At 43.9% G+C, this 72,089-nt stretch overlaps 1 protein-coding gene across 1 annotated transcript; it reads right to left on the bottom strand.

Annotated features, from left to right (window-relative positions):
- Positions 1-46,064: 46,064 nt before the first annotated feature.
- MAPK13 (mitogen-activated protein kinase 13) lies at positions 46,065-65,689 on the bottom strand. Its single transcript, XM_036767989.1, has 12 exons — positions 65,571-65,689; positions 63,194-63,323; positions 62,609-62,667; positions 55,515-55,623; positions 55,203-55,232; positions 51,969-52,016; positions 51,701-51,815; positions 48,305-48,376; positions 48,059-48,138; positions 46,853-46,931; positions 46,519-46,695; positions 46,065-46,147 (listed from the first exon to the last, which is right to left on the bottom strand). The coding sequence occupies exons 1-12, from the start codon at positions 65,687-65,689 to the stop codon at positions 46,065-46,067; spliced, it is 1,101 nt and encodes a 366-aa protein (XP_036623884.1).
- Positions 65,690-72,089: the final 6,400 nt, after the last annotated feature.

The raw sequence follows: 72,089 nt of genomic DNA, 5'->3' as shown, positions 1-72,089 counted from the left end.
AGGCTCAGATTCTTTAAGAGTCTACTATTCCTGAGGCAGCTAGGTGGTGCAGTGAGTAGAGCACTGGCTCTGCAATCAGGAGGACCTGAGTTCAAATTTAGTCTGACTTGACACACTTACTAGCTGTGTGACCTTGGGCAAGTCACTTAACTCCAATTGCCCTGCCTTCCCCCCTCCAAAAAAAAACTTATTAAAAAAAAGAGTCCACTATTCCTTAACAGTCTGCCTTTAAGAAAAAAGAAGGCTTGGGTCAAATTCATTTGGGCAGGACCCATGTGTCCCTATCTTGGGGTCCCACCACCCCCAAACCTCAATAATGCTATTAACCAAAAAAACAGCCATTACTGGGAAGGCCTGGTTTAGACGAGAAGATGATTCAAATTTTAGAGATGTTGAGTTTGAAGTACTAGCAAGACAGCCAAGTGGAGGTATAGTCACCAGATGGTTGAATATTTGGGCCTGAAGCTATGGGGAGGAGGGGGAGATTGGGAGGAGAGACATGACAACTACAGCAGCAGTAGCAGCAGCGCACATAGAGTGCTTGAAGCTTTGGAAAGTGCTTCACATATGTTCCACCATTTGGTTCTCACAGGAATTCTGAGGTAGGCTCTATTATTATCCCCTTTAACGGACGAGGAGCCAGGAAAGAAAGCTAGGGAGCACTCATGTTTCAGAGTCGAGAGGAGGATGGGGGCCCACAAAGGCCAGGGAGGAAGGAGCAGCAGAATGAGACTGCAAGGTGACGAAAGCCATTGGAGTAAAGAAAGTGGAGTAATAACCCTAGATATTCAATGAAAAAAAAAGAAACAATTAGTAACTTCAGCAAAATAGCAGAAAATAAAATAAAGCCATACAATCATCAACCCTTCTGTATATTACTAAAAAAAAAATAAATGCCATTCAAAAATAACTACAAAATGTATTAAATATTTGGGAGTCACCCTACCAAGGCACACTTCCCAGGTGGAGCCCTCAGATGTCCATATCTGCTCAAAACCATAGCCCAGAGATGTCTTTTTCTTCCTAGTCAGAGAACACATTTAAGCAATCAAAGGCATTTAATGAAATAGGCTTGATGGGGTGCTTGTGATGAGGGTTTGGGGTGAGAAGTGCTCGACACCCCAAAGTACCGACACACCGGGTCCTGCCGAAAGAATTCGACTCAAGCTTTCTCAGCCAAGGGAAAAGATAAAGTTTATTAAGAGTTAGCCAAATAGGCCTGCCCCCAAGACATCCCACCCCTTGTGACGCCTGTAAGGAAAGCGGGCCAGATCAATCTGAGCTAGATTGGATCTGACCACCTTCATGGAGGCAAGATGGAGATTATATACACAAAGGTTGTGGGAGGGATTGAGGGGTGGTCTGGGGTGACCAGAAGAGGGGTCTAGGGAGGGACTTAAGGATGAGGTCAGACTCCAGGGTGGGGGAAAATAGCTGAAGGCTATATGGAAATGACAGACCATAAAGGGCTGGGGTAACAGAGCTAGGGTATAGATATTTTGATCAGGATTAAGGATGGGAAACAGCTGGACAATAGAGGACTGGGCAAGGTGGGCATTTGGGCTTAATGGTTATAGCCTCAGGCCGAGGCTAGATCAAGATTCAAGGAGAGTTTAAGGGTTCAAGGGGTTCCTAGAGACTGTGCCCTCATCATTCCCCCCTCAAACAAATAGGACCCAAATTCTTTTGGGGTCAGGGACGAAGGTCTCAGCTTCTGAAATTGCTTCCTGCTGGCAAGGGGTGTAGAGCTGGCTTGATGGGTCCAGTCCAAGGGGTGCACAGTCATCTGGAAGTTGATGGCTTGGAGCCTGGAGGAGACAGGCCTGGCAAGGAGGTCAAGCAAACAACAAAACAGACAGTACAGGAGTACAGAGAAAGGACAATATCCCTGATGGGAATTAAAGATGACTATTTCATACCTAGCTCCCCTAATCACTTGTTCTGTGTACCACACTGCTTCGGGGTTCAGGAGTGTGTAGCACATCCAAATTAGGTCGGGGATATCTAAGAGCAATGTCTGATGTTTAGTGAGCCTGTAGTTAGCCAGGCACTGGTGGCCCTCTGCTTCCAGGGTGCTCCGGCAAGGCAGAGCTTCTAAGGGCTGGTCTGCTAGAGGCTTAGAAGCTTCCTCAATTGGAATGGCTGTAGCAGCCAGAGAATATAATTGTTTTGGAAAACAGGGGTCAGATCCTAAGGACTGGATTAGGATTCACAAAGCCTGTCCTTTCCTTCCATCAGCAGAGTGAGTGAAAGGTTTTTCTAGATTAGGTAAAGCTAATGCTGGAGTGGTGGTCAGTTTAGTTTTCAAAGTCCCAAAAGCTTGTGCTGGGTAGGGGCCCCACTCTAGAGGGAGTGAGTCAGGGCCTTGACTGGCAATTAATGGTTGCAGTCCCTCCCAAGCCTTGGGCTTATTTGGATATTGAAGGCAATGGAGGGGAACTATGGCTGGGGTGGCAGAAGTAGCTTGCCCAGGAATTCCCTGATCCCAAACAATTGGCTCAACCCTCTCCCACGCCTCTGGGGGAACATGGGGAGGTCTGGGAAACAGAGGGAAAAGGGAGTTATGAGGTTTAACTATAGAAAATTGGCTTCCTAATTTCACCATCAGGTCCCTTCCCAACAAGGGGACAGGGCCAGAGAAGGAGTGTTCAGACAACAGATCCTTGATGCCCATGACCTGATGGGTCGAGGGGCATGTGGGGCCAGAGCAATTAGTTAAAACAAGAGAACATAGCCGTGATAAAGTGGGTAACCTTACCATCTGCCTCGATTTTGCCCAGGGCTCCGCGAGAGAGGTGGAGAAAGTGGGAGCACAGCCAAGCCCCAGGCTTTCCCCTCCTTCGGAGTCTTGAGAAGACTGGAGGACAGGGTACTGGGAGGAGGCTCTACCACTTTTCCAGCCTCGGGGACACCTCCAATGTCCCTCCTGGTTACATGCTGGGCACGGTCCTAGAGGCCTGGATCCTGGAGGCTTCTTCCAGGGGGGCGCCCTAGAGGGGCACTCCTTAGACCAGTGACCCTCCTTGTGGCATCGAAAGCAGGTTTCCCCACTGCCCAAGCCAATGGGCTTCCAAGGGGGCTCCCTGGAGGGGTGCTCCTTGGGTCTTTTCCTGGCCATGGCAACAGCCAAGAATTGGGCATGTTCTATGTCTCTGGCTTTTTCCTCTGCCTGGACTAAGTCTCTATTATTGAACACTCCAAATGCCGTCTCCAGTAATTGGACCTGAGGTGTTTGGGGTCCCATTGCCAATTTCTGCAGTTTCCTCCTAATATCTGGGGCAGACTGATTAATGAAATACCTGCCACCCCTTCAATAGAATCAGGATCCAAATTTGTATACTTCTTAATAGCTTCTACTAGCCAGGCTTGGAAAAGGGCAAGGTTTTCTTTTTCTCCCTGAGTAATCTCCCTAATTTTTTGAAAATTTATTTGCTTTTGAAATGCAGTTCTTAGGCCTTCTAACAGGCAAATTACCATATGGTCTCTCTTTTCTCTATCCTCACTCCTTTGATAATTCCATCCTGGGTCACTAGTGGGAACAGCAGTTGTTCCTGGGGGGTATTTTATGGGGTTATTGCTAGCCAAACTGTCCCCAAATCTTTGAGCGTGTTCCCATATTCTCCTCTTCTCCTCAGTGGTACAACAGGTAGAGAAAAGGATATGCAAATCACACCAAGAAAGTTCAAATTGCAGGGACAGATCCCTAAAACCCTCAGTAAACTTAGTGGGATCTTCTGAGTATCTCCCCAGTTTTTCTTTAATTTGAAGGAGATCTGAAATGGAGAATGGAACATGCACTCTCCTTGTCCCAGCAGGGGAAGCAGGCATTTCCCTCAGGGGAAAAAGCCTTGAAGGCGCTGTGGGACCTGGAGCTTGGGGCTGAGGTAGATTAGACTGCAAGGCCAGGGCATCTGCTGGCAAGGGAGATCAGCTAGTACCTGAGGAGGGGTAGAGGTCAGAGGGGAAGATTCCCCAGAGACCCAAGTGGGTGCTACCTCAGAGAGAGGGGCTAGGGGAGGAGATATTGCCGTAGGGGCAGGGCCCGAGGCTGGAACCTGAGTAGGGATTGCCTTGGGGGTAGGGCCCATGGTGATAGATTTTGCAGGGCCTGCAGTAGAGGCAGGGCATGGGGTCCCTTCGGCTGGAAATTCCTTCCTCCTTAGTAAAGGAGAAGTTAGGAGTAATTGTCGGGAGACAAACAAAATAAAACAAGAAAACAAAATATACAGAAGGTACCTGAAACTTTCCCAAATTCCCAGCGCCGAAACAATTGAAAGGATCTGGCACATGCTTCCGGATGGGGCATCCGTCCATGTCCTTCGACATGACCACTGGACTGAGAACCACCTGATAGCGTCAGGTTGAACAGGACAGCGTGGCTGTCTGACCCACTGAGACCACTGGACCAAGAACCACCTGATAGCGTCAGGCTGAACAGGACAGCGTGGCTGTCCGACCCACTGAGACCACTGGACCGGGAACCACCTGATAGAACAGGACAGCGTGGCTGTCCGACCCACTGAGACCACTGGACCGAGAACCACCTGATAGTGCCAGGATGAAGGGGACAGGCTATCCGACCCACTGAGATCACTGGACCGAGCTGTCCGACCCACTGGGACCTGCTGAGGTCAGGCCCGAGAAGCACACTCAAAATGCTTGGAGAGCGAGGAGGGGGATTGGGAGAGGGGGAGGCTCACATACCTTCAGTCTCGGCTGGAGAAGAACTTGAGATTAGCAGTGCTTCCCGGTTCAGGGAACCATAAATGATGAGGGTTTGGGGTGAGAGGTGCTCGACACCCCAAAGTACCGACACACCGGGTCCTGCCGAAAGAATTCGACTCAAGCTTTCTCAGCCAAGGGAAAAGATAAAGTTTATTAAGAGTTAGCCAAATAGGCCTGCCCCCAAGACATCCCACCCCTTGTGACGCCTGTAAGGAAAGCGGGCCAGATCAATCTGAGCTAGATTGGATCTGACCACCTTCATGGAGGCAAGATGGAGATTATATACACAAAGGTTGTGGGAGGGATTGAGGGGTGGTCTGGGGTGACCAGAAGAGGGGTCTAGGGAGGGACTTAAGGATGAGGTCAGACTCCAGGGTGGGGGAAATAGCTGAAGGCTATATGGAAATGACAGACCATAAAGGGCTGGGGTAGCAGAGCTAGGGTATAGATATTTTGATCAGGATTAAGGATGGGAAACAGGATTAAGGGTGGGAAACAGCTGGACAATAGAGGACTGGGCAAGGTAGGCATTTGGGCTTAATGGTTATAGCCTCAGGCCAAGGCTAGATCAAGTGGGAAGATTCAAGGAGAATTCAAGGGTTCAAGGGGTTCCCAGAGACTGTGCCCTCATCACTTGGGTGCCTGTGCTTGGACCCCAGTTCCAAAATCACATCCAGTTTCAAAATCACATCTCTCCCAAGCCTCAAAACACTGTCCCTAGCAGTTTCTCTCTCGCAAAACAGGACAGCATGCCCTAGCAAAACACTTATCTCTCCTCATGACACAGTAGCCAGCTGCACCTATAGAATTTATTAGTTTGGACTCATTGTGTATGTGCTGAATTGGCTGTGTACTGGGTCATAGAGATATTCACTACTCATTGGCCTATCATGTGCACGCTAGTCCTAGACACATGTATACTCCCTTATATTTATCTTGTCTAACAAGACATTGATGGGAGCAGCCTGGATATTTCCCAGTTACATAACAAACCAGAACCAAGGCTCTCAGTAGCCAAGGACATTGACCATTGGTTTCTACCCAGTTAGTAATATACGATTGGCTAGAGTAAAATACAGAAGAAACAGGATGAAGTGATTATAACACCCGTGATTATTACACTATTGGTGGAAGATATCAGAAGATAATCAGGTGAAGGGTAAAGTGAATAAACTTTTGATTTAAAATCAAGTGATTTACAAGCAACTGAAACTTAGCTTCACTAAATGTAGTTAAAAAGCAAAATGGAGTCACTTATGCTTTTTTAAATATTACATGGGCCAGGCTTCCACAAAGAGCTTCTGGGGTAATCTTCCAAGGGCCACCCAACCTAATTCAGCTCATGTCTGATATGCTTTAGGTTTAGCCTAAAACTTTTTCAAGACCTGGGCAGGGCAGGCAAACAACTTTTTAACCACAGTCATCAGGCCCAGCTAACAAAAGCCAGGCAGAATACTGCAGGCTAAAATTAAGTCTTTTCCGTACTTTCTCAGAGAGGAGACTAAAGCCCTTTCTGCCACCTAACAATCTGACTTGGGGTTAGATATGTAAGAAATGGGAGAAGGAGTTTTGTTTCCACAGAACTAAAGGTGTGCTTCCCTGCCCTCCCCCATCCCAGCTTTAGCAGAGACCAGGCCTCAAGGTCGGTCAGGTGAGAGGTCAGAGACTTGTATGCATGTGCATACTTTTTGAGAAGGCAGTCTGGGGAATTAGAGAGGCCAAACCCACTTGAACCTGTTCAAGCTTATCTAGTGTCTGGTCTTGGTCAAGAATCCAGGCCTACTGATTTGCATCATTTGCATATGTTAAAGAGGGAAAGTAGGGGAAGTAAAAGAATATAGTTTAATCCTAAACTAAGACAAGGAAAATCTAATTAACTTCACTTTTGCTTCTGTATCCTTATTATCCTATTTATATAAACTATATAACCTAGGAAAACTATGTAAAAAAACAAAGATTGTAAACTAACCATGACTCTAGCAGGAGTGGAGGGAATGGTTACCCCTGCTCCTGCAGCTGTAGCAGTGTGAGTGTTCCCGCGAGCACTGCACCCGCTCTCCTGGGGAGCGTAATAAAATGCCTTCCTCTGCCCACTCTGGTCCTGAATTCTTTGGGTGTGAATGGGCAAATCGCATGGATTTTCCTAAGGTCAAGTGAAGGGAAGCAACAGGCAGCGGAAGCTCGCCAGGCTTACTCCTGGATCTTGTCTTGGGGTGTCCTGTGATCCCCACTGCGGTGTTAAGAGGGCTACCATTCTGGATTCCCTTGGGGAACCCTGTGGTCTGCACGGCCTTCTTAAAGGGACATCACATGGGACTTCCGGCCCTGTCTCCGGAGCCTTGTGATCTTACTGCCATCCTAAGGGGCCATCACTTGGGTCTTCCTTAGGGTCTGACCCCTAGGAGGCCCTGTGATCCCCACAGATTAAGGGATGGCTACCACTTGGTCTTCCTCTGGGAGTCCTGTGGTCTGTACAGCCTTCCCTAGGGATTATCACAGGGTTCTTCTTCAGGACTTTGGCCCTGCCTAGGAAGTCCAGTGATCGCCAAAACCACGTTTCTCACAGATAGTCCCCACATCTCCTCCAATTAAGCATACATGAGGTAAAGCACAACAAAGGATAGACCAAAGAAACCAGATTCTCTGACTCAAGGTTTCTACCTTTATCATTTATATCTGTCTGCTGCAAAAACAAGTTATTTTGGTGCTATATTTTAGAAAAATATAAAACTTAATTGTAGAGAAATTAATTGTGCTTAAAGATGTTATTGGAGGATGTGTTTAGGAGTGCTGGGACCCTGAAATAGCAACATGAGGTTTCTGCCTCAAATGAATTCAACCCAAGCCTTCTTTCAGCCAAAGACAAGGTGTATTAGAACACCATTAGGGTGGATGTGATTCTCAAAGTCCACAACATTGGCCAGAAGCTTAAGGAATCTGAGCACTTTAATGGAGGCAAAATTTCTATGCAATGGTCAAGGAGTGGGAAGATCTGGATGGGAGTGGACAAGTAGTCTGGGGTGACTGTGAGAAGGGATCTAGAAGGAATTAAGGGTGGGAAGTTGGGGTGGGGGTGAAGATTGTAAGGTAACTGACAATGAAGGGCTGGGCTAGTTTAGAGATAACAGAGAATTAATAGAAGGTTTGGACTTGAGACCACAGTGTAAAGACAGTTGACTGGGATGTGTCGGATGCTTCAGGCAAATGCCAGAGACTTGGCCATGTGGGAAAGTTCAAGGGGGTGGGGGGAATTTCCAAGGCCTGTACCCCATCATAAGGACAAACAGTTCTAAAAAGAATGCCAGACTATGAACAACAATATGAAAGAATACACCAAATAACTAATTATAACAGAATTACAAATCAGAACAATCCTAAAATTTTGATGAGTTCAGGGGCACCCCAAGAATGTTAGGGTGCCACCTGAAGTGATGAGGATTAGATGTGCAGGTCCTACTGATAAGGTTAAAGAAAAAAGATGGGGTTGGGTAACCATAGGTTTTGGGGGGTGCTCAAGACCCCAAAATACCTATGCACTGAGTCCTGCTGAATGAATTCGACTCAAGCCTTCTCAGCCAAGGAAAAACAAAGTTTATAAGGATTCACCATAATGCATAGTCTTAAGAAATCTCACTATTTGTGAAGCTTGTTTTCACAAGTGGGCCAGAACAATCTGAGCAGAGCTAGATTGAATCTGGGGGCCTTCATGGAGGCAAGATGAGACTTATATACAGAAAGATTGTGGGGGGGATTGAGGGGTGGCTAGAGGAGGGGTTTAGGGAGGGTCTTGAGGAGGAGTCTAAGGAGGATCTTGTTGGGACTGGGATGACTAGAGGTCAAGATTCCTGGAAACAAGAGAATGGGATTTTGATGGGATCAAGGGTGGGAAGCAGCTAGACAACAGAGGGCTAGGCTAGGTAGAGATTTGGGCCTAGTAATAAGGAAAGGCTTATGGCCTCAGGCAAAGGCCAGATCTAGTGGTAAGTGGTAAGATTCGAGAAGAGTTCAAGGGGGTTCCCAGAGACTGTACCCCATCAGGTTCAAAGGGGTTCCCAGAGACTGTACCCCCATCGCTAGTAACCTGAAAGAATTCACTTGGACAGCCTCTAAGTTAAAGAAAGGCATTTATTGGGGTGACACACCCAAGCAAGACCTGTTCCCGGAGCCCCCCCCCCATGAGAGAAACAGAGCATAAACCCTGCTTCCTGTAGGAGACAGGTGGTTATTGTGATAAGGTACCTGGTTTAAAAACAACTTTATGGAATAGGGGGAAAGGGGACAAGAGAATGAGACAGGCAAGTGGGACTCCAAAATGCCTGGGATATAAGGTAGTCCAGAGGTGCCTTTATCATACAAATAAGCAAAGAGAACAGGAAAGGGGAGGGAAGAGTTGTTCTGGAATCGGGGGTGCTTTGTGAAAGCACACAGGTAAGTCCACAGTGGGGAGGGCTTCAATGCATAGTCTTCTTAGATCATTTTTCTGGTCCATCACACCCTGCATCTTATCTCCTATCTCACATCCTGCATCCTGCTTGCTCCATCTGCCTGGAGCACTCCTTTCTACCTGTGTGAGGTAGTGAGAAAATAAAATGTGAAGACTTTGCAGGGAATATATGTATAAATATATATCTATATCTATTCAAGAAATAGGGAAATAGGGAAGTGGAAAATTCTGAGGCTGTGAGAGTCTGGTTACTCAGCTCTGGGAAAGTTTCTTTTTTACCCCAAAACTTTTTGTTCTTTCTTCTGGTTCCGGTTTAAAGATTTCCTCAGTAAGAATAGGGTCACTGTGACCTGCTTTCCTTTACTGTAAAAGTACTGTGGAAGAATGGAGAGGGTCTCCCCCTCCCCTTATCCTATTCTCCTTCTTCAGATTTATAGATGTCACCTCAGTTGTAATCATTAACTAAGGGTATGGGAATTGGAGTTTTTGTGCCTTGATTTCCTGGTTCTTTGTCTAGCGTTTGTGCTCAGATTGTAAGCCTGCCTCCCAGCCAATAGTGAGAAGGGTCAGAGGTGGGTGGGAATTCTCTTGCATTAGGTATAATATTGGTGCTTTGTTGTTTGTGCTTTTGCCTCCTTTGCTAGATCTGTTCTGGCAGAGGACGCCCCATTCTTGCAAGAATCGAATAAAATTTTATTTCTGTTCCCATCCTGAGATGGCTCCTTATTAAAAATTATTTTTTTAATTGGTGAGGGTCTTTCATCCCACACACACCTGATCAGTTTCATGCATCACCTGGAAAATTGACAAAGATCCCAAAATAAGGGAATAGTCACTTTTGGGAGGGGTGGGGTGAATTGTGAAAAGATAGGCACAGAAAGGCTTGGTTAGTGGGTTTGTGAATTACTTTAGAATAACCATTATGGGAAGCAATTTGGAATTGTGCAAATCAAGTGGCTAAAATGTTCACATTCTTTGACTCCAGATTATAGTGCTAGACATACCCCCAAGGAATCTGTTAATAGAAAGAAAGGGGGGCAGCTAGGTGGCGCAGTGAGCAGAACACTGGCTCTGGAGTCAGGGGGACCTGAGTTCAAATGTGACCTCAGATGCTTGACGCATTACTAGCTGTGTGACCTTGGGCAAATTACTCAACCCCAATTGCCCTGCCTTCCCCCTGCAAAAAAGAAGAAAAAAAAGAATAGCTCCTAACAAAAAAAAAAAATAGAAATAAAGGTGCCACATCTACCAAAATATTCATCACTTTTGTGGGGGCCGAGGGAGTAGCAAAGAAATGCAAAGTAGACACCTATTGGTTGGGAAAGAGCTTAAACAAATTGTGGTACATGAATATAACAGAATATTTCTGTACTATGCGAAATGATGCAAACAGAAAAGCATAGAAAGACCTAAATAAATGGATGCAAAGTGAATAAGCAGGCTCAAGACACAATGACTACCATAATGTAAAGAGAAAGAACCACAACCACAAAACACCCAAATACAAATGCTGGAAAATCACAAGCATAGCTCCCTCCTAAAATACGGGAAAACACTTCCCCCAACCCCTACACTTTGAGGATGTAAGTCCACAGGGGTGGAACATTACATATAATAATTTTTGATGTATTTACCAGTTTTCCTTATTTTTTTAAAGCATCCTCTTTTCCTTTTTTCAAAAATTCTTTGTGACAAGGGATGCCTTTCTGGGAGGGGTAGAGAAAGGGAGACAGGGAAATCTATGTAACGTAGAAACGAGATATCTACAAAAATCGATGTTTTAAATAAAATATTGCCAAATATTACAAACAAGCTTGTCCCTAAAGAAGATATAGAAGATATCACCCACTACTCCTTTGCAGAGGTGGGGGGGGGGGGGAGGATTCACAGGTGTGGAACGCATAATGTGGGGTTGGGATTTTGTTTTCCTCTTTCTTTTACAAAAAAATTATTTGTTTTAAGGAATGGCTGGGGCGGGGGGAGATACAACATGAAAAAGCTATCAATAAATGTTTATAATTCATAAATTATATAAAATCATAGATATAAAATTACAATAATTATAATATATAATTATATGTAACATAATTATATAATGTGATATATGATATAATTATAAACATAAAATTATATAAAATATAATTTATAAAAAATGTTTATAATTTTAAAATGTTTATAATGACCTAAGATAAGATATAATTGGATATAAGAAGTATAGCATATGTTATATAAGAAGTATAAGCACAAATTACAGTGGCAAATGCCAGAAGTCAAGGAGGAAGAGGACAAAGAAAAGGTGATTGGAAAATGAAGTCATTAGTGATCCTAGGAGAAAGTGTTTCCTTTTCCCTAAAACTAAAGGGGAGAAAGCCAGTCTAACAAGGGATAGAGGAGTCGGTGGAATGTGAAATGGACTTCTCTACCTCTTCATCTCTGCCTCCTTGCTACTGTAGCTTCCTTGAGGTCGCAGCTAAAATCCCACCTTTTCTCAAAAGCCTTTCCAATTCCCTTGATTATCCCCAATTTACCTTGTATATAGATTGTTGTTTGCATTTTGTCTCCCCCATTAGACTGAGCTCCTTGAGAGGCAGGACTGTTATTTGCCTTTCTTTGTATTCCCAAGGTTTAGCAAGATGCCTGGCATGTTTTGTTGTTGCTTAGTTAAGTCAGTCTCTTCCTCACCCCATGGACCATAGCACAACAGGTCCTTCTATCCTCTACTATCTGTCAAAGTCTGTCCAAATTCATCTTCATTGTTTTCATGATACTGCATCCATCTCATCCTCTGCTGTCTCCTTTTCCTTTTGCCTTCAACTTTTCCTAAAACAAGGTCTTTTCCAGTAAGTCCCATCTTCTCATATGGCCAAAGAATTTAAGCTTCAGATTCAGTATTTGGCCTTACAGTGAATAGCTTGAATTAATTTCTTTCAGTATTGACTAATTTGATCTCCTCACTGTCCAAAGGATACTCAAAAGTCCTCCAGCACTACAATTCAAAAGCATAGATTCTGCAGCCTCAGCTTTCCTTATAGTCCAACTCTCATGGCAATACATTGCTATTGGGAAAAAAAAATCATAGTTTTGACAATACAGGTCTTTGTCAGCAAAGTGATGTCTCTGCTTTTTAGCATGCTGTCCAGATTTGCCATAGTTTTCCTTCCAAAGAGCAAGCATCTTTTAATTCCACGGCTGCAGTCACCATCTGCAGCGATCCTTGAGCCCAAGAATATAAAATCTGACACTGCTTCCATTTCTTCTCCCTCCTATTTGCCAGGAAGTGATGGAACCAGTTGCCAAGATCTTCAGTGTTGTGTTTTTTTTTTTTATGTTAAGCTCCAAGCCAACTTTTATATTCTCCTCTTTCACTCTTATCCAAAGGCTTCTCAGTTCCTCTTCATTTTCTGCCATCAGAGTGCTATCATCTGCATATCTAAGATTATTGATATTTCTCCCAACAACCTCAATTCTGCTTTTGATTCATGCAGCCTAGCTTTGCCCATGATATGCTCTGCATATAAATTAAACAAAATAAGGTGACACTATAGAGCCTTGTCATAGTCCTTTTCTAATCTAAAACCAATCAGTTGTGCCATGTTTCTTGGACCATATACAGGTTCCTTGGGAGACAAGTAAGATGATCTGGTACTACCATCTCTTTGAGGACTTGCCTCATTCTGTTGTGATCCACACAGTCAAAGGCTTTAGTGTAGTTAATGAAGCAGAAGATGTTTTTCTGAAACTCCCTTGCTTTCTCTGTAATTGAACAAATATTGGCAATTTGGTCTCTAGTTCCTCTGCCTCTTCAAAAAAACCAGCCTGTTCTTCTGGTAACTCTCCCTTTACATATTGCTGAAGCCTAGCTTGCAGAATCCTAAGTATAACTTTGCTGGCATGTGAAATGGATGCAATTGTTTGGTTATTTGAACATTCCTTGCCATTGCCTTTCTTTAGGATTGGGATATAAACTGATCTTTTCCAATCCAGTGGCCACTGTAGTATTTTCCAAATTTGCTGGCATATTGAGTACAGCACTCAAACAGCATCATCTTTTAGGGTTTTAAATAGCTCGGCTGGAATTCCATTACCTCCACTAATCTTATTGTTAGCAATTCTTCCTCACTTGACTTCATTATCCAGGCACTACATTAGTAACCACGCAATTGTGGTTATTAGTGATGTTAAGATCTTTCTTGTATAGTTCTCTTGTGCATTCTTACTACTTATTCTTAATCTTTTCTGCTTCTATTTGCTACCATTTTTGTCTTTTGTCATGCCCATTTTTGCGTGAACCTTTCCCTTGATCTCTAATTTTCTTGAAAAGATCTCCTGTCTTTCCCATTCTATTATTTTCTTCCATTTCTTTGCAGCCTGGCACATAGTTGATGCTTTAAAAATGCTTGTTTACTGAAAAGACTTATATGAACTCATGAAAAGTGAAGTGAGCAGAACTAGGAGAACACTGTATACATTAACAGCAATATTGTAAGTGTTTGGGATCGGAAATTCAAATAATAGGAGAGAGATCTTTAGGAGAAGCAAAGTGAATTTATTTTACAAACCTCGTGAGATTTGGGTGGTCACCTCCACTAGGAAACTAGTAGAGAGAGGCAAAGTACAAAGGAAATGCAGCAATAGATATACTCTTAATGCAAAGATACCCACCCACCTCTATCCCTTCTCACCATTGGCTGGGAGGTGTGCTTACAATCTAGGCATGGAAATACAGAGCCAATCCATACATACTTTCCTTATTTGACTACTAACGTGGTGATGATACGCCTAAAGAGAAGGAATGAGGAAGGAGAGGGGGACTTTCCTGGAGCAGAGAACAAACAGCTCACAGGGAGTCCATTATCTCCCTATTTGGTGAAATTCTTGTGCTAGTGCTGAGAGAGGGGAAAGGGAGGAGCATCTACAGCTTCAGGCCCTGACTTTCCAGAAGTTAGCTAAGTCACTACAGGGTTAAATTCCAAGCCTTTCCTACTTCCTCAGACATTCCCCATTCCAGAAATATGAGAAGAGAGTAGCCTCTATATTCTTACCCTGTGAAGTCTTCACAAATTATCCTTCTCACTCACAAGGGTGAGCAACTGTGAAAGACTTAGGGACTCTGATCAATAGCAATAATTCAAGACAACTTCAAAAGACCCATTGTTGAGGTTTAGTGGTGCTGGGAATCCTAAAATTCAAGGGCAAATGACATGGGTCTTGCCTCGAATGAATTTGACCTAAACCTTCTTTTAGTCAGAGACAAGGTTTGTTAAAACACTGGTTGGAATGGGCAAGATTTTAAGAATCTGCACATTTGTGTCACTAATGCAAGGGGTCTAGATTCTTACGGAATCTGAGCATTTTAATGAGGCAAGATGGACCTTTTATACAGTAAGACTGTGGGAAGATGTGGATGTGATCTAGGTGCGGCCAAGTAGTCTGGGGTGACTGGGAGGTAATAGAAGGGGGTCTAGATGGAATTCAGGAGTGGCCCTCTAGGGTAGGGCCAGGTGCAGACTATGAGGACCACAGTGAAAGGGCAGGTAAGAGGATTATTGGATGATGCTTCAGGTGAACTCCAGGGATCTGAGTTCAGGGGCTGGGTTCCTGGAATTCATGGGAAAGTTCAAAGGGGGAGGGGTCCAAAGCCCATACCCTATCATCATGATGAAAAAATGCTATCCACTTCCAGAGAAAGAACTAATGAACTTTAAGTACAAATTGAAACATACCTTTTTTCACTTTATTTTTCTTTCCTCCTGTTTATTTTTGCAATGTAGCTAATATGGAAATATGTTTTGCATGATTTCACATGTATAATCAATATAAAATTGCTTGCCTTCTCAAGGAAGATTGAGGAGCAGAAGGAAGGGAGAGAATTTGAAACTCAAAATCTTAAAAAATGATTATTAAAAAAAGTTTTTTACATGTAATTGGGAAATATTTAATGAAATAAATTTTAAAAAATTTACAATGCTTGTTTGTTGACTGTGATTAATTAGAGGAGAGAGTGGACAAAGACAAAGAGATTGCTGTGCCATAGTGCAGGGAGGTCCTGGAACAGGTGGCAGAAACAAGGATCAAGATGAAAAGTGTCCAGAAGCCAGTTACCCACTTAATGGTATAAGATCTTTTGGGGAAGGCAGCTGGAGAATTAGGTCTTCGGCAGAAATCAACTAATCATTGCTGGAAGGAGTCCAAATTAGTATATCTCAAATTGCCCTAGGACTTAAAAGGCTGTGTAATAACCCTCAGGCCAGGTTTCTATAGCTCATTGTTTAGGGTTTTCTGGCTTAGAATGAGTATAAATAGCAATTGTTTTTTGTTCCAGCAAGAAAATTCAAGGATCTTCCCCTCCCATGTTGACATTTTTGTGATGATAAATTAGACTTTAGTCATTGAATGGGTGTTGCCTCAGACAAACTGAGGCTTGGGAAACAACCTGGATTTAGAAAGGCAAAGGTCATCCACTGCATCCCTGGCCTTGGCTTTGACTTTTGTCTTGCTACTGGATTTAGATGACTCTGGAAGAGAGAGTGAGACTTCCTCAATCAAAAAGGGATGGGGAAGGAGGATGAGAGCTCATCACTTTGACTCCCAATCCTATGAATGCTTCCTACAAGAATGAATAAGAACTAAACATCTTCCTCCAGCAATATGAAGAGCAAGGGGAATTTTGAAGTTACTGCCAAGAATAAATACGCAAATGTTTCTGTTCTTTGCCAGTGACTGTAGCTAGCAAATCTTAAAGCACAATGCAAATGCTAGTTAGCTTTTATTATAGCGCTGAAGGACTGTACACAAAAACAGTTAAGTGTTCTCCCTCCTTGAGAAAAGAAAAGATCAGACTAAAGGGAGAGGGAATTTCCTTTAAAAAAGGAGAAGCCCTTCAAAGAGAGACAACAAGGAAGAAAAATCACCTGAAGAGGAGAGAAAACCTACCTCCAAGTCGCCCAGACCCTATATATGGAAAAACTACATACAGCAACAATTTTTGTAGTAGCAGAGAACTAGACTAGGCTGACTGAACACCTTAATGTAATGGAATATTATTGAGCTGTTCAGTCATTTTTCACTTGCGTCTAACTCTTTGTGAGCCCATTTGGGGTTTTCTTAGCAAAGATACAGGAGTAGTTTGCCATTTCCTTCTCCAGCTCATTTGACAGATGAGGACTGAGGCAAACAAGGATAAGTAACTTGCCCAGGGTCACACAGCTAGTAAGTGTCTGAGGTGGGATTTGAACTCAGAAAGATGAGTTTTCAGACTTGGAACTCTATCCACTGTGCTACCTAGTTATCATTACTGTGCTGTAAGTAACAGCAAATAGAAGGATTTCAGGGAAATTTCTATAAACAGATTTAAAGTTAAGAAGGCACAATGAATCAATCCATAAGTATTTGTTGAGCATTGTCCTTGATCCTGGGGATGCACTTGAGCACATAGGGATTCTAAGAGTTGGAGATGAGGTGGGAGTACAATCCAGGCATTGGGGAACAGCCCATGCAAGGCATAGTGATGGTGATGGGGTTTGAGGGGTTCAGGGACCCCCCAAAGACCTGAATACTTGAAAGGGTCATATGGAATGAATTCATGGATTCAAGCATTCTTTAAGACAAGGTGGCAAATATTTATTGTTTCGCTTTTCATTGGGCAAGAGTTCTTAGGGAACCCGCGACCTTAGAGAGATACAGCTAAAGTTTATATAGGATAAACTATAGCAAAACATGTGCCAAATATGCTAACTAGGTGATTCAGGGTGGGATTAGGGAGTGGTTAAGGAGTAGTCAGTTCTTAAAGGAGCATGCACTTTTTATATCTACTGTACAGGTGTTTTACCCAGAGTTCACTGGGAAAAGCCCAAGGCAGGACTACATGGAGGTGTGGTTTTAGGCCTACAATGTCACTAAGTCAACTAGCTGTCAGGGCTGACTGAGAAATGCCCAGTCTGCCACCCCTCAATGTCTTGTTTGACAAGATAGATGTAGAGCATATACATATGTCTAAAGTCTAAGATACACATAATGAGGAATCCAGGATGCATATAATGAGGTAGGGAGTTGGTACAGATAATCCAGTGGGTACTGAATATCTTTATGAGCCAGTACAAAGCCAGTTCAAACTAATAAATCCTACAGGTGCAGTTTGTTACTGTACCAGGGAGAGAGATAAGTGGTTGTCTGGGGCCCACTCATGAGTAATTGCTAAGCATAGTGTCCTTGGGCTGGGGAGAAACTGCCAGAGATAGTGTTTTAAGGCTAGGGAGAGAAATGTGATCTTGGAGTTGAGGTCCAAGCACCCCATCAATGGGAGATGAAGTACTGTTTATAAGGAATAGTAAGAAGGCCAGTTTGGTCTGACTTGAATAGCAGCCATGTATTCTAAGGCACGTTGGGGCCAGGTTGTAAAAGGTTTAAATGCCAAGCAGAAGAGTTTGTTTTTGCTACCAGAGGCAACAGAGAACCAGTGCAGTTTCTTGAGTAAAGGAGCTACATGGGCAGAACACACTTTTTAAAAAATCACTTTGGCAGCTGGGTGAAGGATGAAATAGGAAGAGGAGAAATTGTGAGGCCTAGAGACCAATGAGGAAGCTCACCAATAGTCTGGTGGGAGGTGTGTGAGAATCAGAACTGGAGTGGAGGCTTTATGCAGAGGCAGAGAGAAAGGGAGGAATGCTGGTTTTAGAGTCAGAAAACTTAGTTTTCTGCAAATTAGTACCTATATAACCTTGGGCAAAATGCTTAACATCTCTGAGCATTAGTTTTCTCCTCTGTGAAACGGGAGGATTAGGCTAGATGACCTCTGGAGTCCTTTCCAGCTCTAAACCTATAATCCTATGAAACTAAGGGGACAGATGTGAGCAAGGGTGTGGAGGGAGAAATAAGATTTGGCAACTGATTGGATACATGGGGTGAGTGACAGTGAGAAGCTGAAGATGACACTGAGTTTGCAAATCTGAGTGACTGGAAGCATGTAAGTGCCCTCAGTGTGAATAGTGAAGCTTAGAAGAACAGTGATTTTTTTATTAGCTAATTTATTTATTTTTAGTTTTCAACATTCACTTCCATAATTTTTAAATTGTCTCCCCCTTGACCTGGGTTCAAATCTGGCCTCAGATACTTGACACACTTACTAGCTGTGTGATCCTGGACAAGTCACTTAACCCAAATTGTCCTGCCTTCCCCCCTGTAAAATAAATAAATAAGTAAATGAACGAATGAATGAATGAATAAATGGATGAATGAATGAATGAATACATAAATATTTTCTCTCCCTCCCTGCTCCTTCCCCAAGATGGCATGCAATCCGATATAGGCTCTACATATACATTCCTATTAAACATATTTTCACATTAGTCATGCAGTATAGGAGAATTATAATGAATGGGAGGAACCATGAGAAAGAAAAACAAAACAAAACAAAACAAAAGAGGAAAACAGTCTGCCTCGCCCTGCATTCAGTCTCCATAGTTGTTTCTCTGGATGTGGATGGCATTTTCCATCACTAATCTTTTGGAATTATTTTAGGTCCTTGCATTGCTGAGAAGAGCTAAGTCTACCAAAGTCAGTCATCATACACTGTGGCTGCTACTGTGTACAATGTTCTCCTGGTTCTGCTCACTGTACTCAGCATCAGTTCATGTAAGTCATTCCAGGTTTCTCTGAAGTCCACCTACTCATCATCTCTTATGGAAATGTATTCCATTACATTCCTATACCATGACTTGTTCAACCATTCCCTACTTGATGGGCATCCCCTCAATTTCCAATTCTTGGCCACCACAAAAAGAGCTGCTATAAATATTTTTGTACATGTGGGTCTTTTTCCCAATTTTAGGAGCTCTTTGGGATACAGGCCTAGAAGTGGTATTTCTAGGTCAAAGGGTATGCACATTTTTATAGCCCTTTGGGCACAGTTCCAAATTGCTCTCCAGAATGGCTGGATCAGTTTACAACTACAACAACAATGCATTAGTGTTCCAATTTTCCCATATCTTCTCCAACATTTACCATTTTCCTGTTTCGTTATGTTAGCCAATCTGATAGGTGTGATGTGGTCCATCAGAGTTGTTTTAATGTGCATTTCTATAATCAATAGTGATTTAGAGCATTTTTTCTTATGACTATAGCCATCTTTAATTTCTTCATCTGAAAACTGCCTGTTCATATCCTTTGACCATTTATCAATTGGGCAATAACTTGTGTTCTTATAAATTTGATTCAGCTCTCTATATATTTTAGAAACATGGCCTTTACCAGAGACACTGGCTGTAAAAGTTGTTTCCCAGCTTTCTCCTTCCCTTCTAATCTTGGTCCCATTGACTTTGTTTGTGCAAAAGCTTTTCATTTTTTCTAATCAAAATTATCCATTTTGCATTTCATAATGTTCTCTTGATTGGTCATAAATTCTTCTGTTCTCCATAAATCTGACAGGTAAACTATTCCTTTCTCTCCCAGATTGCTTATAGTATCAGCCTTTATAGCTAAATCCTGTACCCTTTTTGACTTTATTTTGGTATACAGTGTAAGATACTGGTCTATGCCCAGTTTCTGCCACACTGTTTTCCAGTTTTCCCAGCAGTTTTTATGAAATAGTGATATCTTATCCCAGAAGCTGGAGTCTTTGGGTTTCTCAAACAGTAGATTACTATAGTCGTCGACTACTGTGTTTTGTGTACCTGACCTATTCCACTGATGCACCACTCTATTTCTTAGCCAGTCTCAAGTAGTTTTGATGATTGCTGCTTTATAATACAATTTAAGATCTGGTATGGCTAGGCCACCTTCTCTTGCATTTCTTTTCATTAATTCTCTTGATATCCTGGATCTTTTGTTCTGCCAGATGAATTTTGTTATTATCTTTTCTAGCTCTATAAAATAATTTTTGGTAGTTTGATTCATATGACACTGAATAAATACATTAATTTAGGTAGAATTGTCATTTTTGTTATATTGGCTTGGCCTACCCATGACCAACTGATATTTTTCCAATTATTTATTTCTGACTTTATTTGTGTGAAAAGTGTCTTGTAATTGTGCTCATATAATTCTTGGGTTTGCCTTGGCAGAAATCCTCCCAAATATTAAAAATCCCCAATTAAATAACAAATTAGAAATTCTGAAAACAAAAAGAGAGATTGAGAAAATTGAAATTAAGAAAACTATCAAACTAATAAATAAAACTAAGAGCTGGTTTTATGAAAAAACTAATAAAATAGATAAACCTTTGGTTAATTTGATTAAAAAAAAGAAAACCAAATTACTAGTATTGAAAATGAAAAGGGTGAATTGACCACCAATGAAGAGGAAATTAAAACAATAATTAGGGGCTATTTTGCCCAAATGAATGCCAATAAATTTGGCAATCTTGGTGAAATGGATGAATATTTACAAAAATATAAATTGCCCAGATTAACAGAAGAGGAAATAAAATACTTAAATCAGTCCATTTGAACAAGCCATCAATGAATTCTCTAAGGAAAAATTCTCCAGGGCCACTTTTACAAGTGAATTCTATCAAACATTTAAAAAACAATTAATTCCAATACTATATAAACTATTTGGGAAAATAGCTGAAGAGAGAATCCTACCAAGTTCTTTTTATGATGCAAATATGGTGCTGATACCTAAACCAGGGAGAGCCAAAAAAGAGAAAGAAAATTATAGACCAATTTCCCTAATGAATATAGATGCAAAAATTTTAAATAAAATATTAGCAAAGAGATTACAGCAATTTATGTCAAGAATAATACATTATGACCAGGTAGGATTTATACCAGGAATGCAGGGCTGGTTCAATATTAGAAAACCTATCAGTGTAATTCACCATATCAACAGCAAAACTAACAGAAATCATATGATTATCTCAATAGATGCAGAAAAAGCTTTGGACAAAATACGACACCCATTCCTATTAAAAACACTAGAGAGCATAGGAATCAATGGAGTCTTCCTTAAAATGATAAGTAGCATCTATCTAAAACCATCAGCAAGCATTATTTGTAATGGGGATAAGCTAGAAGCATTTCCAATAAGACAGGAGGTGAAATAAGGATGTCTGTTATCACAACTGCTATTCAATACTGTGCTAGAAATTTAGATTTAGCAATAAGAGAAGAAAAAGAAATTGAAGGAATTAGAATGGTCAAAGAAGAAGCAAAGCTATCACTCTTTGCAAATGATATAATGGTATACTTAGAGAATCCTAGAGAATCAAGTAAAAAACTACTTGAAATAATAAACAACTTTAGCAAAGTTGCAGGATATAAAATAAACCCACACAAATCATTGGTATTTCTATATATTACTAACAAAAGTCAACAGAAAGAAATAGAAAGAGAAATTCCATTTAAAGTTACTGTAGACATTATAAAATATTTGGGAGTCTCCCTCTAGTTCTGAAGGTAATCCTTGTGAGTGGTTATGGTCCTAACACTGTGGTTCCTGAATCCCAACCAGTGTGCTTCCCATGAGCGTTTAGCAGGTAAATTCAACGAACTTTTAGCAAAGGCGTTTACTTAAGCAGCACAGTAAAGACAATAGTTGGCAAAACATTCATCTTAATTTATGACCAAACAAGAATGTAAAATGGATAATTTTGATTACATTAACAAAGAGGACTTGCACAAACAACACCAATGCAGCTAAGATTAAAAAAAAAGCAGAAAGGGGAGGAGGGGAAGGGGCAGATTTTATAGCAAGTTTCTCTGATACAGGCCTCATTTCTCAAATATATGGAGAACTGAGTCAAATTTATAAGAATACAAAGAATTCCCCAATTGATAAATGGTCAAAAGATATGAACAGTTTTCAGAAGCCAACATCCAAGCTATCTAAATCACTATTGATTAGAGAAATGTAAATTATAACAACTCTGAGCTACTACCTCACACCTATCAGATTGGTTAATATGACAAAAAGGAGAAAAGGAGTGGATATGGGAAAATTGGGACACTAATGCACCGTTGGCAAAGTTGTGAACTGATCCAATCATTCTGGAAAGAAATTTGGAACTTTGCCCAAAGGGCTATAAAACTATTCATGGCCTTGGACCCAGCAATACCATTATTAGGTTTGTATGCCAAAGAGATATTTTTTTAAAAAAGAAGGAAAAGGACCTATATGTACAAAAATATTTCTAGCAGCTATTTTTTTGGTGGCAAAGAATTGGAAATTGAGTGGATGCCCATCCATTGGGGAATGGCAGAACAAGTTGTGGTATATGATTGTGATGTAATAATAGTGTGCTTTAAGAAATGATGAGCATAATGCTTCCAGAAAGACCTGGAAAGACTTACATAAACTGATGCAAAGTGAAAGAAGCAGAACCAGGAAGACATTATACACAATAAAAGCAGTATTGTATGATAATCAACGGTGAGTGACTTAACTAGTCTTAGCAATACATTGATCTAAGATAGTTCTGAAGGATTTATGATGAAAAATGCTATCCATCTCCAGAGAAAGAACTGATGAAGTCTAAATGTAGATCAAAGCACGCTTTTTTGTTGTTGTTGGGGTTGGGTTGTTTTGTCTGTATTTTCTTTTACAACATGACTATTATGGAAGTATGTTCTACATGACCACACGTGTATAAGTGATATAACTGATAAAATCGCTTGCCTTCTCCATGTGGGGGGTGGGAGTGGGGAAGGAGGTAGTGACAGAATTTGGAACCCCAAAATTTTAAAAACAAATGTTACCAATTGTTTTACCTGTAATCAGAAAAGAAAATATTAAAATGGTTGGACAAAAAAATTCTTCCCATAAACCTAAGGCACACTGTCCCACCAATATACACAGAGAATCTATGGGAGACAGAAACTTCAAACACAACGACAGTAAAGCACAAATGTAGAGACCACGTGTAGCCAAGATAATTCGAAATTCACAACTCTGGTCCCAATGTCTCTTCCTTCTCCAGAACCGTGGGTCTTAAGGTCTTTTTTCCTCTCAGCCCTCCCAAAGTTCATTGCTGAGAGTAGTATCTGGACTGGTTGATTGGCTCTACTGGTAGGCAGGGTCAGTCTGCTGGGGGTTGGGCCAGCTCCCCACAAGCAATGATCTCTCAGCTAAATGGGTCACTGATGGAGTCCAGCGTCTTGGCTGAGCTGCTGCTAGGCTGGGTTCCCTTCCTCAAAGGCATCTGTAGTCTCTGCTGCTTCCTGCTTCAGACTCAGCTAATGCTCTGTGCTAGGGGAGTATTGTGTGCTTTCAGTAAGAGCAGAGTTCCCTAGCCTAAAATTGGCAGAAACTTCTGTAGTTCTGCTCTCTTAGCTGGGAATTGAGGTTTTTGGTTTTTTTCCCCCTCCATTTCCCAGGAAGAAGGTGACAGTAGAGAGAGGTAGAGTCTCCCCTTTTTATCCTTTTATTTTCTTTAATGACCCTTCCTTATTTAGGGCTAGGTCTCCTCTGTGAGAGACCTCACTCTAACTTGTGGTGATCACATGGCCATTTGCCTTATTATCACCAAATAGTTCTGGGGTTCAGGGTTCCACAATTGTTTGTTTGGTTTGACTTTAATCTTCTCCTCTTGGTCTCATGCAAATTAATGGCTAGGAAACAAGATACCAAAGCTGTCTAAATCCTAGAAGATGTCCGTTGTGTTTGCTGTATTCCTGGTTTTTTTCAATCGGGCAATGAGCATTTATTAAGCTATTTACTATGTTCCAGGCACTGCAGTAAGTGCTGGAGATACGAAGAAAAGGAAAAACACCATTTCTGCTCCTCAGAAGCTCACATTCTAATGGAAATAGTGGACAACATAGAAATAACTAGATACATATATACAGTATAAATGAAAGTCAATCCCAGAGGGAAGGCACTAATAGTAAAGGAGACTGGAAAAGAAATTCCCTACAAGGTAGAATTTGACCTCAGTCTTAAAGGAAGCCAGGGAAAGTCAGTGGGCAGAGTGAGGAGGGAGAGCATTCCAGGCATTTGAGGGAGCCAGCTGGTGCAAAGACACAGAGTTGAAATGGAGTATTGTGTGAGAACAGCAAGTAGCTGGTGTGCTAGGTGGCCCAGTGGATAGAGAGAGCACTGGGCTTCGAAGAAGGAAAACTGTTTCTGAGTTCAAATCCAGGCTCAGATATTTATTAGCTGTGTGACCCTGGGCAAGTCATTTAACCCTGTTTGCCTCAGTTTCCTCATCTGTAAAATGAATCAAGGAAATGGCAAGCCATTCTACACATCTTTGTCAAGAAAACCAAAGATGAGGACATGCCTAAAAGTGACTGAACAGCGGCAGAACATGATGATGTCTGGAAGTGCTTCATTCCTACTTTTTCTTCATTATTTTCCAAGAGATTAGTAGAGTTTCTGTTCCTCTAGGTGAATTTTGTTGTTTGCCTAGCTTTATAAAGTGTTCCATCGATAGCTTGCTACCCGAGGCGGCTAGGCTTTATCGATCTTGGCTTAGTGCAGAAAGAAGGAGAGTCCCTGAGTTTTGCTAGATCCGAAACCTACCTATATCTAAGAATGGTAGAATTCTATGTGTCATCAGGGAACTATAATAATGCTGACAGCAGCATTTTTGCAACTATATTTATATTGCTTTCATACAATTTTTGTGAGTAAAATCTATTTCTCGAAGTCTATACTATCATTCTAATAAGCCAAATTATCAAGAAAAAAGCAAACCTTTTCATTCCTATAGCCTCATAGGCTTATCTAACCGAAATGTAATTCAATTTACATAAGTTAGACTTTGCAAAGCTTTTCAGAACATTCTTGTATTCACTTGGAACAACACAGAACAGGCCCCTGTCAGCCCTGGACTCACATGTACAGACCTGAGTTCAGTTGTGGAAGAGCCTGGCCCCTAAAGAGAGGCGTCAGGTCATTTTTTCTGAAATTCTCTTGCTCTTCACACATGCCTGCCCCGGAGCTCCAGGGAAAATCACTTAAAAGTTTAAATTTGACTCATTTCTAGGGTCTTCCTAAAAGGAAGGTAGAAAGGTAGTCAATGTATACCGTAAATCAGGAACTGGACAGCGGGGTGATGCTATGGATAAAAGTGGTAGACTCAGGGTTAGGAAGATCTGAGTTCAAGTCCTGCCCTACTAGCCCTGTGACCCTGGACAAGTCACTTAAGCTCTCTCAGCCTCAGTTTCCTCATTAGGCTCAGCTATAGCAGCTACCAAGGATTTGGTTATCAACTCCAATTGTTAGACCTAAGTGTTTTTTTCAACCTTTCGAAGTTCTGGTCTATCTCTGATACTGTTCTATTATTACATATCTCTTAACTACTGCTGTTGTGGTCGAGTCCGTTTCAGTCATGTCCAACTCTTGGTGACCTCAAAATAAAACCCATTCTCAGGTCTCGGTATTTTCTCTAGTTGTCCCCCGTGTTTGGAACACTCTTCCTCTTCCACTCTGATTACTGACCTCCCTGGCTTCTTTCAAGTCCCAATTAAAATCCCACCTTCCACAGGAAACCTTTTCCAACCCCTCTTAATTCTATGTCTCACCTCTGTTAAGTATTTGACTCTTCATGATCCCATTTGGTGTTTCCCTTGGCAAAAATACTGGAGTGGCTTGCCATTTCACTCTTTGACAGATGTGGAAACTGAGGCAAACAGTGTTTGCCCGGGGTCACACAGCCAGTAAGTGTCTGGATTTGAACTCAGGAAGATGAGTCTTCCTGACTCCAGACCTGCATTGGTAACTAAGGTGGAACTTTCTTACTGTTTTAGAACAATAAATTAATTAAGTGTCTTTGATTGGGTCTTACAAGTGCTAAGCCCCAGGCCCAAACCCCTATCTACTAGGTGCTAAGCCTATGTGGGTGTGAAGCCCTCAGGGTCCTAAGGGGAGTTGCTAAGACCAGAGCCAATAGTAGGAGCCTAAGTTCTGGTCACCCATGATGGCTAAAGAGTGTATAAAAAGAGAGAACAGAGCTATTTGCAGGGGGGCTCTCACTCTTGGAGGAGCATTGATGTTGAGACTCTGGGCAGCTGTAGTTAAGAGCCCTCCAGCTTGTGAACCCAGATGTTGATGCCTTCTTGGTAACTATGAATTGTTTTTGATCTGTTTATAATGTACATTTGTAATTTGTTTGAATTTGCTCTGAAGTTCAGGGTGCTGCCTTTTTCCTCTGAACTAAGTGAATGATATTTGTATGTTGGATTGAAATAAGACTGTTAACCCCTTAGCTTTACTTCCCTTAGTAAAGCAGATCAAAAGAACCTGTGCTAGCAGCATTCTCATTGCTGGGCTTGTGTTGGTCTTTCACCTCCGCAGCAGCTGCTAGCTGAATCGTTGCAACAAGATCCAGTCCTCCATCTACTGCTCTTAGCTTACTACTACCACTACTACTACTACTACCACCACTACTACCACTACTACTACTACTACTACTACTTCAAAACCCAACTAAAATTCCATCTTCTACAGGAAGCTCTTCCCAACCCCTCTTAATTCTAATCCCTTCCCTTTTTTTTCCTTCCTTCTTTTAATTATTTTGTATTTATCTTTTATATAGCTCATTTGTCTGCTATGTTGCAACATGTTTGTTGGCAAAAAAATTTTTTTGCTTGTTGTCTCCCCCTTAGATGGCGAGTTCCTTGAGGGAACTTGCCTCTTTTTATACCGCTAGCATTTAGTAGTGTGCCTGACAAATGATAATCTCTTTTTAAACAATTTTTATTTATTTTATTCTGAACTTAAGAAATAAAACAAACATTTCCATAGCAGTAGAATTTTTTTAAAAAATGATTGTACATGAAATTGTAAATCTATTGTGTAAAATTGGCTATTCCTTTTAAATATATAATAAAGATGCCCATCAACTGGTGAATGGCTTGAACAAGTTGTGGTGTACGATTGTGATGGAATAACCTCTCAATAAATGCTTGTTCTCTTTCCCTTTCCCCCCCAATCTCCCAACTCCACTGGCAGACACCTCAGTGCATAACTAACTACTTTTCCCCCTTAGGGTTCTAGGAGTAATCCTGAGGAATTGGGAGACTTATTATTACTCCTAACCCCCCATTCGGTATGGTCTCTCATTCTCTATTGCCACCTAATATCTTCCCAATATCTGTCCTACCTCTGATTCTCAATTCACCTAAGATTGGGAAAGAATAAAATGCTACAGATAGAGATATAGATGTATCCAATAATGGATAGAGTGCCAGGCCTGGAGTCAAAAAGACTTATCTTTCTGGGTTCAAATTTAGCCTCAGACATGACCCTGGACAAGTCACTTAACCCTGTTGGCCTCAGTTCCCCCATCCCCCACTATATCATCCATAGGAGGTGAAGGATTACTCCTGGAATATTAGCTATTTTATTGAGACCCAGCTTCCTCTAGTAATCTTTGGCTAGAAAAACATAAGTTATCTCAATCAGGTTTTCACTGGCTTTGCTGTTGTCATTCAGTCACGTGTGGCTCTTTGGGACCCCATTTAGGGTTTTATTGGCTAAGATTCTGGACTGGTTTCCCATTTCTTTCTCCAGCTCATTTTACAGATACTGAGGCAAACAAGGGTCAGTGATTTGCCTGGGTCATACAGCTAGTAAGGACCTGAGGTTGGATTTGACTTCAGGAGGAGCAGTCTTCCTGACTCCGGACCGTGCTCTATGCACTGTATGATCTCGCCGCCCCTGTTTTCAAAGGCTTGGTTACTCCTGCTGTAGACCAGGCCAGGCCAGATCTTCATGAGGGGAGTAGCAAGGACAAAAAAGGCCAGCACCTTGCTTGGGCAGGATGTTGTTTATAGGATAAACAGAAGTAAGGGTCCCCACTCAGAGATGGATGTCCGGAGGCCAGGAGCAGATTACTAAGATGGGAGAGGTCTCTTCTGAGCTGTGCCTTTGGGATATGCCCAGAAGACCTAACGAATCTCCTCAATTGGAGGCATTCCCTAGCCCCTCCCACAGGGGTAGGTGTGGCCTCCTCTGATTGGCTGAATAATCAGACCAGGCTGCAGCTTTAAAACTGGGGAGACACAAAAAAAAAAAACTGGGGAGACTCAGCCGGTTTGTCTTATGGCCTCAAGTTTTTGTACTGTCCTCTTGTCTCATTGCTTCCAGTGGGTTGTGTTTGTCCTTCCTTCTCGAAGAGGACCATACCCTCAACGAATGATGACATGACTTGCAGTTGACTTTGATCTGAGTGAGGGAGGGCTGTGCAAGGTCACCAGCCTCACTTTCTCCTCCAGAGCCATCTGAGTCCAGCTGCCGGATACTCATCAGGAAGACTGGAGATGGCCCAGGATGCATTGGGAGACCCTGGCCCTTTTAAGCTAAGGTCTTTTCAGGTTCTCCCTTTGAGTGAGCTGCTCCCATCAGACAGAAAGAACTTCTTCCCCCTTACTCTCTCTTTTACCCAGTCTCCAAAATATGGGCCCACTGGTGTTTGTTTCTGTTCTGTGTTTTTTGTCCTCAGTTTTAGGTGCATTAGCACCAGGAAGTCAAGCCATGCGGTTTTCAGAGGAAGAAATTAAAGATATCTATAGTCATGTGAAAAAAATGCTCTAAATCACTGTTGATTAGAGAAATGCAAATCAAAACAACTCTTAGGTAGCACATCTCTCCGGTCAGATTGGCTAACATGACAAAACAGGAAAATGATAAATGCTGGAGAGAATGTGGGAAAATCGGAACACTGTTACATTGTTGGTGGAGTTGGAAACTGATCTGGCCATTCTGGAGAGCAATTTGGAACTATACCCAAAGGGCTATAAAAATGTGCATACCCTTTGACCTAGCAATACCACTTCTAGGGCTATATCCCAAAGAGATCACACAAGTGGGAAAAAGATCGGTATGTACAAAAATATTTATAGCAGCTCTTTTTGTGGTGGCAAAGAATTGGAAATCAAAGGGATGCCCATCAATGGGGAATGGCTAAACAAATTGTGGTATCTGAATGTAATGGAATACTATTGTGGTATAAGAAATGAGGAGCAGACGGACTTCATCATAACCTGGAATGACTTATATGAGCTGATGCTGAGTGAGGGGAGCCTGAGAACCAGACACACAGTCTCTGTAAGGACTAACTTTGATAGACTTGACTCCTCTCATCAATACAAGGTTCAGAGACAGCTGCAAAAGACTCATGATGGAAAAGCTCTGCACATCCGGAGAAAGAATTAAGGAGTCTGAATGCAGAGTGAGGCAAACTATTTGCTCTCTTTTTTCCCCCTTCTTTTGGTCTCATTTCTCCTCTCTTGTGATTCATTCCATTGGTCATAATTCTTCTTTACAACTGGACCATTATGTAAATAAGTTCAGTGTGAAGGTATATGTAGAATCTTTATCGGATTACATGCTGTCTTGGGGGGAGGGGGGAGGAGAGGGAGGGAGAAAAAATTTGGGATACAAAAACCTGTGGAACTGAATGTTGTACACTAAAAATAAAAGAGAAATTTAAAAAAGAAAAAAAGAGGTTAAAAAAAAGAAATGAGGAGCAGACTGAATTCACAATAACTTGGAAAGACTTATGTGATCTGATGCTGAGTGAGGGGAGCAGAAGCAGGAGAACATTATACATGGTTACAGGCACACAGTGTCTGTGATGACTATCTTTGATAGACTTGGCTCTTCTAGCAAGGTTCAACAACAGCTCCAAAGGATTCATGATGGAAAAGGCTATCCACATCCAGAGAAAGAATTATGGAGTCTGAATGCACATTGAGGCAAACGATTTGCTCTCTTTTTTTCCTTCTTTTTTGGTTTCGTTTCTCCTTTCTCATGATTCATTCCATTGGTTATAATTCTTCTTTACAACTTGACTATTGTGTGAATAAGTTTAACGTGAAGGTGTATGTAGAACCTACATCAGATTACATGCCATGGGTGGGGGTGGGGGGGAGAGGGGGGAAGGGGGAGGTGGGAGAAGAGGGAAGGGGAGAAAATTTGGAACTCAAAAACTTGTGGAACTGAGTGTTGTAAACTAAAGATAAAAAGGAAATTAAAAAAAAAAAAGGAATTCAAGCCATGGTGACCTTGGAGCCAGGAGGAGAGCCCTGAGAAGCCAAGATGCCTGGAACTTAAGCCCAAGAAGGATTTTAGCCTTGGAATTTGGACTGTGTGTTCTATAGGAACTGAACTAAGCTATGAACCTAATTTTCTTTCCTTCCCTAGAGCCTGAGGCCGTATAAAGGAGAAGGGATTATTCCTCCTGTGCTTTTTGAGAGTGGGGCAGCAATATTGTATGTTTGTGATTATATCTCTTGAAGTCAATATTTTTTTGTAAAAGCTAAATGGAACTAGGGTATAGGGGACCTACACTTCCTACACTTAGGGGGATATCATGGGGCTGGAGTCATTTGCTGAGAGCCTGGATACCCCCAAACCTTAAGAGTATGGAAAAATCTTCAGGAAGAGATGAAATATAACATACTTGGCCTTCCAGGCAGTGGGAACCAGGATAGTCGGTGTTACTTTTTAAAAGGTAACAAAACTACTGCTGATCTGATTGGTCCCTGCCTCCCTTAACCCAGCTTCCTGGTCACCTAAGGACATAAAAAGTCCCATTCATGTGGAGTAGGGGCCCTTCCAAAGTGGTTAATGTCTGAAGACTATGTGAGTCATCAAACACTGCTCTACTGATCAGATGTATTTCCATATGGAGATGAAGGGGACCATGTCTATAAAAGCTAAATGCTGCTGTATCCTTGACATGTTAGGTTTAAGTAAATCTCCTTTAACTGTTAACTGTTCCATGATTTATGAGGGTCTCATTTCATCCCAATATCAAAGCTACACTAATAGGCTACTGGTTATCAGGCCCACTCTTCTTGCTGTCAGTGACCCGCCTCTCTGATACAGAATCTCCTCCTGATGCCAGGTATCATTGAACTAGGGACCCAGGAGCTCCTGGCCTCTTGAACTCACAAGGTTGCTTCCAAGACTGAAAACATGCAGAACGGAAGCCAGTCTTTAGGCTCAGTCTTGCCTCAGCGAGGGCATGTGCCCAATAACGTGCTTTTGGCTACCTTCTCTGGAAAATCACAGAGAGACAATCTTACATGTTACATATTCTAGAGAAAGGAAGGAAGGAAGTCAGGAGGCTGGAGTCATTCATGGTAAAAGTCTGTTGAGTGGGGTAAAAACCATTGGGAAAAGGAATTCTTGGCAATTTTCTGTTTCAATGGTGCCTGAAGGGAACCCACTGCTGGATTCCCCACAGGAGCTATTGGTCATTAGTCATCTTTCCCCCTTCACCTCCACTAATTGATATTCTTTGCAGCAGCTGCCCACCTCATTTACCCCACAGCAACTCCCCTAGCCACCTCACAGGAGCCTCCTCACCTCTGGCCATTGTGACCTCATCCCCCCCTTAGGTGTGACCGAACTACCCTGAGGACTTGGAGGTTGCCGTGATGACTAGCAGATCTGCCTGGAGCTCCACCTTTCCCATATCCACTGGCCCTTGTCTTACTGATGAGGATACAAATGGTGCCCTAAGGGTTGAGTTGCTTTTCCAGTGCTTTGTGAAGCCCCTAGTTCATTCTCTAACCTGAAGATGTCCTATAGCCTCAACCCCTTATCTGTGTTTTGTTTTTGTTTTTTTGCAGAGGGGAAGGCAGGGCAATTGGGGTTAAGTGACTTGCTCAAGGTCACACAGCTAGTAAGTGTGTCAAGTGTCTGAGGCCAGATTTGAACTCAGATCCTCCTCACTCCAGGGACAGTGCTCTACTCACTGCACCACCTAGCTGCCCCAGCCTCAACCTCTGCCTTATCCTGGTGATGAGGTTAAGGAACCATATATTGAGGTTAGGGGCTTAGGGGACCCCAAAATACCTTGGTACTGCATCCTGCTGAATGAATTTGACTCAAGCCTTCTCAGCCAAAGCAAAACAAAGTTTATTAAAGATTCGCCATAATGTGTGGGCTCTTAGGGAACCTGAGCATTTGCGTTGCCAATGCCAGCAGGCCACATTGAACCTTGAGCCTTTGTAAGCAAGCTAGATAAAATCTGTGTCCCTTTGTGGAGGCAAGATAAGACATATACAGAAAGATTGTGGGAGGGATCTAAGGGTGGTCAAGTAGTCTGGGGTGACTAGAGGAGGGGCTTAGGAAGGGTCTTGAGGAGGAGTCTAAGGAGGATCAGATAGCAGGAACAAAGAGAATGGGATTTTGACAGGAGAGGCAATCTGGAGGTAACAGACAAAGCAGGGCTATACTAGTTTAAGGGTAACAGAGATTTAGGCCTAGCAATAATGGAAGGCTTATGGCCTCAGGGGAAGACCAGATCAAGTGGGAAGATTCAAGGAGAGTTTAAGGGGGCTCCCAGAGTCTAAACCCCATCACTGGACCATAAAGGTCATAAAATTTCTCCTCTCTCCCTTATCTTTTGTCTTCTGTGAGAGATTAGTAGGGAAAGTTAGATTTCCACAGAAGAGTTAATTAAGTACCACAGAATAATTGGCAGCCTGAATAAAGAAGGAGTAAAAATTAACCAGGATGAGGGTCCTCATCCAATCCGAATAAAGTTCGTGGTTTTGCAAAAACCGCAGACTCAGAATGTTAGGAAAACTGGTCTAAAGCGGCCAGATCATGGTCAGGGTTGAAGAGAAAATGGGTCAATCGGCACGCTTAATTGACTAATTGAATATTATCACCTTACACACCCACAAGGAGGAGTTTTCCGCCATTTTTGAATATGGGACGTATGACAAGGGGAGAGGGACATGCTTTTACATGTCCAGGAAAAAACATGCCAGGGGCATGTCAGGAAGAGTGTGACTCAGAAAGGGGCAGCCCAACCAGTCCCTGAGGGCAATTTTGCCAAATATTTTTGATTCCATGAGGGGAGGGAATATTCCAAGTCACTCATGAAACATCAAAACTACAGAGGCAGCTGAACTTTCCTTCAGGACATCAAGAAACTGGACAAACAGGGCTAGAAAAGTGGGCTGAATAAAATGGAGTGCGCTCAAAAAAGTTCTAGTCAATGATCACTGGAATTGTACAGTTCGACAATGGACAAAAACGACCCTCATTTGTGTGATTTCCTTTTACCCAGATGAACAGGTAAAATCCTCCAAAAATTGGATCATCAAGTGGCCAACCTGCACAAGGAGTCATGGTGATGAGGGCACAGTCTCTGGGAACCCCTTGAACCCTTGAACTCTCCTTGAATCCTCCCACTTGATCTGGCCTTGGCCTGAGGCTATAACCATTAAGCCCAAATGCCTACCTTGCCCAGTCCTCTATTGTCAGCTGTTTCCCACCCTTAATCCTGTTTCCCATCCTTAATCCTGATCAAAATATCTATACCCCCTAGCTCTGTTACCCTAGCCCTTCATGGTCTGTCATTTCCATATAGCCTTCAGCTATTTTCCCCACCCGGGAGTCTGACCTCATCCTTAAGTCCCTCCCTAGACCCCTCTTCTGGTCACCCCAGACCACCCCTCAATCCCTCCCACAACCTTTGTGTATATAATCTCCATCTTGCCTCCATGAAGGCGGTCAGAACCAATCTAGCTCAGATGGGTCTGGCCCTTTTTCCTTACAGGCGTCGCAAGGGGTGGGATCTCTCGGGGCAGGCTTATTTGGCTAACTCTTAATAAACTTTGTCCTTTCCCTTGGCTGAGAAAGCTTGAGTCGAATTCTTTCGGCAGGACCCGGCGTGTCGGTACTTTGGGGTGTCGAGCACCTCTCACCCCAAACCCTCATCAATGGGGTAGGGGAATAAGGAGCACCTCCTCCCCTGTCTGCTGCATCTTCTCAAATCTCCCTGCCCTTCAGGATTGAGCCTATGATATCCCTGGGACTCTCCAGGGAAGTTCAGCACGTATTCCATGCAATGGTCCCTACAGGCCGATCCCCATGTGATGTGGATCCCTAAAGACCTTGTGAGGCCCCTCCTGAGCCTGAGGTCATCCTAAAGTCTCCTCCCCTTATCTTGAGTTACCATCAAACTCACTGTAATCCTGGACCAAGGAATTCTTTCTCTCCCTCCCATCTGGAGTCATAAAAATCCCAAGATTCCTGTCTCCCTTATCTTGTGTCTGGTCTCCCTTATCTTGTGTCATCTTCCTGTGTCCTTATCCTGTAAGGCTTGTCCTACCCCTAAATCTCCAACCCCCCTAAGAAACCCTAAAATCACCCTCCAGGCCCTTTCTTTCTATATAAGTCTGATCCCTTCCTTACATCAGGACCTTTGTTTAGCTCCTTGCTAAATCTCAGGCCCGCTGCTTTTGCATCAATAAAGCTCCCAATGGCTACAGAGAAGGTCTAAGTGAATTCTTTCACATTTGATGAACCAGCTCTCCCTACTCTGACCTCATCACATGTACACTTCATGGGGTGTGAGAATAGCTAAAATAGGAAATTACAAATGGTGGTCTTCCTGCCCTGCCCTGGTCCTCCCTCCACCCCCATCCCTTTCTAGCTAAGGACTCCTTTATCTTGCCCCAGATAGAAAAATTCCTAGTACAGCTCTGCCCGCAGACCAGAGTAAGGTTAATCAGAGAAAGTTTTCTGGAGGTGAGTTTTGAGCTTATTTGTGGCAGAGATGAGAGCCACAGATTGACTAAAAGAGGGGCCAGGGAGATATGGTCAGGGAAATGCAAATAATATGCAAATAGCTGGGAGCCTGGAAAGAATGCCTTGTGTGTAGATTAGATTAGCAGACAAACAAACCCAAAGGTCTAGGGATGACAGCCTGATCTAGCCTGATTTCCCAAGCTTCCCACTTTTAAAAACTGTCCTCCAAACAGAATATATTAGTAGGTGAGACATCTGTGACTGTGGTTATACTGGCAAGAATAAAAGCAAAACATTTTTAAAAAAATACTTTTATTTGAATTACTTTCATTTTCTGATATGATAGCAGCATGACTGTCAGTCTGAATTCCTGGAAGCCAGAGTTGTTAACTGGGCCCTTGTAAGGGCAAGCAAAGTGGGACTTTTTGCTGTTTTTTCTTTTCCAGCACTTCTTAGCACTAAGGCAATCAAGTGCCTTTAACTGAGTCTTGCCTTTGTTTGTAGGAAGGCCCACACCCTTTTGCTAATTAGGTCATGAGAGGTGTGAAGCCCTGAAGAGGTATAAAGCCCTAGGGCCCTGAAAAAAGGTAGATATAGATATAGATATATATGCAGAAGACAGCCATTGAACTCAGAATCAAGAATTGAGAATGGAGAAATTGAGAACTCTTAGAACTACAGGAGGAGAAGTTTTGCCTGGGGGCTCAGTCATTGGAAGAGTGCTAGTGTGGAGACTCTGGGTAGTCATTAAGGGGCCCCCTGGCTTTGGAAAACCCAGATGTTGGTGCTTCTCTCTCTGGTAACTGTGTATGTAATGTTTTGGTCAGACAGCTAGAAGCCTGTCTGTTGATTTGTGTTATTGTGCTCTGTTTATATCATTTCTGCTTGTAATTTCTGTTTGCCCTAAAGAGCCATTACCCACTGCCCCACATGCACCCTTTACCACCCAAAATGAAGCTACCACTCTCAGAATGAAATTAAGTTTTCCCATATTCTGCCAAAGAGCCCACTTTCTAAAAGAAAAAGCAAACTAGAAAGTTACTTGGGAAAAAAAGAAAAAAATAATAACTTTGAAGAATTTTTGAAAGTTCCTTTTGTGGTTTTCTGTGTAATAAGAGTTTATTTGATAGAATACGTGCCTGGTTCTCCAAGCAGCTTCTGGATAAATTTGTCTTGGTGTTAAAGGCCTGGATAATTTGCTACAATGCAGCAAACCTTTGGGTGGTCCCTTGGTTCTCTCCTGCCCATGACATTCCTCCACCATTAGTCACTTTTTCCTCCAAGGAACATCATGGCGGATAAAGAGAGGGAAACTCCCATAGGTTGGCCAGTAATGACTGATGGGCCCAGCGATGCCAACTTCTCAAACTGATGAGGTTGCCTTGGGCACATCCATATTAGCATTATGCTCAGAGAAAGAAGTAAGAAATGGAGAAAGCAGTCAGGTGTCCCAAGGCTCAGGTTTAGGCTCATCTGCATGACACCTTCTCTAGCTGCCATGTGTAAAAACCATTTCTGCTAAGGTGTATGTTGGTGGCGGGGCAAGGACAGCCCTTCTCCCCGACCCCCCACAGGAAGCCTAAGGCGAGCTTCTCAATGCATGGGAAAGGGAAGGGAAGAGAAGACAGAAAGCTAAAAGTGGCTTCTCCTTTTAAATTGACATACCCCCCTCTCTCCACCCATCTCACAAGGTCGTTGCCTACAACTTCCTCCAGGGGAGTGACCGATAGAGTGCCATGCCTGGAGTCAAAAAGACCTGAGTTTAAATCTGGACTCAGACATTTAGTAGGTGTATGACCCTGGGCAAGCCATTTAACCTCTGCTTGCCTCAGTTTCCTTATCTGTAAAATGGGGTTGATAAAAGCACCTAGCTCCCAGGATTGTTGTGAGAACCCAAGGAGTGATAGTAATTGCAAAGCACTCAGTACGGTGCCTGGCACACAGTAGGTGCTATATAAAAGTTAGTTATTCTTAAGAACAGAATTAGATCATATATTTATCGGGCCACTTCTCAGCCTCTGGTGGAAGAGAGCCCAAGGCTTCTCCCCTTAAAACATTGTGTCTCACCAGAAGCCATCATTGAAAAAAATTCAAACCAAGAGATTAGTCCGACCAAGAGAGTAGCAGAGGCTGCCTTATGACCTTTTCAATGCCCTAGTAGTCAATCAAAAAGTCTTATATTCACATCGTAGTTCGCCAACTGTCACCAGGGATGTTACAGTGATGGAGTGTTTGCTAATGCTCTAATCCAAATCACCCCAAGTCTCCCTGAAGCAGGCTCCCAAGAGGCTTCCACGTGGAGAGTTACATCAGCAGCACTCTGGGTGTGCTCCCAAACACTGAGCTCGTCATCAGTCCCTGTCGCACTCTCATCCTTGTTTGAAAGGTTTTCCATCCTTGACAAATCCAATGAACTGCATGTTTGGAACGTATTGTCTATGTCCTCAGTCCGGAACACTGGAGCCTCAGGGTGGCATGATCACTGCTTCCCCAGCACCACACAGGAAGGAGTGTCAAAGTGGTCAATGTGTCAAGTTCATACATTCCCACATGTACAAATGAAAATGTAGAAACAAAGACATAACAAGATACAATTCCTACACTCAAGGGGCTTATAGTCTAGTTAGAAACTGAGAAAGCTGATTCATTGAGGACCCTTACTTTATTCCAATCAGTATTCATCAATTTGATGTGATTCCGTAGGGGTAGTGATTATAAGTTAGTTCTGAATATCAGGTCTCAGAGCTGTGAGGTACAGACTGAAACGTCACTTGTTTAATCGTCAGAACCCAACCAGAGGCCTGTCACCCTTGTTTTTCCTCGTCATGGTGACCAAGCCCAGTGTGGTGGAGGTGACTCAACTACATGGAAAATCCCCCAGTTTTCTTTTTGTGCCTCTGGACCATTCTCTCTCCTCCACCATGAGCAGGTGACCATCTTATGACAATTTTATGACCACCTGTCAGTGGAGATGTTCCTTGATTCCAGCCTGTGACCCTGCTGATGTATTGTTTGTTTATTTTGGCCTATGCATTAGATATCAACCAATGGAATTATTCCATATTTGATACAGCTGCTTTTGAATGTCTAGATAGCTAATGCTATAAAAATAGGGCCCTGGAAGGAGGGGGTGTCTCAGATCATGAGGTCCACTTCGTTAGCATGGACCGTGGATCCTTTAATAAAGTGCCATTGGCTCAGAGCTCTGCCTCAATCCCCCACAAAACCTAAATAAAAAGTTAGCTAATAGGGGCAGCTAGGTGGCTTAGTGGCTAGAGCACTGGCTCTGGAGTCAGGAGAACCTGAATTCAAATTCAGCCTCAGATACTTAATAGCTTTATGACCCTGGGCAAGTCACTTCACCCCATTGCCTTTTAAAAAAATAGCAAATGCTAAGTGCCAAATGAACACCACCCACAGTTGGTATTTCTGATATGATGGGGCACTTACGGAAGAAATGATACTTGAGCTCAGGTAGGCCTGGAAGGAAAACCTGGACTCCAACAAGCAGAGAGGAGGGAGAAGGTAATTTCAGGCAGAGAGAACAGCATGAGCAACATGTGGAGAACAATGTGTGAGGAAGACAGGCAGCATGGTATTGAAAGGGTATTTGGGCAAAGGGGATGGTTTCAGAAAAACCTGGGAAGAGTTATATGAACTGATAAGAGGATGAAGTGAGCAGAACCAGAAAAACATTGTAAACAGTAACAGCAGTATTGTAGGGATGATCAACTGTGAAAGACTTAGCTACTCTGATTAATACAATGATCCAAGATAACTCTGAAGCGCCCGTGATGAAAAATGCTATCGACCTCCAGAGGGAGAAATTGGAGTGTTTTGTTCTTGTGCGGTTGTGTCTGACTCTTTGTGACGCCATGGACCATGATACCCCAGGCCCTTCTATCGTCCACTATCTATCCAAATTCATGTTCATTGTTTCCACGACACTATCTCTCCATCCCTTCCCCTTTTCCTTTTGCCTTCAATCTTTCCCAGCATCAGAGTCTTTTCCAATGAGTCCCATCTTCTCATTATGTTGCCAAAGAATTTCAGCTTCAGCTTCAGTGTTCAGCTTCCCAGTGAATAACCTGAATTAATTTCTTTAAGTCACGACTAATTTGATCTCCTCTCTGTCCAAGGGACTCAAAAGTCTTCTCCAGCACCGCAATTTGACAGCGTCGATTCTGTGGGGTTCAGCTTTCCTTATAATCCACCTCTCACAGCCATACATTGCTCCTGGAAAAGCCATAGCTCTGACTGTGCGGACCTTTGTTGTGAAGGTGATGTCTCCACTTTTTAGTGCGCTGTCCAGATTTGCCACAGATTTCCTTCCAAGGAGCAGGCATATTTTAATTTCACGGCTGCAGTCGCCATCTGCAACGATCTTTAAGCCCAAAAATATCAACTCTAACAGCGCTTCCATTTCTTCTCCCTCTACTTGCCAAGATCTTGAGGTTTTTTGGAATGTGAAGCTCCAAGCCAGCTTTTACACTCTCCTCTTTCACCCTCATCAGATTGAAGTTTATTTTTTTAACTTGATTTTTTCTTGATTTTTTTTTGGTAACATGGCTAATATGGAAATACGTTTCGCATGACTTCACATATATGATGGGTATTATATCGCTTGCCTTCTCAGTGGGCAGCAGAGGAGCTGGAGAGAGGGAGCAAATTTGGAACTCAAAATTTAAAAATGAATGTTACAAACACATAAATAAGTGAATGAATGATTGATTTTTTATTAATTTATTTTTTATTTTTGGTTTACAACGCTCAGTTCCACAAGTTTTTGAGTTCTAAATTTTCTCTTCCTCCCTCACCTCCCCGCTTCCTCCGCAACACAGCATGTAATCCGTTAAAGATTCCACATACGCCTTCGAATCGAACTTAGTTACATAAGTCCAGTTGTAAAGAAGAATTAGAATCGATGGAATGAATCATGAGAAAGAAGAGACGAAACCAAAAAAGAAGGGGAATAAAAGAGAGAGAGCAAACAGTGTGCCTCAGTCTGCATTCAGACTCCTTAATTCTTTCTCTGGATGTGCCTGGCTTTTTCTGTCATGAATCTTTCGGAGCTGTCTTTGAATCTTGTATTGATGAGGGCAGTCAAGTCTATCAAAGTTAGTCCTTACAGATACCGTGTGTCTGCAGTCATGTATGATGTCCTCCTGGTTCTGCTCCCCGCACTCAGCATCAGCTCATATAGGTCATTCCAGGTTGTAACAAAGTCCATCTGCTCCTCATTTCTTATGGGACAATAGTATTCCACTACATTCATGTACCACAAATTGTTTAGCCATTCCCCAATGGATGGGCATCCCCTTGATTTCCAATTCTTTGCTACCACAAAAAAAAAGCTGCTATAAATATTTTTGTACATACTGGGCCATTTCCCACTTGTGTGATCTCTTTGGGATGCAGTCTTAGAGGTGGTATTGCTGGGCCAAAGGGTATGCACAATTTTATAGCCCTTTGGGCATAGTTCCAAATTGCTCTCCAGAATGGCCCGATCAGTTCACAACTCCACCAACAATGTAACAATGTTCCAATTTTCCCATCTCCTCTCCATCATTTATCATTTTCCTGTTTTGTCATGCTAGCCTGATTGATTTTTTTTGAAGAGAAAGAGTGTTGGACTTGGAATTAGGAGAGAACTGAGTTTAATGAACATAGGCCGGCCACTTAAGCTCTCTCATCCTCAGTCTTCTCGTTTGTAAAGTGGGCATAGTGACACATCTAGGACTTACCTCATGAAGTTAGCTCAGTGAAGAGCTCTGAACTTGGGCTCTGCACTCGCTGCCATTGTGACTTTGTGCATGTTGTTTAATCTCTCTAGGTCTTAATTCCCTCATCTGCAGAGTAAAGGAACCTGTGAGGAAACACGTTGCAGCGGGAAGAGTCCTGAACTTGGAATCATGATCTGAGTTTGAGTCCAGCCTCAGACACTGACTAGCTGCGTGACTCTGGTCAGGTTGGCTTAGCTGCTATCTGCCTCAGTTTCCTCACCTGTAAAATAAAAGGGTTGGATTATATCAGTGGTAACCAAGCACTTTCAATCACATGCACCTATCAATTAAAACAAAGGTTTTTTTGAGAATGCGTCCTCCATATGTGTATGTTTACCCAAACTTCACAGAACAAATCCCCCGGTAGCCCTGACTGAATCCAGACTTGATTGTGAAGTTTGGATTCAGTCACAGGGCCACACTTGAGGACCTAGAAGGCCAGACGTGGCCTTAAGGCCACAAGTTCCCCACCCAGAGTCAAACGAGAGGTGATTGAGTAAATGAATGAACGTATAAAACAATCATTTACCAAACCATTCTTTTGTGCAGAGTACTCTAGTCAAGTGCTGGGCATACCAGTCCACCCCAGGAGCAAAAGCACTTGCAGATCTTCATTCCAGCCTTGAAGCACATCTGGCTCCCCCGGACTCACCTTCTCTGGGGTTCCATTTCCCTATCTATAAAATGAGGAGTGCTGTAGTACAAGGTTTCTCAAGTGATCCTGTCACTGTCTTTCCTTTCCTTAACTTCTCTGTGCATCAGCAATACAGTGGGTCAGACGGCTATCGCTACCCCGAGATCCCAAAGATGCTTGAAGATGAACGAGAGGGTTGTGTGGAGAGCAAGCTCACTGGGTGGGAGTGGGAGTGGGCATGGGAGGAAGAAGATAGGGACAAGGAGTCAGTCTTGTTTTCAAGGGGTATGTTTCATCTGGATTTTATACAAACTGATCATGTTTGTTGTGTCTGTTTAGAGTCGTGCGTGCATGCGTGCGTGCATGTGTGCATGCGTGCGTGTGTGTAGATTTGCTTTTTCTAATCTTTTGTATTCTCTAGTGTCAGAGGTGGGATTAGAACCCCCTTTACAGGTGTGGTGGTAATGAGGTTTAGACTGTGTGAGTGCCCTTGAACTCCTATTGAATCTTCCCACAAGATGAGGCATTTACCTGGGGCCATAAGCCTGTCATTAGCGCTAGGCCCAAATCTCTAGACTAGGTTGCTCTTAACCTATCCTAGATCTCCATTGTCTGGCTAGTTTCCACCCTTGAACCTACCAAAGTGCCTAGGCCCAAATCTGTTACCCTTAAACTAGCCTAGCCCTACATTGTCTGTGGTCTCCAGGTAGCCTTCAACTACTTCCCACCCTTAATCCCATTCTCCTGGTTCCTGGAGTCTTATATCATCCCAGTCCCATCAAGCTCCTCCTTAGACTCCTCCTCAAGACCTTCCCTAAACCCCTCCTCCCATCACCCCAGGACCACCTTAGATCCCTCCTACAATCTTTGTGTACATAAGTTTCATCTTGCCTCCATGAAGGTGCTCAGATCCCATCTACCTTAGATGGAATCTGGCCCACTTGTGAAAACAAGCATCACAAAGGGTGAGGTTTCTTAAGACAACCCAACATGGCAAACCTGTAGCAAACTTTGTCTCTCTTTGGCTGTGAGAAGGCTTGAATTGCATTCACTCGAGCAGGACCCGACATGTTGGTATTTTGGGGTCTTGAGCACCCCTAAAAACATATAGTTCCCTGACCTCTTCAGTGGGGCTCCCAATCCTGCCATTTCCACCAGTCATCTTGATCTATATCTTGCCACTGGACCCAGATGACTCTGGAGGAGAAAGTGAGGCTGGTGACTTTGCACAGCCCACCCTCACTTAAATTCACTTGCAAGTCATAACATTACCTCCCTGAGGTCATGGTCCTCTAAGAGAAGGAAAGGACAAACAACAACCACTACACAAAGCTCTTCTCTTGGGTTTTAAAGGAATGCAAAGGAAGGCCTAATGAAGAACTTGGTCCTTTGCCTGGCTCCGGAACAGCAGTAGTGGGGTTTTAGATGGGGAGAAAGGTGTCAGACTTGCTTCCTGGATCATTGCAATAGCCCCGTAATGGCTCTTTCTGCCTCAAGTCTTTCCTCTCCTCATCTATCTTCCTCTAAAGGCCACAAGTTCCCCACCTATCTGTCTTCCTGCTAAAGTGAAATACCTAAAGCACAAGTCTGACCACAATACTCTCCTACTCAAAAAGTTCCAGTGGCTTCTTAGTGCCTTTGGGATAAAATGTAGACTCTTCTGTCTGACCTTTAAAGATGAGGGTCTTTAAACTTGGATCTTATCTACCTCTTCAGGCCGATTACATTTCACTCTTTGATGCTCTCTCCCTCCATCTCTCCATCTGTCAAATTGGTCTACAGATCTACCTGCTATCCCAGGTCTATAACAATCCATCTTCAGTCTCTGTGACTTTCCCATGCCTGAAACACACTTGTTCCTTACCTTTGCCTCTTAGAAACCCTAGTCCTTTTAAAAAAAAATTAAATATTTTATTTTTTCCCAATTACATTAAAACAATGTTTAGCATTCGTTTTTTAAAATTTTAAGTTCCAAATTCTTTCCCTTCTTCCCTCCTCTCCCCCTTCCCTGAGACAATAAGCAATTTGATACCTAGGTTACACATGTGCAATCATGTAAAACTTATTTCCACGTTAGTCATGTTGTGAAAGAAAACAGACAAAAAACAACATGAAAAATAAAGTGAAAAAATGGCATACTTTGTTCCGCATTCAGACTCCATCGGCCCTTTCTCTGGATGTGGAGAGCATTTTTCAGCACATGATTCCGTAGGAATTGTCTCGGATCATTGCATTGCTTAGAAGAGCCAAGTCATTCACAGCAGGCCGTCACACAGTGCTGCTGTTACTGTGTACAATGTTCTGGTGGTTCTGCTCGCTTCACTTTGCATCAATTCAGAGCTCAGCTCAAATGCCACCTTCTCTGAGCTTTTTATGATACAGCTAGGTGCCACAGTGGTTAGAGAGCCTGAGCTTGGGCTTGAGATGAGCTGAGTTCAAATTCTGCTTTAGACACTTGCTAGCTGTGTGATCCTGTGCAAGTCACTTAAATTCTCTCAGCCTCAGTTTCCTCATCTGTAAAATTGGGAGATAATAACGGCATCTACCTTGTGGGGTTGTTCAGATTAAACGAGGTGACACATCTGAAATGCTTTGCAAACCTGAAAGCTGTGTTAGCTATGATTATTTCCTGACCCTTATCGGCTTCTATTTCCTCCTCAACCCTCAAACCCTTCTTTTTATTAAATTTGTATGTATGTTTGTACGTATATTTTACATTTACTCACACAGATGCATTGTATGTAAGGTCCTTGAGGGCAGAGATGGCTTAACTTTTGTCTTTTTATACACACACACACTGTCTGGCAAATAGTAGACATTAAATGCTTGTTGGTTGATCTAGCAAACCAGTTCAGATACATGAAAGAGAAGAATCACATCACACCTTTTGAAAAAGTTCTTGGGACCGTGATAAGGCCAAACCATACTTCCTCTCTGGGTATCGGCTTCTTCATCTTTAAAGCAAAGAGGTTGGGCTAGATGGGTTCTAACATCCTGTGCTTCCAAGTCCTGAGTCAGACTCACTAAGTGTGAGATGTGGGTGCATCCTCTATAAAATGAGGGGGTTGGAGCAGATGGGTTCTAAGTCCTCCTTCCAGCTCCCATGTTCTGTGGTTCTAGACTTCCAAGATTCTAGCTCAATGAATGTTACCACATTTCGGAGTGGAAGAGGATGAGGGTTTTGTTGAATTGCTTCAGTTGTGTCCAACTCTTGGTGACCCCATTTGGGGTTTTCTTGGCAAAGATACTGAAATGTTTTGCCATTTCCTTCTCTAGCTCATTTTACAGACAAGGAAACTAAAGCAAACAGGGTTAAGTGACTTGCCCAGGGTCACACAGCTGGTAAGTGTCTGAGTCTGGATTTGAACTCAGGCCTAGCACTCCTGTCCATTGTGCTACCTAGCTGCCCAGGGTAAGGGTTACTGCAAGGGGCGGGGGGGGGGGGGGGGGGGGGGGGTGTGGAACCTGCAGCCTCAAGGCCACAAGTAGTCTTCTAGGTCCTCAAGTGCAGCCCTTTGATTGAATCCAAACTTCACAGAACAAATCCCCTTGATAAAACACCCTCTGTAAAACTTGGACTCAATCAAAGGCTGCACCTAGGACCTAGAAGACCATATGTGGCCTTGAGGCCACAGGTTCTCCACCCCTGGGTTAATGTCCATTAGGTTCCCCTCTTTGCTAAGAATCTCAGAAGACTATGGCAAGGGGGTGGGTTGCGTTACAACCACCACACCTCTTGCACCTCTGGGACCATTAAGGCTTCAAGGTGTAGTGGTAGATTTCCATCTGCTGGATGAGGACACCATGACGAAAGAAAGCAAGTCATCCCAAGGCCACAGCCTGACTTTTAGACATGGGCAAGCATCTATGGCTGAGTCTAGGGCTCTGTCCCTAGAGGCATCCTGACCCACTAGCTTGATGTGGACAAGAGAAAGTAGGAATGACAAACTGAATTCTGTACAAAAATAGTCTTGGGTACAGGCAACAACAGAAACTACGTAGACCCCAGCGCTTTGGGAAATGGTTTATTCAACAACCCGCCAACATATGACTAAGGAAGGGGAGAACTGGGATTCCACAGACCCACCCAGCAACACAGCATCTCACTACATCAGGCAAGATGGAAGGAGAGACTGGGCTGTCCTACAATCACAATTTTTAAAATCCTATTTAAAGAGCAGGTGAAAGCTGACAAAACATTTTCCCCACAACCTACCCTGTGAGGTAGGGAGTGCCTTAAGTACTACTACCTCAGTTGAACATTCAAGGAAACTGAGACTCGGAAAGCATAAATGACTTGGCCCTGGTTACACAGTCAGTGACTAAGACAGGATTTGAACCCAAGTCTCCTGGATCTGAGTACTGCACTCTATCTACTAACTCCATTCTGCCTCTCACTTAATAATCATATTTGCTAATGAAAATTTGTCTCCAACAATCCTTTTAACAGACCAAAACTATCCATTTTGAGACCAGGGATCCCAAGAGACCAGGGGAAAATTGGAATGATCCCCACAAAAGGGTGTGTTCACAAAAGGGTGCGTTATTTTGTTCCCCTGCCCCTTTGCCATCATGTGCTAGTTCAAAAAAAACAAAACAAAAACATGTTGCCTTCACTTGCCCAGAGGCTCAATACTTTTCTGAAAAACTACGTTTCAATGTCTCACCCCTCCCCCACCCTCCATCCCCAAATAACCTTAACACATCATCTTCCCGGCCATTGCATTAACTGATTTTCTTTGAATCTCCCTTAATTCTGCTGCAGACTCCATCCCGGCTGGGCTACACCTGACCCACCCAACAGTACCATTACTGTGAAATACAAAGGAAAAGATACATTAAGTCAACAGGTCTGCCCATCAGGGGTCCACTGTTTCCTCCCAAAAAAACTAAGAGGCTGGCCGTCCTCTCTTTGGATCCTCACATCAAAATGCACATTCCATTTTATTGGGCACTAATAAATATCTGTCCCGCGGTATCTCCTGAAGTGGCGCCATCTTGTCTTGCAAGTATTAACTCAACCCAGGACAATCCGGACTGGTCATTGTAGTTTCATGAGACTTCTTCTCTTGGAATCCTTCCGAGCTATAGGGCTGAAATTTGAAACCTCCTTGTAGATGAGACCTGGGAAAAATGACACAAGCCATCTGAGTTAGGCAACTGGGCTGAGAGGTGAAAGGTCACAAAGCAATGAATGGGAACCTGGAAGCTGTGGCCAGAGGAGCAGACAGGTAAACACTTGTTAAACACGAAGCGGGAAAGGACAGCCAGTAAAACAAAGCAGGGAGCTGGGTCCCCAACGAGATAGGTTATGAGGCAAGATTAGAAGGTATAACTCATTGTAGAGGGGAAAGGGAAGAGGAAGAGACCAGGGATGGGGTGGTGTGGGGGAACTCATAGGTTACTGAAGGAAGCTGACTCACAGAAGGGAAGGGGGAGGTGTCAATTATCCCAGGCTTTCTCACCCTTCCCTACCCCTCATGCCTAGCTCTTACTCTTCCATTCATCCACTGTGAGCTTCTCATGTTCCATGGAGTCATCAAATGGCTGCTGGGCTACTGTCTCCTCCTCTGGATCCCGGAACTGGTCAAAGAAGGGATGGGCGAGAGCCTGCGCCGCTGTCAAGCGCTTGTCCACGTCCAACTCAAGCATCTTCTCTAACAGGTCTGCCGCTGCAGAACGGCAGAAGCCATGAGCCCCACGAGCCCATACTCCCCTAAGACTCCACCCCGATAGCCTACCCAGGATTCCAGAGTGAAAGGCTCTGCCTATGTCTTTTGGTATCCTTCAAGTGCCAGAGAGGGCTGGATTGTCAACAACAGGTCTCACCCTGGGGGCTAGCGTGAGGGAAAAGTTGTGAGAAATCCTTCTTGGGACTCTGAGGCAGGGACTGGATATAGGATTTGGCCTGAAAGAGAGCAAAGCAGAGAGTTTATCTTTTAGGATCTAAAGGTCTAGAGCTGGGAGGGGCTTTAGAATCAAGGCTTCAGAGATAAAGAAAATGGGGTCCAGATATGACATGGAGTGATTCACCCATGGTCACACAACGAATAATTATCTGAACCACATCTTCCTGATTCTAACTCCAGCACTCTATCCACAACACCAAGCTTTGTCTCTCTCTCTCTCTCTCTCTCTCTCTCTCTCTCTCTCTCTCTCTCTCTCTCTCTATCTCTCCCTCCCTCTCTCTCCTCCCCCTCTCTTCTCTTCTCTTTGTGTCTCTCTCTCCTCCCTCCCTCTCTCTCTCCCCTCTGTTTCTCTCCTGTCTCCCTCTTCTTTGTCTCTCTCTTCTCTCTCCTTCCTTCTCCCTTCCCTCTTTTCTCTCTCTTCTCTCTCCTTCCTTCTCCCTTCCCTCTTTTCTCTCTCTTCTCTCTCCTTCCTTCTCTCTTTCTCCCTCCCTTCCTCTCTCTCATCTTTCCTCTCTGTCCTTCTCTCCTCCCTCCCTCTCTTTCTTCATTCTCTTCTGTCTCTCTCCCCCCCTTCTCTCTGAGTCTCTCTCCTCTATCTCTCCTCCCTTTCTTCTCTGTTTCTCCCTCCTCTCTCTTCTCTCTCCCTTCCCCTCTCTCCCTCCCACTCTCTCTTCTCTTCTCTCCATGTCTGTTTCTTCTCTGTCTCTGTCTCTCCCTCCTATCTTCCTCTCCTCTCTGTCTCTTTCTCTGTCTCTCCTCTCCCCTCCCCTCCTCTCCTCTCTCCCTCTCTCTCTCTCTCTCTCTCTCTCTCTCTCTCTCTCTCTCTCTCTCTCTCTCTCTCTTTATCTCTCTCCCTCTCTCTCCCCAAACATTACAATATATGGCTCAGGGATTAGAAAAGAACCAGAATCACCCACAGGTAAAATAAATGATGAAGCCAGAGGGAGGGCAGTGGAGAGAAAGTCCCAGCAGGCAGGCCCAGTTTTACCAGTGGTCATCATCTTTTGCTTCTTTAAGACGCTCATCTCAAAACAAAGGCAGCAGACTTTGGGGACAAGCTTGCTCACCATTCCACCCAGTTTGCTACTCAGATACTTCCTTGAGCAGGCCCTGGCTTGTTCCTTACCGCTTTGTCCTGTAACTTCTGTACAAAGTCTGCTCCAGGAACCCCAGTCACCTTCAGGATCTGGGTCAGTTGGTCCAAGTCTGGCCAGGTGCGTTAGGGCTCATAGCTCCTTCTGAGTAATTTATAGAAGAAACCTCTGGCCCCTTCCCAGCCCTCCCCCTGCCCCCTACTACCAGGAGGACTTGGATTCCAAAGTCAGGCAGAGTTACCTACAGTATCCAATCTGGACCAGACAAAAAAGGATACAGTCTTTTCCCTTGAACAGAGTTTTCCCAGTCAGCATCTCTGCCATGATGCAGCCAACAGACCAGATGTCCACTGTGGATAAGATGTGGAGAAGGGAATGAGCAAGAGGGAGAAGCGAAGCGAAGGAAAATCATGGAGAATAAAAATGGGTCTGATCATGAAAACACCAATCAACAAAAATTTACTGAGGGGCTTTGGGATGGCAGCAATGTCCCTGCTCTCGAGGAACCTAAACATCCAGCTGGTGAGGTGGAATGAAGAAACAGAAAGACGAGTGTGATGAAATATGATTCACACAGGGCTCTTCAGGCTATAAAGCACTTTAGAGAAGTAGTGCCGGTATTAAGATTCCCACTGTACGGATGAAAAAACTGAGTCTCCAAGATGAGAAATGATTTCCTCTTGGTCACACAACGAGTAAAAATCCTTGAGATCAGATGGGAATTTAGATCTCCTTATTCTAAATCCATCCCTCTCCACCTCACTTTGCTGTTTCCCAAGAACAAGCCTTTAAACAAACAGGTTCTGCTGAGTCTTTTTTATAAGTCTTTGTTAAAAGGGAAGGCTCCCTGTGGAATAGGTCAGGAGGGGCATATTAGTAATTGAATGTGATTGGAGGGCTGGAGGGTGGAGTATGGAAGTTTTCCCAGTGCCTTCTTTTATGGAGGGCAGAAATTGAATTTTTGGTTCACTCCACTTTGCATCTGTTGTTCTGCCTGGGTCCAACCGCTTCCCTTCCCCCTCCAGCCCACTTTCCTGCTTTCTTTTTAAATGCTGTCATTAGATTGTAAGCTCCTTGTTGGTAAGGCCTGTCTTTCTTTTTACTAATTGTGTCCCCAGCATTTAGCATTGTACCTGGCACATCACAGGTGTTTAATAAACGTACTGGATCGGCTGTCAGTAGCACTTAGGAAATCAAACAAAAACCCCTAACCTGCATAAGCCAAATGAGGGCTATTCTCCAAGCAGTTAGTTACCTTGGGAGGCTACACTCTTACTCCGATGATGTCATCACAGCTTAAAACACTGCTGGTGTTCCTCTTTGGGAACCTCCTATGATATGCTCTCATTCATAGATCAGACCACGTAGCCTGGAAGGGACCTTGGACATGATCTAAGCCCAACTTTTCTCATTTGAATAAATAATGAGAAACCAAGGTCCCAAGAGAAGATGTGACTTCCCCAAGATCACATAAGTATCAAATGGTAAAGCGTGGATTTGACTCAAACCCCTGTGCCTTTCCCATTACGACAGTATATCAGCCCCAACAACCCGCACCGTCGCTTTATAGCCTCAACTCATTTTAGGCCAGAAACTATAACCTTCAACTTGATTGCCTGCTTTATTTACCAGACTTGGAGCACTGGATCTGGGGCCAGGAAGACCTGGATTTGAATCTGACCTCAGACATTTACTAGCTGGCCAGGTCACTTAACCTCTGCTGGCCTCAGTTTCCTCTGGGGATAATATAACGAGGATAAGAATAGCACCTAACTTGTTTAACCCTTCAGGGTTGTGAAGATCAAATGAGGTAATATTTGTAAAGTATTTAGCACTGTGCTAGTGCTAAGCAGGTGCTTATGAATGCATCTTTCCTTCCTTTTTTCTTTCTTTCCTTCCCTCCCTCTCTTCTTCCCTCCTTCCTTCCTTCCTTCCTTCCTTCCTTCCTCTCAATGACCATTGCATGTTTTGAAAAATCAAACCTACCATTACAGGATGAAGATGTGCTACCACTGAGGATCTGGTCTGCATTTCATTGGTAAATGGAAATCCTGGTAAAGAAACTCCCTCTACTAATACAGACATGTATCTGTTCTGTAATTATAGTCTTAAGCAGTCATCTAGAATAGAGAACATGTGGACTGACTCCTAAGTGCAGCCAGACCCAGCTTAAAGTATAAATGGGAAATATTGAGCAAAATAAATACAAGTATAATAAAAGACAGATAACATCATACTTTAAAACTAAGTCAATATAAGGTTCCACAGAGATCCTTCTGTATGGATTGGAGGCCTGTTTCTATTTGAGTTTGATGTCAGTGGTCCAGATCCCTGAGAAGATAAGTGATTTGTCCAGAGGGCCAGAGCCAGTATGTTATAGATGGGACTTCACCCTAAGTCTTCCTGACTCCAACCATGCTCTGCTGTGTCTCACCATTGAAAATATTCAGAGATGCTATTACTTGGCTATTAGTACAGATAGTCTGTTCCTTGGACAAGACTCTCTGGCCAGAATTCTCTCCCTCTTCACCTCTGCTTCCTGGCTTCCTTCAAATCCTACCTAAAACCTCATCTTCTGTTACTCAGTCATATCTGACTCTTCATGACCCCATTTGGGGCTTTCTTTGCAAATATACTAGAGTGCTTTGCCCTTTCCTTTTCCAGTTTATTTTACAGATGAAGAAACTGAGGCAAACAGGGTTAAGTGATTTGCCCAGGGTCACACAGCTAGTAAATATCTGAGGCTAGACTGGAACTCGGGACTTCCTGACTTTAGACCTGGCATTCTATCCACTGCACTGCCTCTAAATCCTATCTTCTACAGCAGGCCTACACAACATACGGCCCTTAGGCCACTCATGGCTAACAAAGGATTTCAGGTGGCCCAAGAAAAGTGTAGAGTATATAAAAGAAAGTAAAGATGTAATGAGCGCTTTGTCCGTGCCTTGCTTAACCAGCCTCCTACCCATCATTGTTGTAACCTGGCAGGTGAGTTACCACTGAGCACTCTCTTCTGTTTGTCACATGACCTGTGGCAACCAGCCATTGTCAGTCTGCCTCCAGTCTGGGAGGAGAGATTTCGTGATAAATAAAAATCTTAAGCAATAAGTGTAATTAACTGATATTAATTGAAACTAACCTTTCTAAAAAATATGGTTTATTTGCAAAATAGTTTAATCATTAATTATAACTTTCCTTGGAAAGTGAGCACTAAAATCTCTCTGTGGCCCAAAGCAGTTCAGGCCATTTAATTCTGTTCCCTACCTACTGCCAAGTTGTGCAGGTCTGTTCTACAGGGAGCCTTTCTGGATCTCTCTTAACCCTAATACCTTCTCTCTTTTGACTGTTTCCTGTTTATCCTGTATATGTCTTGCTGGTACATAGTTGTTTGCATCTTATCTTCCCCATTAGATTGTGACCTTCTTGAGGACAGGAATTGACTTTTGCCTCTCTTTGTATTCCCAGCACTTAACAGTGTATGGTATATATTAAGTGCTTAATAAATGTTTATTGACTGATGGGCTATAGGAAAAAAAAGATTCTTGGGGCTAATAATAACAGCTAAATGAAGGCTTCATAAAACCCATATGATAACATGAGAGAAATGAGATATGCCCCACTCATTTCTCCCACTCCCCAGCCCTACCATGGCAGTTGGCAGTGGTCTGACTGACCTGTCTGATTATAGTGCATCCAGCTGAGAATCACTTCTGGGGCCCGGTACCAACGAGTCACCACGTAGCCTGTCATCTCAGCGTCTGCATGCCTGGCCAACCCAAAATCTAGGATCTACAGTTTGGTAGAAAAAGAAAGGGAGACTCATTAACACCTCCTGGAGAGAAGCTCTCACAACTCTCTCCTCCCCCCACCCAGCTGGAGTCATCACTTCTGCTTCATTTTGGTAGCTCTCCCCAAACTCAGCCCAAGTCCTTTTAAGCCCACCTTCAGTTCACAGTCTTCATTCACAGCCAGGTTTCCTGGTTTCAAGTCCTACATTGGATGAGAATAGAAGATCAAGCCTCAGGTTAAGCTTATCTTTTTTGAAAAAAAAAAATTGATATACTTTGCTTTTCTATCACCTTGATTTCCCAATTCCTCCCTCCCCCTTTTCCCACCCAGACAGCCAATGGTCATAACAATGAAGGAGTAAAAAACAAAACCAAAAAACCCTTGAAACCCAACAGTCGGCAAAACTAACACATCAACCAAATCTGACAGTATGAACTGCATTTCACCAGCTGCTAGGTGGCTCAGTGGATAGAGCATCAGGTCTGGAGTCAGGAAGCCTCATCTTCCTGAGTTCAAATGTGGCCTCAGACACTTACTAGCTCTGTGACCCTGGGCAAGTCACTTAACCCTATTTGCCTCAGTTTCTCATCTGTAAAATGAGTTAGAGAAGGAATGGCAAACCACTCCAATATCTTTGCCAAGAAAACCCCAAATGGGGTCATGAAGGGTCAGATACACCTGAAAAATGACTGAAGAAAAACAACAGCATTTCGTAGCTATAGCCCCCCACCTCGGCAAAGAAAGGAGGAAGGTGCCTTCTTACACCATCTCGTAAGAGCCAAGACCTCATTTGTTTGAACAACACCAAGGGGTCAAACCTAGGACCTCTATCTTTCCCACTAGTCAATTCTCCATCTCTTGGAGTTTCTTGGGTTCCTACTATGCTCCCCTGGGAGGGACTTCAGAAGACATCTAGTACAACTGTTCCTAGGTAGCAATCTCCTCCACCATATCCCTGACCAATGAGATCATCCAACTGAAGACCTAATAATGAAAAATCTTAAACGCTCTTACAACTCCCAGCCCAAGTCCTGTGGACTGGGAGTTAAGACTTGGGTACCATTCTACAAGCATCTTGAAAACAAAACCAGCTCTCTCTGTGCTTCCATTGCCTCTTAGACTTCATGCCCAGACTGCCAAGGGGGTCAACTTAAGTAGTGCCCAAAGAAGACTTCTCCCCTCACTAATGACCTCCTCAACCCAAGAGAATATTTTTTTCCCTTCATTTCACATTATTACCCACTGACTGTCAGTGAGTCAAATGATATACAGAGGTTGAGGGAATTTGTAAACAGTGAGAATGAACAAGTTTTTATTTACCTAAGGAGAATTTGAGGTTCCAATCCTGGGCTCTACTACCTGTTGGCTGTTAGACTGGGCACAAGTCACTTAATATCTCTGAGTCTTAGTGTCTTCATCTTCAAAATGTGGGGGTTACCACTCATTATAATTCTTCTATCCAACATGACTAATGTGAAAATGTTTAATAGGAATGTATATGTAGAGCCTATATCAGATTGCAAGCCATCTTGGGGAGAGAGGGGGAGAAAACCTAAAACTTACAGAAGTGAATGTTGAAAACTAAAACTAAATAAATTAGCTAATAAATTAAAAAAAAAAAACCTAATCCTATCCCAAGCCTGCAAACCTGAGATGGCCCAGGGGAAATAGGTTTCAATTTGGGCACTACGGGTAGAAGTGATTGAGAAAAGGTGAACACCCGAAATTTTTAATGCAATTTTCCCATATTTAGTAAATAAAATTACAAAAAATAAAAATACAATAAATGCTGCTTGCCTGAATCTCATAAAAAATGTGGGGCTTAGCCTAGATGATTTCTAGGGTGCCCTCTAGCTCTTCTAAGAATCTACGAAGTATCGTATAGTAGCTGTTTGTTTTAGTAACCCTATACTCTTGGGCCATCGACCAATCTCATAAATGAGACGCAATAAAAACGATGATGGTCGCTAGCATTTACATAGCACTTTAAGGTTTGCAGAATGCTTTGCAAATATTACCTCATTTGATCCTCACAACAAGTCTGTGAGGTAAGTGCTACTATCATCTCAACTTTAGAAATGAAGAAATGGAAGGTGACAGCAGGTCAGTGACTTGCTTGGGAATGCATAACTAATCGGTATCTGAGGCAAACTTAGGTCTTCTGGGAGGTAAGCCTTTGCCTTGTGTTGTTGCCCAGAACTAAGGTCATCATCAAGCTACTCTCCAGCCATGCCAGCTACCTGCTAGCCATCCTGCTGGACCTCAGACTCTGCCCCCGGGACTCTCAGCTTTTGAGCTGACCCAGAACCGGGTCACCGCACCACTTCCTGGCCATCTCTGAACCATGCCTTTGTTTGTATATTCCTCCTCTTTTTTTTATAATTCTGGGTGACTTTTTTTTAAAATTTAATTTTTTTTTGGAGGAGGGAAGGCAGGGCAATTGGGGTAAAGCGACTTGCCCAAGGTCACACAGCTAGTAAATGTGTCAAGTGTCTGAGGCCACATTTGAACTCAGGTCCTCCTGACTCCAGGGCCAGTGCTCTACTCACTGCACCATCTAGCTGCCCCCTATTCCTCCTCTTTTTATGTGATTTTTTCCCATTAGAATGTAAGCTCTTTGACAGCAGAGACTGTCTTGCTGAGAGTTGCACCCCCAGCACTTATCACAGTGCCTGGCGTATCACAAATGCTTTCTTCATTCATTTCTGACTTCAAGTTCAGCATACTCTCTACTATGTCTCCTAGATGCCTTCATACTAGTCATAAATTTGCAGAATCATCAGTCTAGGGAAGGAAAGATTTGTTAAGCACCTACTATGTGCCAGGTACCGTGCTAAGTACCTTTAATATTTCATCTGATCCTCACAACCACCCTGGGAGGCAGGTGCTATTATTATCCTTGAGGAAACCATGGCTGACTGAGGTTAAGAGAATTGCCCAGGATCATACAACTAGTATCTAAGGCTAGATTTGAACTCAGATCTTATCTATAGGCTCAGCACTCTCCCTTTGCACCATCTAGCTGCCTCTAAGGCAGCTGAAGAAGGGACCTCATCCGTCATCTAGTCCAACACCCTTATTTTACAGTTGAGGAAACTGAGGCCCACTGGGCTTAAGCGATTTATCCAGGGATACATAGTTAGAAAGTAGCAAAGATGGGGTTTGAATCCAGGCCCACAGACCCCAGAGTCAGTGCTCTTTCCAGGATGCCATTGTTCCAAACCAGCCACAGAGTAATTCTGATTCCTTTCTATTCCTGTTACAGGGTCCCAGCCTTTCTGGGGATATTTCTCTTCTTTCTCCCTCCCTACCTGGTGCCAGAGGAACACCAGAGATGGCAAAGAGACCTCAGGAGGTAGGAAAGAGAACATCAGTGGTGGAACTTACCCTGTGGATGACCCCAGCAGAGTGGATATACTAGAATGAGAAAAAAAGAAGGCTGAATTAATTTATTGTACCTTGTCTACCCACCCTGCCATTGGACCAAAGGCACTTTCCTAGCAAGATGTTTCTTTTTACTATATGGCATCATAGCTGGGTGGGTAGGGCTGACACCAACCTGGGATGACACCCAAGTGGCTCAAAAACCACACCACACATTGCTACCTCCCCGCCCCCCAACCCATGAGCTGCCAGAAAACAAATATCTTGGGCCCTATGCCTTTTTCTCTGTCTCCTTCCAAATCGGCCTTCATTCACCTTGAGCCCTTTCAGCATCTGATAGACAAGGTACTGGACCTTATCTTCACTGAATTCCATGCCCATAATCTTCTGGAGATCCGTCTGCATGAATGGCATTACCAGATAGCTGAAAAACAAAAGAACGAATCCAGTCGTAGCACCAGCCTCTGCCGGGTGTCAAAGGCAGGTAGGAAGCAGAACGAGGACTTAGAATTGGCTGGCTCTCAGTCAGGCAAGCATCAACGCATGTGGATGAGAGCCCATCATCCTTCATCTGAAACAACTGGAGATACAACTTGAGAAGCCCTGCTCCCAGCCTAGCCGCTATACCCCCCAAGATTAGCCAAACTCAGTGTAAACAGATGGCTTTTTTAATTAGGCAAAAACAAATAGGGACTGAACTTTTCTATGTCCCCCTCCCCCGATGCCCCTCTCTCTACCTCTCCCTTAGGTGGGAGACTATGGAGGTAGAATACACACTGCCAGACCCCACTGATATATTAGACGACTTTGCTAAACTGCTTTCCTCCTCTCTCTCTCTCTCTCTTTAAACAAGGGATGCTCCCTAAGAGGGGGAAGAAGGATTTTTTTTTTGGGGAAATTGGGAATGGTTTCAGAAACTGAACTAAGTAAAGTAAAAAACCAGAAGTGGGTAAGTGTGATCCCGAGCAGAAATATTATTCCAGCAAGCAACCTGCTCACCTGCCTGCAGGGTCAGATTCCTTGAGTTTACAATCAGAGGCGAGTGACTGCCTCACAGCTGTGGAAAAACTTAGCCTTTGGCTATCAGAGGACTTGGGTTCAAATCTCAGATCTGCCACTCTACTTCCTGTGGGATCTTGGACCAGTCAATTCCCCTCTGAGGGCTTATGTATTCACGGTTGGCCTAGTAGCATCCAATCCCACTTGGGATGAAAAAATCAAAAGAAAACAGAAGCTTGAAAATGTCATGATCAGGGTAGCTAGGTGGTACAGTGAATACAGCAGGGGCCCTGGAGTCAAGAGGATCTGAGTTCAAATATGACCTCAGACATCTGACACTTACTTTGCAAGTCATTTAACACCAATTGTCTTGCCTTCCCCCCTCCAAAAAAAAAAACCCAAACAAAAAAGAAAATGTCATGATTATAAAGCTGTATCTCTAGTCTAACTTTCCTGCAAGCTTGCTCCAGGGCTAGGTCTCATTCTACCCTAAGCCCCAGCCAGCTATAAAGATTTTGAACTTTCAGAAGAAGCCCATGTACTCTTCGACTGAGGGACACTAGTCTCCTTGCTGCTCCTCAAACAAGACATTTAATCTCCCTCTTCTGGGCATTTTCTCTGGCTGTCCCCCATGCCTGGAATGCTCTTTCTCCTCATTTCTACATCTTCACCTCCCTGGCTTCCTTCAAGTCCCAGCTAAAATCCCCCAATCCTCGTTAATTTTAGCATCTTCCCTATGAGACTGCCCCCAATTTAACCCACATATCGCTTGTTTGCACATAGTTGTTTGCAGGTTGTCTTCCCTATTTGATAGTGAGTTCCTTAAGGGACAGGACTGTCTTTGGCTTTCCTTTATATCCCACTATGCTATCCTGACTCCTTTGGCAAATCCTGTGATAACTATGTTTCTACCTTCTTCTGACTGAACACATGAACACTGCTAGATTGTTGGCTTTACTGGTGCCAAGCCAGTTTTCTGCTTAAAACTTAGGGAACTTGCTTTGATCCAGCACTACCACTACCAAGTCTGTATCCCGAAGAGATCATACAAATGCGAAAAGGACCCACACGAACAAAAATATTTATAGCAGCTCTTTTTGTGGTGACCAGGAACTGGAAACTGAGGGGATGCCCATCAACTGGGGAATGGCTGAACAAGTTGTGTATACGAATGTAATGGAATACTATTGTTCCATAAGACCTGGTGAGCAGGCGGACTTCAGAAAAATCTAGAAAGACTTCTATGCACTGATGCTGAGTGAAGTGAGAAGAACCAGGAGAACACCGTGCACAGTAATAGCAACACGGTCTGATGATCAAAACTATGATTGACTGAGCTTTTCTCAGCAATGCAATGATCCAAGACAATTCCAAAAGACTCAGGAAAGAAAATGCTATCCACATCCAGAAAAAGAACTGTGGAGTCTGAATACAGATGGAAGCAGACTGCTTTCACTTTTTTGTTGTTTTTGTTTTCCTTATGGTCTTTCCTTTTGGTTCTGTTTCTTCTTTCACAATATGGAAATATGTTTAACATGATAGCACATGTATAACCTATATCAGATTGCTTGCCATCTTGGGGAGGCAGGAAGGGAGGAAGGAAGAAAAAATCTGGAACTCAGAATCTTATAAAAGTAAATACTGAAAACCATCCGTAATTAGAAAAAATAAAATAATATTCACCAAAAAAAGGTAAAAAGAAAACCCCTTGGGGAATTTCGATAAGAGAGGATTTCTAAAGCCGCCCCATCCATTGGAAACTCTTTGGAAAGGCACAGTGCCTGGCACACAGTAAATGTTTATTGACTGATTTTCCCCAGAACTCACAACTCTCGGGGGCAGGCTTCTGTGACTGAGATGTTGAGTTTCTGCCAACTGCTAACTTGTTTTATTACACTGTTTTCCTTATCTTTCACATACTGAACAAAACTCTGTATCAGGTAAACTGTGTTTCCTTCTCATTTTGTGCAAAATGTCACCACACCTTCTTCCCCTCCTCTTCGCTCTGCTGAGCCACAGATGGAAGGTCTGGTCTTAAGGAGAGGAAACATTACACAGGTGCTCCAGGAAGGGGGAGGAGGCAAGAAGTGGTCAAGCCCTTTTCTACTCTGTTACCAGGAATCAGTTAAGAAACAGTAGGTAGGAGTGCTGAGAACAGCAAATACAACAGCTTCTTTTTCAGAGCTGGTTTCAGGAAACAGTAAGTAAGCTCTGTGAGCACACTGGCAGTAAGACTCTGTGGACCATCGCCAACGAGCTTCCAAATGTCTGGAAACAAAGGGACCATATCCGAACCAAGAACCTGTTAACACAGAACCCACTTTGCCACAGTTTCCAATGGAGATTTTAAAAAGTCTGTCTTATCCAAGTACCCTGACTTTATGCAGGGGACTCACTTAGCAGCAGCGAAGCCAACAACCCAGCAACTTCAGATGTTCATGTATATAGGCAGAGGAATGCAGAAACATAGCACAGAGTTTGCCAAAGAAGGCAGGGTAGCACAGTGATGAGAGCCCTGGCTGGAGGGCAGCCCCTTGGGGGTGGGCCCACAGTTAGGAGGTAGAAGGAAAAAGCGGAGTCAGAGATGGACATAGTGAAAGAGCAAACCGAGTATGCATGGAGAGAATCAGGCCAGGGGAGTGTCAGAGCAACCTAGGGAAGAGAAAACTTCCCCAAACCGGTGAGAAATCATGACAGCGAGGATTAATGTAGGCTTTAAGGTTTGCAAAGCACTTTGTACATCTCATTTGGCCCTCGCAACAAACCCTGTAGGATTACTGCTATTATCACCCCATTTTTAGATTTAAAAAACAAAACAAAATATAATAAAGACTGAGTCACTTGCCCAGGGTTATGGTTAATAAAAGTCTGAGGGAGAATTGCAGTAAGTCTTCCTGATTCTAAGCTCAACACTTTATGTAGTGTGTTGTGTCTCTCTCTCTCTCTCTCTCTCTCTCTCTCACACACACACACACACACACACACACACACACACACAGAGCCATCTCTTACCCCAAGTTGCCTATGGATAACAGTATAAAATGCTACAGACGGGTCACGAGGAATGAGGATTGAGAAGAAGCCATTCCATTTGGCACATTGCAAGCCCTTGACCTGAGAGTTGATTTGGTAGAGTGAAGTGGGGAGAGAAGGCAGGTTTAAGGAGAGAGACTGGTGAGAAAATGGAAGAATCAAATACAGATTACTCAGATGAGACGTTTAGTGGCAAAGAGAAAACCTTGCCTTAGTCTTGCTTACCCAAATTCTACTCGTCTTTCAAGACTCAAATTCCTTCTCCTTGAAGCCTCCCAACCCACAGCAGCCTAGTTCTCTATTTCTCTCTGAATGCCTCTAATATTTATTATATGTATCATTCATATGACAATTAATCGTATGCTGCCCTGTGACATCTCCTGCCCTGAACTGTTAAATATGTCATATTGCTACCAATGCTTCACGTGTTTCTGGAGAAAAGGAGGGAGGGAGCAAGAAAGAGAAGGGGAGAGGGAGAAGGCACAGAAAGGGAGAGGAGGGAGGGAGGAAAGGAGAGAGAGAGAGACCACGAAACACTGGCTGGGGAATCAGGGGACTGTGATACTCATCCTGGCCTCTCTACCACCTGTGAAAGAAGACTTTCCTCATCCCCTGTGCCTTTCCGCTGAGACTACCTCCAATTTACTCTAGATTTACTTTAGATGTACACAGTAGTTTGCATGTTGTCTTCCCCATTAGACTGTGAGCATTTTGAGAGCTTGCCTTCCTTTATACCCCCAGAATATAGCACAGTCCTTGGCATATAGTTAGCACTTAATAAATGCTGGTTGACATGCTGACTTTCCTTCTGTGGGCCTCAGTCTTGCTATCTGTAAACCAAGGCGGTTGGACTTGATGGTCTTCCAGCCCTCACACACTGTAATCTGTTCTACAATCTGCCTTCCTTACTGTTGTTTGTCACCTCAGCAATTTGGTGAAGCCACCATGTGACATGTAGATAGATATCTGAGCTAACACTAAAAATGCCACAGAAAATTATTTTAAAAAAGACAAAAACTGATGTGTGCCCTGGCAAATATTGAGTTATGTATGTGGTTGGGTTACCAGGCTAAGCAGCTCTGCTCTGATGACAGACACAAATATCTCCTTTAATCCCTCACCGGACCTCTTCTTCTCAGCCCTGCTGGCCCCTTCCCCTCCTCAAAGACATCCTCTTTACTTTCCTCGGCCTGGGTTGGCACATTCCTCCATCGGGCTCCATGGGGCTGATCTGCCAGGACTTTTTGCTCCTTGTATGCACTCACCCTTTTCTGAACTGAACCTTGTCTACCTCAGTTTCTAAGATAGTAATGATAGTAGTGGCAAGTACTTACCTCCAGCTGCAGCTGTGCAGACCAAATGGGCACTTTGCAAGCCTTATGGAGTGCTACGTAAATGAGAGTTATTATCAGGGGAAAAAGCAGGAAAAATTTCCTGCTAATGAGGGTTAGTAGATATTGCGATGGATCTCCAAGAGAGTAATAGATTATAAACCCCTTTAGAGAAGGATTTTTTTTAAATTTGCCTTTACATCTCTAGTGCCTAGTACAATGTCTAGCATCTGGTAAGGATTTAATGTTTATTGAATGAATTTAAAAATAGACCTGGGATAGACCTGCTTTGAGGTAGGGAAATGAACTGTGAGGTTTCAAAATTTCTTTCAGCACAATGCTATGGAACAGGTCTAAAGAAGAGTGGAGATGTTCCAACAACGCTGGCTCTCTCCTTTGTGTCTTTTTTTGGAGTAGGGAAGGCAAGGCAATTGGGATTAAATGACTTGCCCAAGGTCACACAGTTAGTACATGTGTCAAAAGGCTGGATTTGAACTCAGGTCCTCCTGACTCCAGGGCTGGTGCTCTACTCACTTTGAGACTCTCTCCTTTGACTATCGATTAACCCTTTCATTCTCTATTTGGCTTAACTGGGTCAAATCTAGGATTGAGTCATTCTGCTTCAAAGTCTTTCAAACCCACCCCAACCATTTCGTCCAACTAATGTATTCAGTATCTTCTTCCTCAGATCATCTTTTTCAACTCTGAATCTTGTTCCAAACCTCCTCCCATCCTGGGGAGGTTTGGGTGATAACATTAAAATAAATTTCTGTTTGATTCTCTACGTCCCAAGAACATTCATTCTTTCATTCATTCACTTGACAAATACTTACTGGGCACCTACCACAGGCAAAGCGTTATGTGAAACACCATAGGGGATCTGATGATGAATGGTCCCTGCCCTCATGCACCTTACAATCTAACATGCAGACAAATAAGTGATAATACAGGAGAGAATGTGAAAGTAAGATGGATAGAAAGTGTTATCCGTGCTCATTCACATGAGAGAACGGGAAAATTTCTCCACTAAAAAACTGACTACGGTTTATGCTACAATTATACAAAGCAAACATCATAAAGAGATGATCTACATTGTATCAGCTGGGCATTAATAGATATACTGCATGGAAACACATTAGGCTTGTTTTATGTGGCCTCAAAGAGATAAAAGACTGCGTGAACTTACAAAGACGCTATACATTTAGGTTTGATGACATGAAAAGCTTCCCACCAGTTAGAAGCACCCAAAAGTCGAATGCACTGCATTGACAAGCAGCTGGTGCCCCCTCACTGGACACCTTCCTGCATTATACAACTTACTGGAATTCTTTTTGGGGGGAAGGAGAGAAGGGAAGGCAATTGGGGTTAAGTGACTCACTGGTATTCTTAATCAGGCCCAGGTTGGATGAGAAAGTCTCAGGTGTCTCTTCCAACTCTGAGCATACAATGTATTTTCTAGTCATATGTTCTTCCTTATTTGTATGCATCTTCCTGTTAGATTGTAATCTTCATGGTGGTTGGAATAATGTCTTGTTCATCACAGCATCCCCTATAATTTTTCATACAGTGCCTTGCCTATACCAGGTATACAATAAGCATTTGCTGAATGAATGCAAAAAGATTCATCTGTGCTCCTATTCTTTTTTTTGAGGCAATAGAGGTTAAGTGACTTGCCCAGGGTCACATAGCTAGTAAGTATCTGAGGCCATATTTGAACTCAGGTCCTCCTGACTCCAGGGCTGGTGCTCTGTCTACTTCACCACCTCGCTGCCCTTCGCTCCTATCTTATCATCCCCTTTCGGACTGTAAGCCCTTGGAAATCAAGGACTGCGTCATATTTTTATCTTCCCCAGGCCCTAGCACAGTAACCTCCTACGGGCAGTGCACTATGCTAGGCAGTGGGGAGGTATATATTTAATAACTCCATATGGGCCAAATGGGCACACATGAAGACAGGATGCTCACCTCCAGCCCTGGATCATTAGTTCAGATGAATGGGTAATGACACTGACAAATACTCCAGGACTCCACCCACCCCAGACTCACAAATCATGGAAGCTGTGCAGGGAGGTAGCCGAAGTAAAGACGTTCAACAGTCCGATAACCTGCAGGAGGAATCAACAGATCAGAGGGGGTGCCTTTCCCTGCCTCCGCTTCCGGTCAGCAGCTGTACAGTCCAATCCAGGAGGCTACCCCAAGCAGAGCTCACCTCCAACCACCTTCCCCCTTCTTCTTCACACTGGACCTTGGGGCTAAGTCAGAGTTGTGAGGTTTTATTCCTATTGCCCCATCCTCATGGCCGGTCAGGGGCCATGCCAGGGAGAAGAAAAGAATGCTGCTGTCAGAGGCCAGTTACCTCTTTCCATTGCTACATATGGAAGGAACATGGCTCTGGGAGGCAGCAGCCTTTGGTTCTGGTTTGAGCTCTCTTGTTGACTTATTGGGGGACCGCAATGAAATCACTTCATTTCTTGGGGCTTCTGTTACCTCTTTTCTAAAATGAGGGGACTGGCTAAGCGACCCCTGGGGTCTCACACTTAGGCCCCTGTGTTATTTGTTTTAGGCACTTCGGCAGCTGCTTCTTGACCCTCTCCCTTCCAAGGCCCCTTTTGATCCTTCCTGCATACATACATTCTCATGCTGCATGTGCTTCAACAGCATCAGCTCCCGATAGGCCCTCTTGGCAAAGATCTGTGACTGGAAAGGTCGGCTAAGCTTCTTGATTGCCACCTTCTCTTCTGACTTCTTATCGATGGCTGAGCTGTAGGGACCAGAGGAGACAGGGGGCTGGTTGGAAAGTAGCAGTTCAGGTAGTGCTTGCTGTCTGCAATAGACTGTACACATTCCTCCAGTTTCTGATGACTTCTTTACACACACACACACACACACACACACACACACACACACACACACACACACCTTCAGTTTCTGATGACTCCTTCACACACACACCCACCCCTTCAGTTTCTGATGACTCCTTTACACACACACACACAAACACACACACACACACACACACACACCCTTTTAGTTTCTGATGACTTCTTTACACACACACACCCCTACACACCCCTTCAGTTTCTGATGACTCCTTTACACACACACACACACACACCCCTTTAGTTTCTGATGACTTCTTTACACACACACACACACACACACACACACACACACACACACCTTCAGTTTCTGATGACTTCTTTACATACACACACACACACACACCCCTTCAGTTTCTGATGACTTCTTTACATACACACACACACACCTTTAGTTTCTGATGACTCCTTTACACACACACACACACACCTTTAGTTTCTGATCACTCCTTTACACACACACACACACACACACACACACACTCCTTCAGTTTCTGATGACTCCATTACACACACACACACACACACACACACACCCCTTTAGTTTCTGATGACTTCTTTACACACACACAAACACACCTTTAGTTTCTGATGACTCCTTTACACACACACACACACACCCTTTCAGTTTCTGATGACTCTTTTCCAGTTTGGCTCCTCCTAATGCTGTTGGGGGGGGGAGTGGCAGAACAAATTGGGGGAACCAGCCTCCACCTGCCTGCCTGCTTGTGTTTCCCCCTTGCAAGGTAAATCTGGAAAGACCAGCATGGGAAGAGAGGATTACTACATTACAAACAGGAGCCAAGATAGGCAGGGACTAGGGGAAAAAAAAAACTCAACTACCAATGGGAGTTGGGGCCAAAGACACCTAGATGTGCTGAGGGTTAGCTTCCATCCAGACAGGCAAAGAACCACAAGGCAAGTACCTGCGCAGATGTGTCAGTGAGGTAAACCTCCATTTCTCCGTCTGTGAAATAGCTGCCCTACTGACCTCAAAGGGTTGTTGTGAGGCTCAAGTAAGATAATTGTATTGGAAAGAGCTCCGTAAGCAAAAATCAGCATAAGTAATCAGCCGCAGGACTCAGTGGGCCAACATTCTACCTGTCATCAGAAAACCTGTGTTTGATTCCCAGTTCTGCTGCGTGGGACATACAGTACTAAGAGCACTGGCTTGGAATCAGAGGATCCAGGTTCAAATCTTGCCTCTGACACATAGTATGCCTGGGACTTGGGCCAAGTAATTTAACCTTGCTGGGCCTCCGGTTTCCTTATCTAAAGATAAAGGGGTTAACCTAAAGAGGAGCCCCAGGGTCCCTTCCAGCTCTATTTCCTAGCCCTCCTACTTTGTTCCCTGTGACTTTGAGAACTGACTTCATCTTCACTTTGTAAAATGAGAAGGTTGCGCTAGGCAATTTCTAAGGATTCTTGGAGCTGAAATGTAAGTCTCTGCTCACACCGAGGCAACCAGCCCAGGCCTTCAGCACTCTCCACGCACTTGTCTGCCCCAGTTTAGCCCTCTTCTTTTCTAAGCCACTACGAACACATTCAGTATTTTCCTGGACAGACCAGTATCAAATATTTGGTCTCATTCACAGATCAGGGGGGAAAAACCTTTTGTCAGACTATACATTGTGGGCTTTGGTTTGGAAATAATTATAACCATAAATTTTCTATTCTTTCCTATTCTGCTCTTTAACCCTATTGTTCCTTTCCCACCCAACTTTCCAGATAGGGAGGCCGGGGAGCTCTGTCAGGCTTACCAGTCTGCAATGGCCCCATTGCAGACGCTAGGGTCTAGAGAAGATGGGAAAGCTTTAGGACAAGGTTAGGCAAGGGGCTCCTCTGCTTGGGGTGCCCACTGCCCGAGGGCACCCCGACAGTGGCTCTGGAGAAGTCAGAGGGAGGAAGGGGGCCTCCCTACCCTACCCTGCCCTCAAGGGGCACAGCGAGAGTGATCCCAACACCCAGCACAAAAAGTCACGTTCCAGCCCCTCTGGGGAGATCGAGGAGCACCTGACTCTGGCTGAGTCTCTACCGCCCGTCCTTGCTCACAGAAATCGGCGGAGCCCTCACTCCTCAGCCCGGGCCAACCTCTATCTAAGTCCTCGGGGATGGGCACGGGGTCTCACCACACGGCGCCGTAGGCCCCGCTGCCCACGTGGGTCAGGGTCACGTAGTTCTTGGGCAGTTCCCAGGCGGTCTTGTTCACTTCTTGCTTGTAGAAGCCCCTTTTCCGGAGGAGGCTCATCGCGGGCCCCTGGACGGCCGGGGCACCGCTGCCAGGGCGCAATGGATCGCCCCAGGCCCGAGGGGCGCGGCCCGAGCAGGGCACCTGGCTGCTCTGTTTCCCTGCCCGCCCCCGTGCTCACCGGGCCGGGCGTCAGGTTTCAAGTGCCTCCCTTCCTGGCTCGCCCAGGTGAGGAAGGTGGTGGCGGCGGCTGGGCCCCGCCCGCCCGAAGCCTGGGGCCCCGCCAGCGCCGCCTCCTCCCGGTCCTGCTCGTCTTCTCGGCTCAGCCAGCTGGGCCTGCCCCTTCCAAGCCTGGGGGCTGAGACCCCGGGCGTGGGGAGACGGTGGCAGGGTCTCCTTCTTTTCTTCTCTCTCCTTCCTTAGAGAAACCGCTCACTTTACAGACAGTGAAACTGAGGCTTAAAGAGGACGGGAACTTCCTAAGGTCGCGCAGTATCAGTTACTCTGCCCTCCCCTAGTGCGATCTCTTCCCAGGGCCCATCTCAAACATCAGCTATTACTTTGGAAGACATAGAGACCTTGTGTGGTTGGTGGCACAGGGAAGGGAAGCAACAAAAACCTTTCGATAATAGAGACAGAGTCCTGGGACCCCGGGGAGGACAGGCTCCAAAGGAAGCAAGCAGGAGGAAAAGGTGGAAGCGGATTGAGAGTCAGGAAACCGTGTCATAAGGGGATGACAGATGAAGAAAATGGAGCTTAGTCTGAAAAAAAAAAAAGACAGCGTCGGGGTGGGGGCTGAGGAAGACGAGAGGAGGGACACGGGCCCTGCTTTCCAATATTTCAAAAGATTGTCCTTGGGGAGAGGGAGCAGCGTCGCTCTGTGTGGTTCAGAGGGCAGAACCCTAAGCCATGAGTAGAAGTTACAGAGAAGGAGATGATTCAGTGGAAGGAAAAACTTCCTGACCATGAAAGCTGCCCAGCGCAGTGGGGTGGGATGCCTGAAATCCAACCAAGGCTGAATGGCCTGCTCTCTAGGGATGTTCTCCAGAGTTGGGGGTAGGGTGGGGGGAGGTTGGGGTAGATTGCGAGTGATTGGATCATAGATTTAGAGCTGGAAGGGACCTTACAAGCCATGGAGTCCAAATGGCTCCCATTCTGCAGATGAGAAAACTGAGTTCCAGAGAAGTTATGACTTTCTGGAGTCCTATACCAAGGAAGCACCTAAGTCAGGATTAAACCCGGGTCTTTCTGACCCTAAGTCCACTGTCCACTGAGGACTGTTATTCCATGTTGTTTCTTCTGTGATTGATATCTAAGGTTCCCTCCAACTCTCAGATTCTGGGAGTCTCTGATCGAGTCTCCCAGGGCTACCTTTTCATGTTCCCTGGAGGACAGAGACAGCCTAGGCCTTAGGATCCTTTAGCATCCAGAGACATGGGGTGGGGCGTGGGGGGCGAGGAAGGGAGGAAGAGCTCCTTTAAAAAAATAAAGAATAATTACATTCCTACTTTACACATAGCAGTCTAACAGTTGCAAAGGCTTTCATGTCTTTTGTATCATTTAATCCTCATAATGTCACTGTCAGATAGTAAATATAAATATTTTTATATCCATTTTATTTTACAGATAAAGGAAACTGAGGCTCAGAGATTTGTCCAGGGTGGCTAGGTGATCTGTGATCTGGTGATTCAGGAACGCACAACTTGGGGCTCCAAACCCCTCTATACCACATTGCCTGAACTTCTGAGACAGCCTTATATGGTTTCAAAGGCCTTGGGTGAATCTGATGAATTGTAGTGAACAATCTCAGTCCCAGAGGCACGTGCTGGTGGTGTGACCCTAGTGAAGTCATTTAATTTCTCAATGCCCCAGATAACTCGCTAAGATTTTAAGTGACTGAATAGTTGGAAATCTGCATTGAAGACAGAGTTTACTCACTGAGAGCTGCCTTCCCTGGTGAAATCACAGGTCTGGCTGGCCCAAAGGGATTTCATAGCTCTGGAGTGTGGTTCCTGCTCTTCCATGGTGAACAAGTTATTTTTAGGCTGTATAACAATGGAGTTCAACCAGAGGTTCTTTCTTTTTTGGAAGGGGGGATGGCAAGGCAATTGGGGTTAAGTAACTTGCCCAAGGTCACACAGCTAGGCAGTGTGTCAAGTGTCTGAGGCTGCATTTGAACTCAGGTCCTCCTGACTCCAGGGCTGGTGCTCTACTCACTGCACCACCTAGCTGCCCCAAGATCAGGGGTTCTTAAACTTGGGTTCCATGGACAGATTTCAGAACTTGGATGGGGAAAAATTTCATATTTATTTCAACATCATTTCCTTCATAATCCTATGTCATTTTATTTTATGCGTTTAAAAACATTATTCTGAGAAGGGGTCCATAGGCATTACTAGAGTGCCAAAGGGGTCTGCGACATTAAAAAGAACTTTTAAGAACTCCTGGTCTAGGGGCAGCTAAATGGTGCAGTAGATAGAGCACCAGCCCAGGAGTCAGGAGGATCTGAGTTCAAATATGACCTCAGATAATTACTAGGTGTGTGACCATGGGCAATCCACTTAACACTGATTGACTCCAAAAACATCAGCAACAACAACAAAAATAAACCTGGGGGGGGGAGGGGAACGGAGGGAGGAAAAAAAAAACCAAAGTGAAAGTACACAGCAGAGAACAAAAGAAAACCTGGAAGGAAGCAGGGGAAAGCTGGGTAGTTTTGAAAACAACGTGTAGTATTTATTACATAGGTTTTCTTGAAATGGAGATCTGTTGTTCTATATTGAAGCCTCTCTTACATTCTGCTGTGTACATAGAAATGATTCATTTTCTTTTCTCATTTTGAGAGGAATATGTTTGATTATTCTAGAGGAAAACAGAACCAGAGAAGAAAATGGACTTGATCCTTCTAGATAGCAATTTATTGCCTGTTCAACTGGGAAAACCTTTTCTGAGACTTAGTTTTATCCTTGGCAACATGAGGCATTGGCATTTGCCCAGACGCCTACCACTGTGCTCTGCACATAGTAGGTGTTCCCCTGATACTTGTTGCTTCTTGTTGGTCAGGGCACCCAGGAAATTAGGGCAGAACTGGGACCAGATGTCAGGAATCTTGATCCCCAGCCTGTTTTAGTCTGGGTGGCAGAGCTAAAACAGGTACCTTCTTAAGCAACACTGTCAGGAAATGACTAAGGGTCTCTAGCTCTCTTGGGATACTGTCCTGAGCGAAACCTGCAGTTCCAAAACATCTCAGTCTTTTACAACGAACCTGACCCACACTGTCTTTTTCCTTTGGGTCCTAAGGGATACAGTCTAGGGAGAAGAGTGAAAATTTGCCCGTTATAATCTTTTGCCTCTGGTCTAGAAGTCATAGTAGATGTCTTTTTCGTTTATGTGTCAATGTGGATTTTATTTAGGGTTTATTCTCTCCATCAGCAGGTAGCCTTCCTAGGAGTATGTATGTAGGAGACTCATAGAGAGTAAAAACCATACATGGGGGTCAGAGGAGCTGGCTTTGAGTCTTGGCTCTGCTACTCCCTGCGTGACCTTGGGTAGAGAAATCATTTGCCATCTCTGGGACTCAGGAGGAAATCATGAAATTGTAATGATTGGGTCACTATAAATGTAAACTGTCTAGTCTCAACTGACAGGGAGTATGGCACAGAGGATTAAGAGCCAGCCTCAAAAAGATCTGGGTTCAAATATGGCACCTGGCTTGTAATGACTGTGTGACCCTGGTCAAGGTCACAACTTTCTGAGACCTTGTCAAGTTTCTCTCTCTTTTTTTTCCTATTATGAACAGCTGGCTTTTCATGAAATTATTTTTTATTCTGAATTTAACAAAGCTCATATAAAATGGGAATTTCAGTATTTAAAAAAAAGAGGATCCTACATGAAATTGAAGACCTCTATTATCTGTTGCTTGTTTTTGTTTGAATGTTGAAGTTCCACTTGTAGCTTTCAAAGGCGTCCTGCTTGTCTGTGCTTCTTTCTGGCCTTCCTTTTGTTCTCTTCTCTGCATTGTTTTTCAAGATGCCTCAGAATGAGCCTCTTTGGTTTCTTTCCTTTTCTTATTCAGCCAGTTCCCAAAGATTGTAGGTAGGAAAACAGGTTCAGATCTGCATTGGAAGAGGGAATTTCTTACACTGATCTGGACAGCAACCACAAACCCAATTCTTGCTACATGGCCTAAATATGAGACAATATAGTATGATGGGAAAAGTAGTGAATTTGAAATTAGAGAACTTGGGTTCAAATCATCTCTGACATGACAAGCTGAGTGACCTGAGGTCTCATGTAATTCACTTAAGGGACTCATTCCCTGGACAAGTGACGACCTCCTCTGTAAAATGAAGTGATTGTATTGTCGCTGCTCAGTAATGTCCAACTCTTCAGTACCCCATTTGGAGTTTACCATTTCCTTCTCCAGCTCATTTGACAGATAAGGAAACTGAGGCAAACAAAATTAAGTGACTTGCCCAGGGTCACACAGCTATTAAGTGTCTGGGGCCAGATTTGAATTCAGGAAAGTGAGTCTTCCTGACTCTATGCTGGGCACTCTACTATACCACCTAGTTGGCCTCTGAGGTTCCTTCCAGTTCTCTAAAGCCTATGATCTTCCTGGCAGTTCTAGGACCCCTTCCCATTGTAGCCTCTCACTCTCTACCTCATCCTATAGATAGCCAGAGCTGGAGAGTAATGGTGCCAGAGCCAGACACCAATATATGTAGAAACTGACTGACTATGCATGGGTCTAGAGAGCAGTAAGGATCAATCCATAGTAATAGTGGGGCCTGATTGATTCTGACTGAACCTCTGAATGCCACTCCTTCTTCACTGATGCAGCCTTCTTTCCTGATGCACCCTGGTGTGACCAGAATGGCCTTTGTTTTCTTTGGGTGGCTCAGTTTATCTCATTGGGTGCTGGGCCTGGTGCTCCTCTTCCGGGGCAGGAAGCCCAAAGACCATGCCTGGGAATAGAGAACTTCCTGTGTGATGAGTCATGGGGCTGGCTGAGGGGAGGTGTTGACTCCAGAGCCACATCCTATTGGGTGTTAACCTAGTCTATGCTAGGGGGAGGGGCCAACTCAAGAACCAATCGGCCCTGGTCATTTAGGCGGCGCTTGATGATGTCAAAAACTCTATAAGAGGGGAGAGGACAGCTTGAAGATCCCTTTTCCTTTTCCAGTTGGAGCCAGAGACGCCTACAGCCGAAGCTGACACAGGAGCTGCCAGTAGCAGAGCTGACCCCCGTGTGGAGCGAGGAGTGCTGAGCAAGGACTTGAGGCCAGTGGGTAATCTTCTTACCGTAGAAGGGAAGCATGTACACGATTTTGCCTTATACCATCACGCTTCTCTGTGGCCTCCTGGTTACTCTTGTGAGGCGGACTTATTGGGCCTGGAAGATTTTGATCAAAATATCAAAATGGGGACGCTGGTTTGTGGGTCTGTTACTGTGGAGTTTAAATACATGCTTTAGTTCTTCTGCCTTCTACCTAGAGAATTCCTTATATCCTGTGGATCCGAACCTTTCAGAGATATATGAGATTCTCTTTGAAATCATAAATTCCGCCAATACATTTGGCGATGAGGATGGGATTGCTAGGTATAAGATCTCTATTTAGAAGCAGAAGAACTTCAGAGGAAGAGATGAATATCCCAGGGTGGGAGGATCCATTTTATTCCTCCCTAGCAAAGGAATTGGCAAAAAAAGCCGGACCCTGTGAAAACTGGGAACCAAGGCTATGGAGAGGAGATCCTAAGGATTTGGAAAGGTGTTGACAAGAGGTTGGGATTCAGTCAGGGGCATCACTATCTAGGCAAAGCAGGATAGTGTTATCAGCCTACTGGCTAGTATATGAAAGATTGAGATTAAGTGAAAGAGATGGGGGCACTCCTACCCCACGGCAAGAAGGGGAATCTCAGATAGCAGGAGAACAAACTGCTGCTCAAGAACCTACTGACTCAGATGAGAACTTTTCTATTAATGTGGCTAGGAGCAACAGGAGGCCAAATAAGCCAAGAGTGCATCCCAACTCAGCCCGGACCAAGCCTGACTGCCCGCTTTGTCCTTGCCATGGTGGCAGGGGAAGCGAGTGGGGGGGAAAATGAGACACTGTTAGGGGCTGAGACAGAAAACACTACTAGGGTTCAGGACGTCCATCGCACAGAGAATGGGAGATGGTTAAATACTCAGACAAGCGTTCGTCCCATAGAAAGGAGGAGGACAGAAACCCGAAGTATCAATTTAGTTACGAGGGAAATTCAGGAAGATTTCTCACAGCAAGAGGTCACAGATATTTTGAGTAGATTCAGCCAAAGAGTAGGAGAACCATTAATACCTTGGATGGTAAGACTCAGTGATCAAGGGGCCAGTGGAATATTATTAGATAAGACGGATTGTATGAGATTCATAGGTATCAGCCATGATCCTCTAGTTCAGCAAGCTTTTAGGGAACATCAT

Source organism: Trichosurus vulpecula, chromosome 7, assembly GCF_011100635.1.
Source record: "Trichosurus vulpecula isolate mTriVul1 chromosome 7, mTriVul1.pri, whole genome shotgun sequence".
Taxonomy (NCBI): Eukaryota; Metazoa; Chordata; class Mammalia; order Diprotodontia; family Phalangeridae; genus Trichosurus; species Trichosurus vulpecula.
This window is presented reverse-complemented; position numbering and strand designations above follow the sequence as displayed.

Excerpts from the sequence above, each read along its gene's own strand:
- MAPK13 (XM_036767989.1), bottom strand. The coding sequence starts at position 65,689 with ATGAGCCTCCTCCGGAAAAGGGGCTTCTACAAGCAAGAAGTGAACAAG. Across the intron at positions 55,624-62,608 it reads CTGCACAGCTTCCATGATTT|CTATCTGGTAATGCCATTCA; the intron begins GTGAGTCTGGGG and ends TTTGTTTTTCAG. Across the intron at positions 55,233-55,514 it reads AGATGCTGAAAGGGCTCAAG|TATATCCACTCTGCTGGGGT; the intron begins GTGAATGAAGGC and ends TTCTCATTCTAG.